Here is a 72089-nt window from a genome sequence, read left to right as displayed (position 1 = left end):
TTTTCTTCTAGCCTTTTTTCTTCTTTTTTTTTATTTTTTAAAATTAAAACATCCCAGATGTAGCAAAATTTCACTTTAATCATCATCCTTGGTCCCACTAACTTTGTCACACTCACCACCCTAACTATGCAATTGTATCATAAGTTTGATGAGTTTGGTGTGTTTAATTCAAGCTCATTTTCATATTTTACATAAAATATATACCCAGAAAATAGAGTACATTTTTATGTGTATTTATGAAGCAAAAGTTGTGTGTATATGAAGAGTACATATCAAAAGACACAACTCAACATATTTCTATTCCTATGCTCCCACCACCCAGAAAAAAAACCAGAATATTGTCAGCCCCTCCAGAAGCCATTTTTGTGTCATCTTCTACTTCCCACCACCCTCATGTTGTAACATCACGTGGTAATTTTGCTTGTTTCTGAATTCCATAAAAATGGAGTCTTTTGTGTCTGGTTTCTTTTAGTCAACATTTATGTGGAATTCATACAGACTTTTGCATATAGCTCTAGTTCATTCATTTTCATTGCTGTATAGTATTCAATCACATTAATATACTACAATTTATTTCTCAGCTCTATCATAGATGGACATGTGTCTTTTTTTTCCTGAATTCAGGTCCTTATGAATAGTGCTGCTATGAACATTTTTGTGCACATTTTTTGATGTTCACATATCCATTTCTACTGGGTACATAACTAGGAGTGGAATTGCTGGGTCATATGACATGATTATAATAAGCTTTAGTCAGTATTTCTGAACTATTTTACAAAGGGCTGATGCCAGTTTACATTTCCATCAATTTGTGTTGTTTTAAAAATTTATTGAAATACCACCAGACTGTAGTTATAGTAAGAAACAATGCCATATATACTTCTGCATCTAGGTTTTTTTAACCAAATTTTTTAATGACCCATTCACATTGACATACAGAGCTATAGCTCTAAACTACTATGACTATTCCATTGAATCTATGCAGCACATTTTATTAATTAATGCACCTATTGATATACATTAGGTCGTTTCCATTATTTTTTTTATAAGAACGCTGCACTTAGCCTCCTCCTATAAATCTTGAATAAAAGGAATAAATAAAAGGACAAGAATTTCTTTCTTTTTTAAAAAAAAATTATTTATTTTATTTATTTTTGGCTGCATTGGGTCTTTGTTGCTGCGCGTGAGCTTTCTCTAGTTGAGGTGAACTGGGGCTACTCTTCATTGTGGTGCACGGGCTTCTCATTGCTGTGGCTTCTCTTGTCACGGAGCACATGCTCTAGGCGCATGGGCTTCAGTAGTTGTGGTGTGCGGGCTTAGCTGCTCCACAGCATGTGGGATCTTCCTGGACCAGGGCTCGAACCTGTGTCCCCTTCATTGGCAGGCGGACTCTCAACCACTGCAACACCAGGGAAGTCCCCAAGAATTTCTTTAGCTCAGTGTTTCCCAGATTTGTCTGATAATAAGGCTCCCCTGTGGTACTAGTGAAATATCTAGGTTTCCCAGCCCTTTCCCTGGTGATTCTGAGTCAATGGTTCCAGGGTGTACTCTAGGAATCTGTGTGCTTAACCATCATTGCAGAGTTTTTACAGTTGAGGAGGGCCGGGAAGAGCTGCCCTGTATTACAGACTCAAAAGTGGAATTGATTATAGGCTGGGCACATTTTCAATTTAACTAGATGTCACTACCATGTTCTCTGAAGGGGCTGTTCCATTGAATCACTACACCAACGTTGTATAATAGACACATTTTTCCCACATCTTTAATATTTGCTATTTTCAGGCTTAATTTTTTTTTTACACCAGTCTGATGGGTAGAAAGTGGTATTTTGTTTTCAGTTATAGTTCTCTGATTACCACTGACAATGATACTTGCCAGCAATTGTATAGAGGTAGGTACCATCTACTCTTTTAAGCAGTTAATTTATATTAATTCATTTTATTCTCCCAACGCTAAGAAGCAGGGAGCTATTTTCCTAGGTTAGGGAAACTAAATGCAGAGGTTAAGTTACCTGCCAAAGGTCACAGACCACGACATTCCCTCTACTTTAACTTTCCTATTAATATCCTCTACCCATTTTTTCTATTGTGTTGCTGCTGATCTTTTTCTTATTGATATCCAGGATTTATAGAAACATAGTATAGATGCCATTGTTTTTGGTCTATTATACATGTTGCAAATAGCTTTTCCAGTCTGCCACTTATTTGAAGAGTTTGTTCATGGTGGCATCTTTACATTTTCCATAGCACTTTCACTTACGCTATGTCAACCATTCATTCATTCATCAAATATTTATTGCTCACGGTGCTTGGCACTCTTGAAGCCACCAAGATTACGGGTACCGCTGCCATGACGCAGAGCCTGTGTTCTAGCAGGAGATAACAGAATATACATCGCAGCAAATAAAGTGTAGGCCTACTGGTGATAAGTATCAATACTATGGAGAAAAATAAACCAGGGGATGGGGAAAGGGACAGCTGGAGGTGTGTGGGCTGGGCGTGGGGAGAAGAAGAAAGGGGGAGGTTGTTGCTCTCTTATATTGGGTGTTTGGGGAAAGCCTCACTAATTAGATGGCACTGGGGTGACCTGAGGAAGTATGGGAGCAAGCGTGTAGGTTTCTTTGTGAAGAGCGCTCCAGGCAGAGAGAAGAGCCAGTGCAAAGGCCCTGAGGTGGAAGCACACGCAAATATTGGGTTGGCCAAAAAGTTCATTTGGTTTTAAGTAAAAGGCACATTTTTCATTTTCACCAAGAATTTTATTGAACAATGTATTCACTAACCGAACAAACTTTTTGACCAACCCAATACTTTGGCTTTTACTCTGAGCTGTGTCGAAAGCCAGTCGTGCTCATTTAATTTTCACAGGCTCTGGGAAGTTTCATAAACTGCCAGGATCACATAGTAAGTAAGTGCAAAACCCAGTGTGAGATCAGAACTTCTGACTCCCACGTTCCTTTATCACATCACAGCTGTCTGAAGTCCGTGTACCTTCTTTCTTCGTAGCAGGAAGAAACTAAGAGAAGAATGCCTATCTAAACTCATAACCATCTGCCAGGGTCACCAAATGTCCTGCTTTGCTGGGACAGTGAGGGGCTCCCTCACTGGACATACCATGCTAAAACTGGGGTAGTCCTGGGCAAACCAGGGGGGCGGGGTTGTGGGTTCAACAAGCTGGCTGAAAAGTGATCGGCACGGACCGATTAGCTGCTTCAACCCCTGGCCTCTCCAGGGCCCTCTGTGCTGCTGCTTGCAGAGCCTGCCCAAGCTCTGGAAACTTCCCAAGCCAACCTCAGGTCCAGAGCTCAGGGTCACTGTTGGGACTACTATTTAAAGGTCCCTGGAATAACAGAGGTTACCGCTGGGTGATGGGATTGCACAAAGGTTTTTTTTCACCTCCTGCTTACATACATTTTTTTAAACTTTAAAATGTTTACCGTAAATATATATGTTGCTGATCAGGAAAAATGTAATGTGGTAAAGTATTAGTTCATTTTTAGTATCTTTACCCTGAATGTCTAGCACAGTTCCTAGGACTTCTAATTCCTTGATGAAAGTTTTCAGAACAACTAAAAGACGTGTATTGAGGAAGGCCCTTTATAAAACATCAGTAACGTGTGCAGGCTCTGAAGGATTAATACTACCGATCAGCTGTTCTCAGACTGCGTTGCATCAGAATCACCTGGAGGGCACGTCCAAACTCAGATCACTGGACCCACCCCTAGACCTTCGGATTCCGTGGGTCTGGGGTGGGCGCTCCATAATCTGTGTTTCTAACAAGTTTCCAGGTGGAGCTGTTGCTGCTCCTGGTGCTGGAGGGAGAAAAACACATTTGAGAACAGCTGATCTCCATTAATTAATCGGTTCATTAATTATTCGTTAGCTGGTTTTGGGTACTTGTGTGGCTATTTAACCATCAGGTATAATCTTGCTGAAAAATTCAGTTCAAATTCTAGACTAATTTATATGTGAATTCATTCCCTCTTTATTCCCCCATTCGGCACTCATTTGTCACCCTCTCTCACCGAAGACTGGAGACACCCAAAGATGAATGGGACATGGTTATTGACTGTTAGGTGCTGAGAGACTTCAAGAAAGATTAAGTTATTTTCTAGATCTTTAACTGCCTGAATAAGAAATTAAATTTAGGAAGAAAATAAGAAATTTAAAATAGAATATGTGGTTCATTGTCAATTCAAGAAAGTTGACTGGCTTTGGTTCCACAGGCTTAAATGTAGGGTATCCTTTATGAATTCAGCTGTTCAGAGTATAAGGCACATGAAGTAAACTCCATGGACTTAGGCCAGCCAATCAAATGGAATCACGGGTGGAAAATAGCAAGAATAAATGTAAAGTCCTGCGTTTGAGCTTAATAAAGAATCAATAATTCAAGGGCAGCTTGTGTGAAAAAGATCTGGGAGTTTTAGTTGGCTTTCATCCAAAATCCATGTACAGCAAATCAACTTATTTAGCTTCCTAGGGACACATTTTACAACTAGTTTATGTTGGAAAGTTAACCAGGAAGTAGCATTGTTTAACATTAGCTTTCTGTGGCCCCTTTGTGTGTGTGTATATATGGGTATCTATGTTCAGGTGTCCCCCACTGTTCACAAGTTCACTTTATGCCACTTCTTTTTAACAGAAAACTTAACATTAGTACCTGTTTTTGCTAACTGAAAGTAATCTGAAGGGGATTTTCACCTTTACAAAAAACAGGCAAATAACAAAAATTGTGTTTGGCATTTGTTTTGCAGGGAGCCGTCATAGAGGCAGTGCACACCCTGGGTAGCAGTGAGAATGGTCCCTCCAAGGTCATTCCCTGGGAACTATACCCACCATCTCAGCATCAAGCTGCCATAGCTTTGAACTGTGTCTGTGAGCCTCTGTGCTTTATCCCGATTTATAATATTTTGTGCCCCTATTAGCAAGATGTTTTCTAAGTTATTTCTAAGGTATTGCTTCTTCCCTTTACGCCACGATTACAAAAGTTTTGTAAGATCACTCTAGTATAGTGGGGGAACCTATGTACACACATGTATAATTGCATGCACAGTAAGCAATTTGTATGTTTTGCTTTGAAAAAATTTCTTAGCAAAGTTATCACAGACAAGCACTCTCAGGTAGTGCCAGAATTAGCATCACTTGAAAAAAATTAGCATCACCTGTATGCTAAACATACAGATTCCTAGGTCCTACCCTTGACTTCCTACACCAAGATCTCTGAGGATGGACCCCACAATCTGTTGTATTTTAACAAACTACCCCAGATAATGCTTTTGCTAAAATGTAAGAACCCCTGCTCTATGTCAAAACTTTTTATCTTTTTGAGCAAAGAACTGTTCCAGGTGCCTTTTACAGTCTTCCAGGGAATTGAAATTTTCTTCATTAAGAGAATTTTATAAAGGCTGAAATAAATGGAAATCCGAAGGTGCAATGTCTGGTGAATATGGCGGATGAATCAGAACTTCCCAGCCAAGCTGTAACAGTTTTTGCCAGGTCGTCAAATAAACATGCGGTATTACGTTATCTTAATGGAAGATTATGCGTTTTCTGTTGACTAATTCTGGACGCTTTTCGTCAAGTGCAGCTTTCAGTTGGTCTAACTGGGAGCAGTACTTGTTGGAATTCATCGCTGGGTTTTCCAGAGGATCTCATAATAGAGGACTCCCTTCCAATCCCACCATATACACAACATCACCCTCTTTGGATGAAGACCGGCCTTTGGTGTAGCTGGTGGTGGTTCATTTTGCTTGCCCCACGATCTCTTCTGTTCCACATTGTTGTACAGTATCCACTTTTCATCGCCCATCACAATTTGTTTTAAAAACGGAACATTTTCATTATGTTTCAGTAGAGAATCACAGGCGGAAATATGGTCAAGAAGGTTTTTTTTTGCTTAACTTATGTGGAACCCAAACATCAAAGCGATTAACATAACCAAGCTGGTGCAGATGATTTTCAACACTTGATTTGGGTATTTTGAGTATGTCGGCTGTCTCCCATGTGGTATAATGTTGATGTTCTTTTTTTTTTTTAATAATCTCTCCAGGTTGGTTTTTTTTTTACACTTTTATTGAGTCATAATTGACATACAATAAACTGCATTTACTTCAAGTGTACAATTTCATAATTTTTTTTTATACAGCAGGTTCTTATTAGTCATCCATTTTATACACATCAGTGTATACATGTCAATCTCAATTGCCCAATTCATCACACCCCCACCCCCACCCCTCACCGCTTTCCCCGCTTGGTGTCCATACGTTTGTTCTCTACATCTGTGTCTCAATTTCTGCCCTGCAAACAGGTTCATCTGTACCATTTTTCTAGGTTCCACATATATGCGTTAATATACAATATTTGTTTTTCTCTTTCTGACTTACTTCACTCTGTATGACACGTTCTAGATCCATCCACGTCTCAACAAATGACCCAACTGTGTACATTTTTATGGCTGAGTAATATTCCATTGTATATATGTACCAAAACTTCTTTATCCATTCGTCTGTCGATGGGCATTTAGGTTGCTTCCATGACCTGGCTATTGTAAATAGTGCTGCAGTGAACATTGGGGTGCACGTGTCTTTTTGAATTGTGGTTTTCTCTGGGTACATGCCCAGTAGTGGGATTGCTGGATCATACGGTAATTCTATTTTTAGTTTTTTAAGGAACCTCCATACTGTTCTCCATAGTGGCTGTATCAGTTTACATTCCCACCAACAGTGCAAGAGTGTTCCCTTTTCTCCACACCCTCTCCAGCATTTGTTGTTTGTAGATTTTGTGATGAAGCCCATTCTAACTGGTATGAGGTGATACCTCATTGTAGTTTTGATTTGCATTTCTCTAATAATTAGTGATGTCGAGCAGCTTTTCATGTGCTTCTCGGCGATCTGTATGTCTTCTTTGGAGAAATGTCTATTTAGAACTTCTGCCCATTTTTGGAAGGGGTTGTTTGTTTTTTTAATATCGAGCTGCATGAGCTGTTTATATATTTTGGAGATTAATCCTTTGTCTGTTGATTCGTTTGCAAATATTTTCTCCCAATCTGAGGGCTGTTTTTTCGTCTTGTTTATGGTTTCCTTTGCTGTACAAAAGCTTTTAAGTTTCATTAGGTCCCATTTGTTTTGTTTTGTTTTTATTTCCATTCCTCTAGGAGGTGGATCAAAAAAGATCTTGCAGGCTTCCCTGGTGGTGCAGTGGTTGAGAGTCTGCCTGCCGATGCAGGGGACACAGGTTCGTGCCCTGTTCGGGAGGATCCCACATGCCGCGGAGCGGCTGGGCCCGTGAGCCATGGCCGCTGAGCTTGCGCATCTGGAGCCTGTGCTCCGCAACGGGAGAGGCCTCAACAGTGAGAAGCCTGCGTACCGCTCAAAAAAAAAAAAAAAAAAAATCACCAATTTTGATGTCTTTTTTTAAATGCACGCTGATATGACAGCTGTCACATACAATCTAACAAAATTGTTTCGAATGAAGTTAAAGACAGCTAAGTGCTACTAGAGCCATCTTATGGAAAAAATCCAATGAACATTTTGACCCACCCAATAGGAATAAACAATTTTTATTTATTTGTTTGTTTGTTTGTTTGTTTGTTTAATGTTTGGCTGCATTGGGCCTTCGTTGCTTTCTCTAGTTGCGGCCAGCAGGGGCTACCCTTCGCTTCGGTGAGCAAGCTTCTCGTTGCGGTGGCTCTCTTGTTGTGGTGGCTCTCTTGTTGTGGAGCACGGGCTCTAGGCACTCGGGCTCAGTAGTTGTGGCTCTTGGGCTCTAGAGCACAGGCTCAGTAGTTGTGGCGCATCGGCTTAGTTGCTCTGTGGCATGTGGGATCTTCCCGGACAAGGGCTCAAACTTGTGTCCCCTGAATTGGCAAGCAGATTCTTAACCACTGTGCCACCAGGGAAGTCTGGAATAAACAATTTAAAAAATCAGTATTTATTTTGTTTTCAGGCAGATCCGTATTGAATAAAATAAATTCTACTTATTGTCAAAAGAAAAAAGAATCACATTAAACTCAGGAAGAAAAAATTTGTGAGATTAGGGTTTGTATTTATTTAACATGTTCATTTTTTTCTTCATCTAGGGACTGGACATGAAAGAGAAACTACACTAGGAGCCCAGGTAATGGGCTTGCCCTTAACAATCTAAATGCTTGTTGGCAATTCTAACTCACGATAAGACTTCATATATTGTTATGGACTGAATGTTTTTATCCCCTCAAAATTCGTATGAAGAAGCCCTAACCCCAATGTGATTATATTTGGAGATAGGGTCTTTACAGAAGGAATAAGTTTAAATGAAATCACAGTATGGGGCCCTGATCTTATTAGATTAGTGTCCTTATAAGAGACACCAGAGAGTGCCCCTCTCTTCCCACCATGTAAGACCATAGAGAAGGCAGCTCTCTGCAAGCCAGGAAGAATGCTCTCACCAGAAACCAACCATGCTGGACCCTGATCTTGGACTTTCCAGTCTCCAAAACTGTGAGCAAATTTCTGTTGTTTAAGCCACCCAGTCTATGGTACTTTTTTATGGCAGCCTGAGTGTGTGTGTGTGTATTTTTTTTTAATAAACAAGAGAATATGAAAGGAAAATAACATCAGCTCCTTGTTACTGAACTTCACCTTAATCTTTTGACAAAATAATTAGGCACTTATTGAAAGAAAATAAAACCAAGAGAGGAAGAATATGCTATTTGCAACAACTCCCAGAAGGTCTAGGTTAGAGTGCATGGAAATTTACTGTTCCTCCCATACACAGGAAATAAAAAGCCAGAATAATGAGCCAATGCCTTCTGTTTAGCAACCTGCAGTCCTAATTCAACCACCTGCTTCCGTTGAAAAGGTATTGCCTTTGGTCTTCCCACGTTAAATCTGGCATCTGTCTACCCTTAGATGTCAATGAACCAGAATACATATGAAGTGAGTGCCTCAAGTTAATTTTCTACTCTTGATCCTGACACGGGATTCAGAACTAGAAAATGAATCCCGTATTGAATCAGCTTCCAAGGCAAAGAGGGTCTTCCTCAGGCTGCTGCTTCTCAGGTCATTGCCAGCGGACCAGGCCAACAGGAGCCTCTAATTAGGTCTCTGGGACAATCCCAGGTTTAACGTTTTATCTGCAATCAGTCGTACTAAGGTAGGTTGGAAAACCACCCAACTGCCCCCTAGCACCTCAGGGACACTGAAAATCTTTCTAACAAGGAGATCAGGGCCATGTAAAATGACAGAGGAAACTAACACAACATTGTAAAGCAATTATACTCCAATACAAACGTTTAAAAATATATATATATATGTATATGTATAACTAAATCACTTTGCTGTACACCTGAAACTAACACATTGTAGATCAACTATACTCCAATATAAAATAAAAATTAAAAATAAAATAAAATAAAAGCTAAAAAAATAAATAAAACGACAGAGGAATTTCTTGCAGGGGCTGCCTAAATAACTCTCGCTATAGATGTCCTAGAACTCCTGTTTCTGATTAAAGGTTAGTTGAATGTCCTCCCCCTGGGTGGGCAGTTGTCTTTAATTCCTCTCCTCAGTCCCCAGATCACCACGCTATAGGGAAGCATGAGCCCCCGGTTGGGTTATAGGAGAAGCAGCTCGGTGGCCGGGGAGCTCTGGCATTGAAGTTTGTCCCTCAGGCACTCTGAAGTTCCTGTGACAGTACCTGAGTCCTAGGGAGGAAAGAATTAAGAAATCAGTTTTGCTAAATGCCATCAGGCCCTTTTGCCATTTATTTCATTCATATAGTTTCTATATTGAAAAAAATTTCCGGTTATTTGACTTCATATAACTTGAAGCTCTGGGTATTTGTACTCTTTATATTCCTGTGATACAGAACTCTTCAAAATGTCTTCTTATGTTTTATAAAATCAAGCTTTAAAGGACAATGATAAAATAAAGTTAAATGTGGATGCTATAAAAAACAAGAGTCCAGAGAGGAGGAGAGAGATGAGTCCTAGGGAGGAAAGAATTAAGAAATAAGGTTTAGGGATGATGCAACGAAGGGAATTGCCTTCAACAGGGAAGCAGCTTTTCCCTTTGGTTTGTATCAGTCTCCACAACAGCTTCTTATTATAGCCATTGCTTATGAATGCCCACCCAAACTACCTTATTATGCTAGGGAAGCGCTCGTTAAGAGTCTCTATCTTTCACATGCTAAATAAAGGCAGAGATTGTCTTAGTTAATCACTTATACTGCTGCCTGGTCACGCCCCCTCCTATCTGTGATCTCACTTGTCAATTTTAATGACTTTCTACAGCTCGTTGTTTACATCTCCGTTACACTTCCGGCCATTTCTAGACCCCAAAACCTTCAGCGCCACCTCTTTTCGGCCACAGTGCAGCAAGCACCCACATCAGCTCTTGCGATTAGCTCTTTACTTCATTATTTCACACGCCCCTCACAACAGACGCGTAAGCTACGCGTGGCTCCTCACGCCGGTCCACACAGGAGGAGACAGGCTTGGAGTATGACTCGCCCAGGTCACAGGGGGAGGTGTGCCCTCCTTGACTCGCCACACCCCTCCCTCCTCAGGGCAGAAGCACTGCTCCTTCCTAAGTGCATATCAGCGCCTGAACATTTCCTCCACGATTCTTCCTTTTCCTGGAGAAGTCAAAATGAAGTCTCAACGAATATCCCTTGATTTAACCCTTTTCTATTCCGTAAGGTTCTTCTTCCTACCATTTCCTTTTTTGTACCTTTGATCTTTCATGCTTGATCTTTCATTCTCTACTCATTCCTTTTCGTGAAAAAGGTTTTGTCCACGTAACCCCTTGTGCAAACTAACATTCAACTTGAATAGGCCGTCCCTTTCAGGGATTCCTTCAGCAGAATGCTGACCTCAAGAAGCTCAGACTCTGAAAGGGGAGATGAGATATGGATTAGGGTTGCGTGAACAAGAGAGATGCGATCAGCGCAATGAGAGTTCAAGGAAGCAGAGAGTGCTTGTTACCAGAGAGTCAGTAAGGACGTTTCGTGGAGGATCTGGGCTAGAAGGCTAAGTCTGGGAGAATTTCTGCAGCAGAAATGAGAAAGGGGCGCCAGGCATGGGGAGCAGCGTAAGGAAAGGCATAGAGGCAGGAAAGCCTAGAGAGGATCTGGCAAAGGATATCTGACCAGTTTGCACGGCACAGAGAACCTTGAGGGGAAGTGGAACTTAAGGCTATATTATAGCGGATATGCCACCGGAGGATAATACCTTGTCTGTAGTGGGTAGGAAAGTGATATTGTGAGAATGTGAATTAGGGAGTTTATTCTGGTGGCAAAGTTCAGGATGGACCAGAATGTGGTAACATGAAGATGGGAAAGCCAGTTGAGACGCTACTGCAATAGTCCAGGCAAGAACCACTGGGCTCTTGTCCTGTCGTTGAATGCTATCAGTAAAAATGGAACAAAACCCATGTTTGAGAGGCATTTTGGGGGTGAAAGTCACTACTGTCTTGGGTAAAGGGAAAAGGAACACCAGAGATATCCTTGAGCCTGAGCCCATGAAATGAGAAGACGGCTCTGTCTAACCAAGAGGGGAGAGTCATGAAGAAGAGGAGGTGTACAGAGTGAGGCACGGGCTTCCCTGGTGGCGCAGTGGTTGAGAGTCCGCCTGCCGATGCAGGGGACGCGGGTTCGTGCCCCGGTCCGGGAAGATCCCACATGCCGCGGAGCGGCTGGGCCCGTGAGCCATGGCCGCTGAGCCTGCGCGTCCGGAGCCTGTGCCCCGCAACGGGAGGGGCCACAAGAGTGAGAGGCCCGCGTACCGCAAAAAAAAAAAAAAAAAGAGTGAGGCACGAGTTCAGTTCTGCACATGCCGAAGTTGACGTGTCAGTGGGACATTCACAGTAAGACTAAATCTAACAGGTGTGTGGAAATCTGGCTATGGCTCTGAAAAACACGTGGGATTAGAGATATACAGGTGAGAATGTTTTGCATGTAAGTGAAAGCTCTTAGGAAATGCAGAGTATTTAGTAAGTGTTCATCGCGTGAGGGCTACGATACTGACCAGAAAACATGTTGTATGAATCTCTTTAACCCAACCCATTCTTGCTTGTGCCAGGTGCTCAAGACGTGTGGATGAAATGAATGAATTACAAGATACTCAATATATGTTTGCTGAATTAAGAAGTAAATGAAAACCTAAACGTATGATGAAGTCCAAGAGAGATGAGTGCGAAGATTATTGGGAGTATAATGCGGAACGTATTCTTACAGAATTTCACCAAGAACCTGAAGGAAACCCTGGATAGAAAAGCAGCTGGAAGGTCGGACTGCAAGCGTGCTTGCTTGCATGTAGTAGCCAGTGCACCGTCTCTGCCCGTGGGGATTTCTGGGACATTGCAGAGATTTGTTGGCTCCTGAGCCTCTGTTTTCTGGCTTCAGTCGAGCTCTGGGCCATCTTTTGTTTCATTCAGTGTCAAATCAGAAGCTCCTCTTGGATGCTGGCTCTTGACTGGGAAATGGAAACTATTTGTACTGCCATGAAGGAAGCTTTCTGCATCTGGCAGGGTCTCCTGGCTGGAACCAGCGTAAAGAGAAAATTAGGAAATAATCAAGCAGGCTGTGGTCTTGGTGTATTTCATTGTTAGTATTCCAGTTACTGGGAGGATGTCTAAAGCTCTTCCTGGTTTACCACCTTGCAGATGAAAGGAAAAAGAAAATCTCCACATAGCTCAAATCCATCAGCATACTCACCCCAGTAAGGAGGTCTGCAGAAGAATCAGGAAGAATGCACGATGGCCTGGGTGATAAACATGGTCTGCCAGGACGTTTTTCCATTTGCTCACTGCTCTCTGGCACAGGCTGGCAGCAACAGAACAAAGCCTACCTTGTGCTTCCCAGAGCACCCCTGCTGTACTTTCGAGGGGTTTTCTTTTCCCCAGAAGCCTGCTGCAGGGATTTCGAGTCCTTTCCTTCAAACAAAGAACTAAATTAGGCCACTGTTTCGCTGGCATTTGGTCTAATGAAGGGTCATCTCTATCTCATAACTATTGTATATTCAGCGGAGGAGACAGAAAGCCGTGTGCTGTATTTAAGGATAGAGTGAAATCCCTGTGCTCCAAAATGTGTCCCCAGTCCAAGCGCTAAAACATCTGAAATACTATTATTACCCCTATAAAGTAGAGGCCACCCGTCCCGCCGCCGTTCCTGTCCTGGGGCCCTGTCTCTGTCATGTCCAGGGAGCAGTGATGTGATCCTGCTTGGGAAACTCCAGGGACAAGACATCACTTCGGGAGAGAGCCTGCTGCACATGGAACAAAGCTCGTTATTTTAGAAAGTTCCAGCTCATATTGAATTACAATCCACCTCCCTGGGTTACCCTGCGTACTCTCTCCACAATAACAGCCGTCTAATTGTTTGAAGAGAAATAATGTGTCTCCATTTGCCAAATGAAAATCATCAGCTGTTTCCCATTGGTCACGATCACGAGCACAGATTAAAACAGACGTTGTCCCGCCCTCTCTTCCTTCCCCCTACTAGTTCCTTTCCTTCTCCCCACAAATACTTCTGCATCTATATGTGCCGGGCAACCCGCCCACACACACGCAATGTACGACTCGCACACATGTATTTTAAAGGGCAGAGCAGAGCTATCCTAGGCTGAGTGAGGTCAGAAGGAACAGAGGTTCCGGAGTTGCATGGATCTGGATTCAAGTTCCAGTTCTGTCCTTCCACTTGGCTGTGGGATCCCATCAAGTTTCTTAACCATGATAAGCGTCCATCTCCTGATTTATAATATGTAGACAAAGTCCCTATTTTGCAGGGCTAGAGATAACATGCGCAAGTTGCCCGGCACGTGACGTGGCTTGGCCTGAGCAGGAGCGCTATTATGCTGTGCCCTTAGGTCAGACAAGAGCACGGCACAGGCTTGATCATCAAAATGTGTCAGCTACAACCCAGCCGTCTGCGAGTTTGTTCAGCGTGTCTTCTCTGTTTTCTTTCAAGGTACTGATAAAAATGCTGGCCAGGATGCGGCCTCAGAAAGATTCCTGTGAGCCTTTACGGGGTACCACCCTCTCAAGCCTTCGTTCCTTAGTAAGCGTGCTTTGATCAGGGACACTGAACCAGTTATAGATTGAACTATGCTCTTTTCTGGTCTGTGTTTCTCCATCTCTTGCACATGGATGTTGTGAGAGCTTTTGTCACTTGCCCTGCTGAAATCAGAGAGTGTATCAGGGGAATAATGTAGACGTAGACTAAACAGAAGATTCTCTCACACATTCCCTTTAGAAAGGCAAACACTCCTGGAGATGGGATGGGGCTAACGCATGCGTTCATTCACACTAACATGGTAGTGATCTAACAGACCCTTTTCTATCCGACTCAGATGGAGTAAAAAGTCACTGGGTACTGGGGGAAGTGAAGGGATGGTTGTTAATATAAATGTAAAAAGTGTGTAGTCACAGCAGAATGGGGAATGAAAAAAATCTTACTGGCTTAGCTAATGAGCTCAAGAATGGACCCCTGCACAGATCCACATTTTCAAAGGGAGCAAGATGTATAAACTGATTACATAGCCTCTGAGGATTCCAGTGCAGGCTCACGAATATCCTCTTCCCACTCCTGTTCTAAGATCACCAAATTCAACATGTCATCAAATGCACCCCTCCGATCCCAGCAGGAGAAAAGAGGGTGGTAGGCCCCCATTTCAGCAGATATTCAAGTTCAGCCCAACCCTAAAATTCCCTTTAATGGTGATCACAGCCACTGGCATTTATGGAGGACTGGCGTCTGTGCTTCATCTTATGCTCCTCACAACAACCATGTGAGGGAGAGACCACTGTCATCCCTATCTTGCCGCTGGGGAAACTGAGTCTCAGAGAGGCTAGACAATTTGCTTAAAGCCACACAACTATGCAAGGAACAGGACCAGGTCTTTTGCACCCTAAAGAACTCTTAATCTTCAGACAATTGATGTCATTGTTTGACAACCATGGCTGCGCTGGCAGGGATTCTTGGGTTGGCACAGATCTGGTGCCACTGGGCCCTTTGGGGCCCCTCTACTTGCTCTGTGGAAGCCCTGTCCTTCTGGGTATGGCATGGTACTGTGTGTCCTCCTGGGGGGCCTGGCCACAGCCCCAGTGACCACAGTAATCCAGAGAAGACTCTCCCAGTGCAGCGTGTGTCTCATGCCCAAGCAGACATCTGCTCTCTGGAGTTTAGGCTGCCGAGAAGCTGCCTTCACAATTGTTCTGGAAATGGGCGGCGGTGTATTGGAGCAGCTTGACTGGGGGCTGAATCTCATTACTGACAGAATTGTGACCTTTCAGCAGAATATGGAAAATGCCATTGATATCATATGCAAAAATGACGTCAGTGCTATGATATGGGAGCGAAAGGGATGGTCCATGTGGGATATTTATTTTAATGATATCACCATCATTTTTTATGTGGTTTGAATTAAATAGAAGTCTTTGAGCCTACCCTCCCCCAATGATCTCTCAGAAACTTTCCTTTGTTTTGTCTTATGTCATTTAGCACTCAATTTGCTGCAGTTCCCGGCTGAGCAGAGCCCTTGATATGATTTCTTTGTTCTGACGACTTAAACTCGGAAAGAAAAGGGTCTTTATCTCAATCAAATCGTCCCATCTTGATCCAAGATATAGACATTTTTTAAAACATGAGACTAGGAAGGAAGGGGATGATTTAAATCAAGGAGACAGGTGAGATGGAGCTCAAATTATAGATGTGTTACCTTGGTCTGCTTAGAGTTGGAGCACATACACGTGCTCTGAAGCTGAGAACAATGTATGGTGACAAATGGATTATAAAAATACAAACATTGATTACATGACCCCTTGGCAAGTTTCCAAGTGTATGGCTGCCGGGTCGAGTCTGAGGGTCCTTAAATTCTACCAGGTGACGGAGCTGAGTCAAACATATGCTCCACTGTGGGCTTCCAGCTGTTACTCTGCCCAAGCTGTTGACCTAGAGCAGATTTGCTAATAATAGTCCTAGTAATAAAGTGAAAACCATAGTCCCCATGCCCACCTTCCACTGACAATGCATTTTTTTTTATTTTATTTTTTTGCGGTACGCGGGCCTCTCACTGTTGTGACCTCTCCCGTTGCGGAGAGGAGCACAGGCTCTGGACGTGCAGGCTCAGCGGCCATGGCTCACGGGCCCAGCCGCTCTGCAGCATGTGGGATCCTCCCGGACCCGGGCACGAACCCGCGTCCCCTGAATCAGCAGGTGGAATCTCAACCACTGTGCCACCAGGGAAGCCCTGAAAATGCATTTTTAATGCACCTAAGCAGTTACCTCACTTGACCTCTTCAGCAACCCTGTAAGAAAGAGAGAATTGTCAATATGCAGGTCACTAACGCCTTTATTTTTCATATGAAGAAACAAACCCAGAGTGAGGGCATTTTCCCACAGACACACACATGTTACACAGACACAAACTCTGGGCTCTGGAGTGATGGGCCACTGCCTGCCTTCCCTGGTTGGAGAACAGAGCACAGTTTCCCGAGTCAGGACTGGACGCAGTGCTCCACACAAATGGGCCATCGCGGAAAGCCTCAGGCACCATCCCCACTCTCAAGGCTAGTGGCATGTTGCTGCAGGAATCAGCAATTGGAATTAGGCTCTGGGCAGAGCTCTGTATAAACCACTCCTGGGTGTGAGGACAGGGGAGGGTAGTGTATTACTTTGCTAGGGCCGCTGTAACAAAGCACCATGGAATAAGTAGCTTAAACAACAGAGGTTTACTCTCTCACAGTTCTGCAGGCTAGAAGTCCAAGACCAAGGTGTCAGCAGGGTCGGTTTCTTCTGAGACCTCTCTCCTTGGCTTGAGGGTGGTTGTCTGCTCTCTCCTCTTCTTATGGTCTTTCTATCTGTGCGTGTCTGTGTCCTAATCTCCTCTTCTTATAAGGATGCCAGATATATCAGATTAGGCTTCACCTTAATGACCTCCTTTTAACTTAATTATGTCTTTAAAGACTTTACCTGCAAATACAGTTACTTTCTCAGGTACTAGAGGTTAGCACTTCAAAATAAGAATTTGAGTGGGGAAGTTTAACCCATAACAGACAGCAAGAGCTAAGTAGAGTGTAAGGATAAGCAGAGGGTACGTGGGGGCCATACCATGTTCATTTCTTCCCCAGGTACCGAGTGCCTGCTCTGCGCCAGCCCCCCTGCTCTGCAGACTGTCTGACCCTGGGGGCTATGGTACCTTCACATGTCTCAGCAGACACCAATGCTGGATCCACAGAGCTGAGAGAGGCAAGCCTAACACGGTTTCTGGTTGATGTGCATAAAAGTCACTTGGAGAACATGTTAATTACTTGGTCTCACCCCAGAGACCATGATTCTGGGTAGGCCCAAGAATGCATTTTCAGCAACTTCCCAGCTGAGACGGAAGCTATTGATCCGTGGACCACACTTTGAGTAGCATTACGGTATAACACTCTGGGAATCTGTCCTTCTGAGATCCGGTGCCACTTATATTATCCAGCAGCCTCAGAATTATAAACAATATGTATTCTAAAAGCTGTCTTCCTCAGGTTCGGCCAAGAGTCCAAACCATGATGACCATATTCATTTTATAGACTTGAGGGCTAAGGTTGTACATAGGCATGTGCAGTCCATTTTTGGCTCTCCTGAAATGTTTCTAACCCTCTTGTCTTTGTACAGGAAAGACCATGAGGAGTGGAAGAGTGCTAGTTTCCATGGAAACAAAGAACACGTGACTGTCATGCTTTCTTGCTTGACACGTTCATATTTAGTCTTTGCACAATAAGAAGACAATCAACATTGCGGATGAAGGGGAGCGTCGTGGTGCTGGCCGGGCACACTTCCCAAGTGCTTAGATTTGAGTATTGGGAACTAAAAGAAGGGTCTGTGTTTTGAAATTTCATTTGAAAGCAGGTCGTTTTGTATTCAGAGCGGCTTTTCCAAAGAAATAGTTATAAATAGTTCAGAAAAGCCCATTTAACCTGTAATGTGACTAAAATATTGACATCATTCCTAACCACTGTTTCTTGAACTAAATTGCATACCAAGTTCCAACCAAGAATACCCGAAGCAAACAGTTCCCTCAATGACTCAGGTGGGGGAGGGGAAAGAAAGAACCAGTAAGCAGAGCTGAAACGACAGGAGGGAACCTCTTGTGAGAATGTGGGAGCAGTTAAAATAGAGAAGTCGGGGCTGTGAGGACCAGGATTAAATACTCCTGAACTCGTCCACTGGTTGGAGCCGTTTATTTGTATGTTGATTATTTGCTAACAGATATTATAGGCACAGTATCAGTTACTGATCTTTAATCCACATATGTTCATCTTGTCTCCTCAATTAGATTATAAACTTAAAGGTCAATCACTGTGTTTGCCTTCTGAGGTGGCCTCTTAAAATCAATTAATTACACCATTTAATGACAGCATGGCTCAGCAACCAGTTGTAAGGAAGAGTGAAGTCAGATTTTGAAATTGGGTTGGGATTTACCAGGCAGAGGCCAGGGAAAGGACCAGGAGACAACAGAGTTGAAGGTATTGGCAACGGCGCGAGGACACATAAACGTTTCACTGGGTTGTGCTCTGCCAGGAGTTTGACTCCAAAGAGAAAAGAGGAAAGTAAACAAAATCATTTCCTTTGATCTCATGAGAAATCAGACTGAAGGAGAGTAGGTGTCTATACATAGCTTTGTTCAACACCAACACTTTTTATGGTGCCAGGATGGATCGACATAGGGTCAGGGAGAAAGGTCAGTGAAATTACTAGGGATTCAGAAATTGAATAGGGCCAGTGCCTATGCTGGGAGCTCCCTGGAGGTGAAATGGGCCTGAAGCTCTTAGTGGAATGAGGTGAGCTTGCCAGTGAAGTGTCCCTGTTTCTGGTCTGGAATGTGGTGGCTTTGTTAATGGTACAGCCCACTTTAGAGTTATTCAGCTCTAAGAGCTTTGAACGTCAAGCACTCTTTAACTTCAGGAGATAAAAGGGAATTACCTTAATTGTATTCCCTTCTAGGAAAGACTTTTTGCTATAGGGAAAGAAACACTAAACTAGTAGTCAGAATATCTGGGTTCTGATCCCTGTTCACTCTCATCGTGTGATTGAGGAATTAAATCCATCTCTTGATATCTCAACTGATGGTCTTCAAGGTTTATTCCATCTCGACTATTCTGTAATTCTACGATTAGTCTTTGGGATTAACCAAAGAAATAATATTAGAGAAAACATTAGAAAAATAATATTAAATAAAGAAGTAAATAAATATACCCATTGTCATTGTTTCTATTCAACATTTTACTGGAGGTTCAAGCCAGTGTATTAAGAGAAGATAAAGAAACAAAATGTGTAAGCACTGAAAAAGAAGAAATAAACTGATGATATGATTATATGCAGATTATGTAGATATCAAAAAATATTCAACAAATATATTATTAGAATTAAGTGAGTTTAGCATGAGCTGGACCTTGTGACAAACTACAAAAATCAATTTCATTTCTATATACCGGCAATAAACAGCTAGAAAATATAATTTAAAAGATTCTATTTAAACTGTATCAAAAAATCTAAAATGCTTAGAAGTAAATCCAACAAAGATGTGCAAAACTTCCTGGTAAATAAAGAAACATTATGAAGATAAATTAAAGAAACCTAAATAAATGGGGGCGGGGGATGTGCTATAGTCATGGGTTGTCAATATTGTAAAGATATTAGTCCTCTTCAAATTGATGTATATATTCAGTGCCATCCCAGTTCCAACTAAAATATCCAAACAGAATTTATGAAAAAAAAATGTAGGAAACTTGCTCTTTTGGTTAAGACCTGTTATAAAGGTTGCTATTGTCATAATTATAGTTCAAAAGATCATACAAGAGAACACAGAGTCCAGGAACAGAGACACTCAACATATGTATACTTTATTTATCACAAAGGTGGCACAACAGAGCAGTGGGTAAATGATGGTTTTCCATTAAATGATGCTGCGTCAATTGGATATCCACATGGAGAAAAGTAAAATTGATCCCTTTCTCACAGCATACTGAAACCAGTGAGTTCCAGCTGGATTGAGATTTAGATGCGAATGGTAAAAAATAGGATAATATAGAATAATATCTTTGTGAACCCAGGGTAAAAAAATTTGTCTTAAACAGAACACCAAAAGCACTAACTACAAAGAAAATATTGATAGAAAAGGAAGAGAGATTAGCCACAGAGGCTCAGTGAATACCAGTTAAGACAGAGGAAATGCATCAGCAGTTTTAAATGAGAAAATCAACTAGAGAGAATGAGGGAAAGTTAAGGAAGTGTGGAGTGTGAGACACTAAGGGAAAAGACTTCTGTAGGAAGGGAGTGCTCAGCAGTGTTGAATACTGTGAAGGGTTCAAGTAATATAAGGACTGAAAAGTGTCCAGCGGCTCTAATGAGAAGGAAAGGTTGAAAGCAGTTTTAGTGGAGGGAGAGAACCGTGAGCCAGAGGTCAGGGGCTGAGGCATCATGGGAAGTGATGAGTTATCTCTAGCGCGGAGTAGAGTAGAGAAAACTAACTCTTCCAAGCATTTCATCTTTGCAGAGATGGTGAGAGATAAGGTAATCATTAAAGTAACAGTAAGAGTAGGAGTTAAGAGAGATTTTTTTTTTAATGAGAAAGTCTGGAGTGTATTCAATGCTGAGGAGAGAAATTACAGTAAAGAGGGGAGTGGAATTTAAGATATAAGAGAGAAATAGGGTGAGGGGTAACAATGTATGAGGTCCCTGAGGAAGCAGGGCGTCATGGAGTGTATCTGACATACAGAGGGAGGAATTTACCTTAGACAGACTAAAAGAACCCCTCCTTTGACAATAGGAGGGCAGAAGACAGGATCTAAATAAATGCAAGTTAGTTTGTAGGTTTGGTGTCAAGAGTTGAGTGGTTTTCCAGCAGATATATTTTTTCTAAATCATACTAATACTGGTACTTATTAACACTTGCTATGTTCTACACTATTCTAGGCATTTCATCCATTTTATCCTCTGAACAGCCGTGTGATGGGCTCTTCTATTATTATCTTCACATTGAAGCAGAGGAAAGGGAAGCATGGAGATAGATGAACTAATTTGCCCGAGATCTCACAGAGCCCAGACTCATACCGGGCAACCTGGCTCTTGAGCCCACCGTCTCAACCTCTCCTTCACCCTGCAGCTGTCTTCACTCCCTGTGAAGGAGAAGATTCGATTAGAAACGTTCTTGGAGAGGACACGTAAGAGGCCTTCTGAGAAAATACAAAGAGCTCTCCCGGCAGCATCAGGGGCTTCCGGGAGGCTGGAGGTCATGCTTGGTTGGCTCAAGCAAGAAGAACTTCTGAAAATGTTCCAGGTCAAGAACAACCCAAAATCAGATGAGCTTCCCAAGCAAAGGGAGAGCTCCTTTGAGGGGAATCCAAATATGATACTAAGATGCTGTTCGAAGAATAGAAGCTACTCAGTACCGGCACTTGGTGTTGCTAATTGTTCATTTTCTGATTTTTCTTTCTTTTTAAGGCAAGGAAGAATGTGCCCTTCTCCAGAATTACCCTTGGAGGAAAAGCTGGAGGGAGGTTCCAACTCCCAAATTGGTTTTTGAAATGGGTAAGTGGATAAACAGGATATAGTAACCTATGAACGGAAGAGGTGAAGCTAAGCCGTTAGGAAGGGGTGGAATTAAAGCGTGGATTTATTGACCAAATTATGCAACTTTAATTTTATAGGGACACTGTTCTTCATAGAAGACTGCTGAACAGTCAGTGTGAGTTATATTCCTAGGCAGGCACTCAGGGGAACCCTGTGAGCCAGAAACTATGACTCAAACTTCCAGTCTCGACAAACTGGTCAGACATAAATATTCTCCTGATGTCCACAAGCCCCTGCCCGTTAATACTCATTCTCGACAAAGTCTGGTTGATTGACTAGTTGACCAAATGACTGGAATCTTTTCTAAGCACAAGCTAGATTTTCAAAATCAAAATGAGATTGGAACAGAACCTAAGGCTTCTTCATATATTTATTAGAAATAAAAGAGAAAGTGCACAATGAATTTTCAAAGTCTGCAGATGGTACTAATCATGTTTATAGAGTCCAATGTTGATCTGATGTTAGTGAACCGAAAGATCACCAGAGACTCACAGAGTGGCCGGAAGAGCAATGTTGAGTTTGCATGTGGGTATGTGCAAATCCGTGCAGGGAAATGACTCTGTCTCACAAGTGATAAGTGCTGAAATAATTGTCACAACCTAGGAAAGGGTTTAGGAGTCCCCGATGGAATGTTCAACCCATTGAACTCTGGAACCAGAACAAACAGCCAAATAGTAAACATTACTAGGAAGGGTGCTGGAAAAACAGAACGAATGTTCTAGTCTATGTAATTTTCTCCACGCTTGAAATGCTACAGTGAATAAACTGTACTCATTGCTTCCAGAAAAGATCAGAATAAGCATATACATACATTTTTACCATTTGTTTTGATTGATTTCTGCAGAAAAGGCAATAATAAACCTGGGACAGGAAGATCTACAGCAAAGGCAGTTTGGAAGGAGTGCTTCTTGAGGGAAGGCACCAGTGATGGAGAAACAGAATTGCTGTTGGGAGGAGACAAGACATGGGTAGGAAAATTATGTCGAGGGTCAAATTAGAAGGATAAAGTGAGAATGGAAAGGGTGAGAAGATGCAGCCAGGGCTGGAGGATGAGAGAAGGTCAGAGCAGTTTGGATCAAGGACAACAGTTCAGGACTAAGTTCACAGCCTCTAGCTCTCCTTTATGGATGTAGCGGCTGAAAGGACAGTGTATAGAGAATATGAGGGCCATGTAGGATTATTAAGGAAAATGGGTACTTTCCATTTACAGTCCTAATATTTGAGAGATGATAATCATGTTTTTCTAAAAGGTGTCACTTGTAGCCTTTGTCAGACCCCAAGACCTGAATTGGATTAAACAAGGCTCTGTGCATGTATGGAAATTTTCGTGGTAACCAGAAATGGCAAATCCTAGAACCTAAGGTACGACCTCATTTGAATAGAGACAGAAAAATCTTTGAAACTATTCTAACTTATTTGGCTCTGCATTTATTTCAATCCCCTATACTCACGCTTCCTTCCTTGGAGAGACAACAGAAACAACTGAAAGTCGCTTTTCTTTCAGAACGATCACATGCTTTCGCCATCTCACATGGAGAGAGAAATATTTTCTCTTTCCTACTCTGCTAAGCAGCTGTGCAGCTTTCCCGTCTGTCAAGTTTGTGGTGAATTGCATGTAAAGTGAACTGATGAAAATGGCCAAACTGGTCTCTAAAAACCCCACGAAAAATCCATTAAACGTCCTCCGCTAGAGGAAGTGGGAGGTTACAATGACTGTTTCGGACTCTGCTTTCTTGTTTTATGTCTGCTAACCAAGATAATCATAAAATGATGTGACATCTCACTCAAAGTCTTCCATCCTACGAAATAATCACCAAATATTATGGTTTAAATGATATGGCAAAGGTCTCTGCCCTTATGATGAATTTCTGCTGATCTCTCTTTGTAAGCATTTGCTCATTGTCAAACATTATAAAGAAATAATCCTGATCTTTTTTGAGATTTTCCCACTTTATTTCTGCCTCCCAACTGTATTTGGGAACCAGAGAATTCTAGATTGTCTCTTCCATTCTAAAATAGCAGTTATTTCAGGGCTGCATTTTATGTGTCATTCTTAATAGAGCAAGAAGAATTATTTGATGTTCTCTAACTTTTACACCATTGTGGCCTCTCCCGCTGCGGAGCACAGGCTCCGGATGCGCAGGCTCAGCGGCCATGGCTCACGGGCCCAGCCGCTCCGCGGCATGTGGGATCTTCCCGGACCGGGGCACAAACCCGCGTCTCCTGCATCGGCAGGCAGACTCTCAACCACTGCCCCACCAGGGAAGCCCTGATGTTCTCTAACTTTTATAGAAAGAAAACATCTTTAACAGGGACGATGTATTCAACACTTCTCTCAGAATGTGTATCAACTACTCAAGTCTTTAGAATTAGTGGAAATGAGCATTTGGGGGAAAGAAATTGACTACATATGCTTTGTAGTGTAGGACTGACAGTATAGAATTGAGAATCAGCATCAATTTTCTGAATAAATTCCATTAGGAAAGAGAAAGTTCCTTTCTGAAAAAAGAAAATCCAGGTGTAACTTCTTTATATTGTGGGGGGACTTGAGTGCTGTCCCAAGTCCAAATCTCCTGTGCCCGCTGGAAGCAGGAATGTAATTGCCCGGAGTGATTCAGTTCACAATGGGGACTCCTGGGATGTAGAGAATCACCAAACCCACTTGGGTGTGGATGCCAGATATAGGTAAGGTCACAGACACTTGTTACGCTCAGATGGAAGCACTTTTTTAAAAGAATTAAATCGGTATGTTTGTATTCGGGGACACCTCCTGGTGTTTGCAACTAGGTACACCTGCATCGGTCCACAAGGAACTTACCTTCCCTGTTTCTGCTGACTACCACAGCAAAATCTCTTTAGAGAATGAAGATGCATACAGGAGGTAGTAGCAGCATCAAGGAAAATCCATGGGGCCTCAGGCCATCTGGCTGGGGGTGAGCAAGATGAGGTGGGGTACATGCCTATCAGGGGACTGTGCAGAAATTTGGAGTCCTAGGGCTGGGTTAGCCAAGGAGACGTGTGTACTCAGGATGTTAGAAACCAACATAGGTTGGAGCCAGGTAAGTGGGGACAAGCTTTAAGCTTCAGGTAGGGGGCCTGAGTCAAGACCACGAAAAAAATACTCATTAGAAAGAAAGCCCTATGGGACCGGGGGCCAAATTTGAGTATGGTAAGTATCCTGAGAGCCATGAACTAGGATCCCTGCCCCCTAGTTTGGGAGACAAAATTAATAAAAGACAAATGAGACCCATTGGAGGAGCACAGAAAACAGCATTTTATAAAATGCCAGATATGTGTTTGGTGATTATCTTTTCTTGATTAAAGCCTGCCAGGTTAGCTTTCCAAAACCTCTCCACCCTGGTCTATATCATTTGGTTTGCAACTCTTGGTGGTGCCTGGGCCAAGCCTTCTGGTCCAAACAGATGGATTCCTTCCAGACACAGGACTGGAGAATTTTTCCACCGATGAGATATGATTTAAAAAAAACAACAAAACTTTGTTGAAACAACTAAGTACAAAACTTGATAATGTTTCTAATTATATTTAGCTAGATGATCCATGTGTAAAAGAATTTTAAGAAACACCCATCAAAGATAAGTTATGAAGGAGCTTTCTAATTTTCAGCTGTTATCAATCACTGCTCAGTAAAACCACTCTTAAGTGTGTTTAACGCGTTAGAGAATGTCCTGGGATTCGTTCCTAGCTCCTGAACGTGTGGGTCCTGCATGCGACTTTGCTCTCAAAGCACTCACAGAAGCCTTCCATCGGCCTGTGCTTGCCATGAATCAGGAAGGACCCGTATGTGTGACCTTCTCAAGGCAAAGCCTTGATCCATTCTTGGTGGTTTGCTTCCTCCATCTCTTTTGATCCAACAAGAAGAGAAAGGAGAATTCCACTCTCGGAAAAAACCTTCTATTTTGTTGCTATGACTGCTTAAAACAAACATTTTAGCACCTCTTAATTAATCCATTGTAAGCCTCCTCCATCCCATCAACTATCTAGAAACATTGCTGATAACACCAGCTCTCAAAAGTGTCCTGGTGCGTACAGAATTGGTCAGATGAATCTGATTTATATTAGAGTTTAAAATTTATTTTAAAATCACCTTTATTGTTCCCTGGTAGTCCAGTGGTAAGGACTCGACGCTTTCATTGTGGTAGACCAGGTTCCATCCCTCATCAGGGAAACTAAGATCCTGTAAGCTGTGCGCCATGGTCAAACAACAACAACAAAGTCACCTTTATGGAGGTATAACTTATTTAAAATAAAATGCACTCATTTTCAATGTACAGCTCTATGAATTTTGACAAATGCACATACCCAGGTCACCCACACTCCTATCGAGGTATAGGTCACTTCTAGCATCCCCAAATGTTCATTCGCCCCTCGGCAATCGTTCTCCAGCCCCCAAACAAGCAATGCTTTCTGTCGCTGGAGACTAGCTTTGCCTTACTAGAATCTTACATAAATGCAGTCGTAACTGCTTATACTCTTTGTGTCTGGCTCCATTGTTCAACACACTGCTTCTGAGATTCATCCATGTTGTGAGTATCAGTAGTTCCTTCCTTTACTTCGTTTTCATGTACTTAGAGGGGGAAAGAGTCTTCCTTGTGCAGCCATATACTTACTGTTGAAGAGATTTTAATGACGGTTTGGGTTTGATGTCTGTCTTTCAGGGTATTCTTGCATATCCTGGTGAGACAATAAAATTCTTTAATGTCTCCATTGCCTGAAACGAATGGAGATTTCTATATGGCTTAAGGTACAGTGGAAAACAAGTGAAAGCATTGGCTTAAAATATGACATACGTGGTGAATTATGATACACTGATTTTAGAACACATATTTACTGTCAGTTAAGGTTATGAATGACTGACTCTTTCACATGAAATCTTTTGACCCCAGAACTACTAAATGCTATATAAATTGTGGGCATGATCTCACAATCTTTCTCTTCAAGTCTCTAGGCTTTGCGTTTAGAGTTTCTGGTACCAAGATTTTTTGTTATCAATTTTAAAAGGTTTTCTTTCTTCTGATCAATTATAAGGCTTTATAATGTAATTTTAATTTAAGTTATTAGAATAATGTTGAGAAGGAAATGGGAAAAATTCAACAAATTTTATTGCTCATTTGGTTGAAACACTAACAAGCAAGCCATTATTCCCTCTCTCCGTAAGTTTGTAATCTAGTAGAGGTAAAAGACACGTCCAAAAAGAACTATAATGTAGAGAACTATAAGAATTATAGCTGCAGGAGAAAAGCCCAAAACTTTCTATGGGATTTAGCGAGAAGAAAGAGCAGTTTGACCTCAGGGAATACAGAAAACTGCATGGTGTTGAGTTGCTGTTTTCCTAATAGAAAAGTAGGAATTTCAATAAATGAGGAAATAAGGGCATTCCAGGCAGAGAGAAGCAGCCTTATATCAGGTCTTATCATGTGTCAGTACTGTGCTGTGCACTCTACTCTTTGGCTCTCAGAATAGGTATTATTATCCCGACTTTGTGGATGAGAAAACCAAGAACCACAAGACTATGCAACTTGGCCCAAGTCCCACAACTTCTAAGTGGCAGAACTGGGATTGGAATCATGTTTATTTAGCTCCAAAACCTGTGCCCTTAACCACAAGGCTTCTCCCTTTTCCATAGCTAAGGCTGCCTCCTTGATGGCTCATGCCACCTGGCTCATCCCTGCCCTCTGTTGACATACTGGTCACTCCGCATCTTCCCACAGGAATTGGGCATGAAGACCATAGCCTTCCTCTGTGTCTCCTGTCCTGCCACCAAGTCTTGGGTCACTGCAGTGTCCATGTGAACAGCACACACAGAGCTCCATCCTCAGGGTCTTAATATCCTTCTCTCCAGAGATTTCTTCTTTCCATTTCTCCTACTTACTTGTATCTCCAACGCCCAGGCCTTGTCATCACCCAGAATGGTTTCACCTCTGAAATCTTAAGCTCTAATGTCCCCATCTCTGGCCAAAACCTCACATTCTCTCAGCTAGGTCCCTCTTCCACCGGCTCTTGACTATACCTGCTACACATGCCTTCACTTCTCCCAACCTTGCAGCCCTTTCCTGGTCTAACTTCTTGATCCAACTAGGACCACATGACTGATCCCCTAAACCACATTTTCTCACAAACATTCTCAGCTCATTAAACCCCTATTCTTCCCTTGCCCAGCCCAGCAAAACCCTGGATCAGTCTGATAATCTGTCACTAATGCTGCTGACTATAGCTAGAGCAAATCACACAACAGATTATGTTGGATCCACTACAAACTCCTGGTCTCCTCCCAAGTTGGACCCTCAATACCTTTCAAAAATCCTTTTTCTTGGGTTTCCCTGGTGGCGCAGTGGTTGAGAGTCCGCCTGCCGATGCAGGGGACACAGGTTCGTGCCCCGGTCCAGGAGGATCCCACGTGCCGCGGAGCGGCTGGGCCCGTGAGCCATGGCCGCTGAGCCTGCGCGTCCGGAGCCTGTGCTCCGCAACGGGAGAGGCCACAACAGTGAGAGGCCCGCATACCACACACACAAAAAAGTACTTTCTGCCTAGAGTTGTGAGGATTATGTGTGCTCATTTATGTAAAGTGCTTAGAACAGCACTTTAAAAGTGTTAGCCTTTATTATTATGACTGTTGATGGTGGTCGTGGTAGTAAAACTGGTGAAAAGAAAAACAAGTCAAAATCAGATGTCACTCCCAAAATCCATGAGTTGGCTTCCCCTGGGAGTCTCCTACTGGCTATCTTTCTCTAAAGCGGACTCTCCAATGGGAGTCCCTTGTCCCTGTCCTGAGTCTCTGTCCCTCCTCAGTTCCAGTCAGAGCTGGAGGGGATACTCAGCATCTTCCTAATCTCTGCAGATTTCTAGCTCTGCCCACATGTCAACACTCACTGCCTGAAACACCTGTGTTTAGACCATTTCCCTGATTTAAGTTTTTCCCAAGAATACAGCACATTCTTGCCTAATACCCTCATGACAAAGACAACATAGGTTTCCTTCTAGAACAAAGGGAGGGAAAATAGTTGAGCCTCCGCTCCAAAGTGCAGAATCACTTGTAACCCTCACCACCAAATGGCAAGGTTTTTTTTGATACTCACTTGGGGGGACCAGATGCTTTCACATGTGCAGTTCTTCCTCACTACCAGGCACCAGGAGACAAAGGTTAAGCCTTTTTCTCATTCCATCACTAGCACACATACATGTTTCCTTCTAGTGTCCCTAGATTGTCTTGAATCTCAACAGCAGAGAAAGAAGTTATCAGTATGGATGGTGGATGCAGACATGGTGGAGACCCCTTAGGAAATATTCAGCCCCCCTGACACGTGGCAAGCTCTCCATCCATCCCCTGTGTCCTTCACCGCTTTACTTCCAGGCTGAGTGCAGACATATAAACTAGCCATTGATGACACACAAATGTGCTGCCATATTCCAGGTGAAAAACTCTGTGCTGAAAAGTGTTTTATACCTTTCTCAGTCATAACAACAGTAGACAGTCACTGAGGGTCTGCTGTGGGTTATGCTGCGAACTCTCTAACTCTCACAAGAATAGGCATTGTTATCCTGAATTTACAAGTGAGGAGATGCAGAGAAGTTAAGAATGTCCAAAGCCATGGTGCTGGGAAAGGGTGGTGGAGAATTCACATTGACTCTCCAGTTAGAAACTTTTCCATTTCCCAATACATAGCATTGCCTCACCTCTCATAAATCAGGGTGGAGTCACTTCCAAACCAACTTAAACAACAAACAGAGGCTCTTAAGATGAAGTAGTGACAAAGATTGAAAAAGAGGAACATTCCTTAAAGGATTTTTCTTGCAAATTTAGCCAACTTCTTAACTGATCTTTGCGATTCCTTTTGCTGTGTCTCCGTCAGGGTGGGAAGGAGACACACATTCTCTTTCCTCTGCGCACATAAACGTTCCTTAATAAATTATGCTTTTTGACAGTCTGGGAGAAAGCGTTTCATCATCCTGCTTAGGATGAAGTCACTCACACTGCTCTGCAGGGGGAGGTATATTTATAGGTATAAACGCCATTCCTAGACTGACGTTACCCAAATTTTTATGTTCAGCTAAGACTTCTGCTCTGAACTCTGGGATCATATACCTAAAGGGCTATTTGACATGTCTGCTTGGATATTTCACACTGTTTCAAACTTACCACATCCAAAATGGACCTTTTGATTTCATTCTCCCACCTCCAGCGTGATCCTCCCCATTTTTTCTCATTTCAGCAGATGTGGCACCACCATATCCCAAGGAGACACTGAAGAGTCTTTATCAGAGGACGACATGGCCAGCTTTGTCGACCAATAGGTACCTCACCCTGGTAACAGTGAGGGGTCAGGGTTTTTAGAGCTGAGAGGAGAGTTGAGTTGGTGGTGCTTAAGAAGGTTAATCTGGGAGACTTTGGGGACTGATTGAATTACTTTCTTTACATTAACAAAATATGACATGTAAAAGTAAGTTAATACAATGTGTTTATAGAAATTTCTGTTGTTAGGTTTAGCCATGTGAAATGGTCATTTATAGGTCAACAAATGTTGAGAAGCAGCAATTTTATACCATTCGCTGTCTATCCAAAGTATAAAAATATCTAATTTTGGTAAAAGTGTTAGAAAACAAACATATCCTACTGGTATAATTGTTAAAATTTTCTGGGAAGCAATTATATCCAGTCTTAAAACAGTAAAATTCATACAGTAATTTTACTTGAGAGAATAAGAAAATGCCAATGTAAAAGGATATTCATCGTAGTGTTGTTTATAACAAGAAAGAAAATGGAATTAGTCCAAATACAAGAGACTTTAAATAAAGGTGATTGGTTCCATAAATAGTATACAACTACTAAAGTTGTGATGTAGGATTAAAATTTAACGTCATGAAAAGATATCCACAACATATTATTGAGCATAAGGACAAAATATAAAGCAGAATGTGTGACATAATACCATTTTTATTTAAAAAATTATGGGATTCTGTATCCTACAGTATGCAGAGCAAATTACCTAGAAGAAAATATTTCTAAATGTTAACAGAGGCTGGGTGGTAGACTTTAAGAATTTTTTTTTTTTTTTTTTTTTTTGCGGTACGCGGGCCTCTCACTGTTGTGGCCTCTCCCGTTGCGGAGCACAGGCTCCGGACGCGCAGGCTCAGCGGCCATGGCTCCCGGGCCTAGCCGCTCCGCGGCATGTGGGATCTTCCAAGACCGGGGCACGAGCCCGTGTCCCCTGCATCGGCAGGCGGACTCTCAACCACTGCGCCATCAGGAAAGCCCTAAGAATTTTTAAAAATACTTTTTAGTATTTTATAAGAATTTCGGGTGAGTTTATGTTATTTTTATAATCAAACAAAAGCTACATACAAAAGAAAAAACCTAACCAAAAAAAAAGCGTCAAACATATTTAGATAAATATAGGAATGATCACTTTTTAGGGAAAATCCTGGTGTTTAGATGAACCTCCCTAATTTTTGCCATTAGCAGTGATTGATACCTTCCTGTATTTTTCCTGATGACGACATTAGTAACAGAGAGTGGGTTCATCTATAGATGACATTCAGCGCGTGTGGACAGTGGGTGCCCCACGGGCTTGCATTCATAAACAAAATTTGCTGAACTCATATCAGCAGGTATGTCCATTTTCTCCCAGATTCAAATTTCTGTGGGGGTTGAAAGCTGCATTGTCAAGTCTAATACCATTAAACATAAATTCTCAGTTCTGAAGAAGAAGTAGCTCTTTCATTCACGGTTTTTATTTTTCTGATTCACAACTCCTGATTTCTATTTTAGAAGAGTGTGACTCTGTAAGTCTAGTTTGGGGACTAAGTAGATCTAGGAAGAGTGAGATAACCTATTAGAATATCAGATTTTTGTTTCAAATATTCTTTTTTTTCTTTTATAAATCATTTTTGTTTTACACCATTGAGGGTTTGTTTTTGTTTTTTTGGCTTGTGGGATTTTATTTCCCTGACCAGGGATCGAACTTGGGCCCTCAGCAGTGAGAGTGCAGAGTCGTAACTGCTGGACCACCAGGAAATTCTCTTAAATATTCCTATTAACTCATATAACCAATACCTTCTCACCCGAGATTCAATGTCCTTTTTGTTGGAGAAGTACTGTATATAGTGATGAAGGGCACAGCCTCCAAATCTCTGCTGCCCAATAGAAATATGAAAGCCACATATATAATTAAACTTCCTAGTAGCCACATTAAAGGAAAAGAAAAGGAAATGGATGGGATTAATTTTAATAATATATTTTGTTTAACTCAATATACTCCCAATATTAGCATTTCAACATATAATCAATATAAAAAATTATTGAGATATTTTACATCTTTGTTAGTCTTTGTTTCATCCTGCCATTACTTTAAAAAAAATGTATAAGCAAATGTTTACAACCATTTTTATTCCCCCCGCCGTTCTTTGATAAAAGTTGGTGTATTAGCATGTTGTTCTGCATCTAGCTCTTGAACTTCATTTATGTGGAGATCACTCCATTGCCATCTATAGAGATCTTCATTCTTCTTTATGGCTGCATAGTACTCCATTGCATAGATGTTCCATTTTAAGCAGTTCCTTATTAATGAGACTTAGGTTATTTTCAGCCTCTTGCTTTTACAGATAGTTTTACAATGAATAGCAAAGGTCATTATACAAAGGTCATTTCTGGTTTTGTCCGTATATTGTAAAGACCCTTTAGAACTTAAAACTTTTGAGATTCTATGCCTATCATGCAAGAGATATGAAAGAAGTTCATTTGTGGCCATGACTCTCAAACTGTTTATCAATACAAGGGATAAAATGAGGACATTTAGACTTGTATTTTGCAAGTTCTCTTCTCATTGTTTATCATCATTCAGAAACAACTCAAAGACAGTCTTTTTTTTTTTACATCTTTATTGGAGTATAATTGCTTTACAATGGTGTGTTAGTTTCTGCTTTATAACAAAGTGAATCAGTTATACATATACATATGTTCCCATATCTCTTCCCTCTTGCATCTCCCTCCTTCCCACCTTCCCTATCCCACCCCCTAGGTGGTCACAAAGCTGATCTCCCTGTGCTATGCGGCTGCTTCCCACTAGCTATCTGTTTTACGTTTGGTAGCGTCTATATGCAAAGACAGTCTTAATAGGGTAATTTCTAAATAAACTACTGGGAGGAGTAGTTCTAGATTTGCCTCTGTGACGCTGATAAATCAGTCCTTCTGAGCTCAGTCCCTTCTCTGCCTGGAATGGATTATACCTGTTACAGAGGGGCCACCATAATGTCATTGCAGGGGGACTGTGTGGGGACAAAGACACCTCATTGTTGAATAACCTGTGGCAGAGGAAGATAATGTTCCCACAAAATACCAAACTGGCTTGCCTGAAGGCAGATTTTGCAACCTTCTAAGAAAGTATGGTAAGTTTGTTGTGAATCCAGGGAGATGTAGTTGGGAAATTAGAGTCTTGGCCCTTCCCAAATCTGGGCAAGACTTTACGGTGGCCATCACCTTCATCCAGTGTATCTCCTGCTAGGAACTGGGAGACTCAAGAAGTCACCTCCCTGAGCATCCTCCTGACTCTTCCCGGCAGCCTCTGCTGACACTGTCTACTTTCTGACTGATGGAGCAGACTCACTTCTCCTCTTCCCCACAAAATCCAGGATTCTGGGGCCACTTCAGAAGTCTAAACATATCACTAGTGCTTAGAACCCTAACAATAATAACTAAATTGTTATTCTTCAGATAGATTCCAACTTTTCACTAAGCAGAAATTGACTTGACAAACCTCAATAGCAGCACATTTTTCTTTGCATATTCCTGCCAATTGGAGAACATATGAGCATTTTCAAATTTTTACACTCCCGGGCTGCTGGCACTGGTAGGGGAAGAAGTTTTGTGCTGTGTTTCTCTCTTACTGCAGTGCCCATTACCAGATACTAACCTTCTCAGAGGGTCACATCCCTGCAAAGGGAGCCAGTGGTTGCTTTTAGCCAATAAAAGGCTTCCCTTCTATCTGATTTATCTTTACGCTTCTGACTGATAAAGAATTATTGTGATCCTAGAAAAGGGCCACTTATGTGACTATTTTTAATCCTGTAGAACAATTTCAAATAAGGATCTTAAGGAAAGAAATACTTGCCTTTATTTAGTAATTATACTTAATAGTTTAAAGGAGATGGGCTACAAAAGCAGTGGAAGATGGAAGACAGCCAATAAATTTTAAAAGTTATTCATTGACTTTCTGATGGATGGGGCTTTTTTCTAGTGTGTCCCCAGAAAGTCCTGAGCTTACATTTAAAAACAAAGTTTCAGGCGCATCCCAGATATTCCCAGTTTTCTGTGTGTAAAGCTGACATGGCCTGGAGCATAGTGCTAGTATTAGAGTTGGCTGGAAAATTTCCATCTTCCATCTGTGGCATGATTCTAGCTAACTTCGGAGCCAAGGTGTTTCACATGGCTTGGGACCAAAAAGACATGTTTGAGTTTGTGAATCGATGTAAGCAGTCACTGGCTCTAAACCTGAAAATTCCAGAAGGTGAGGCATCCTTGAGAAAAATCTGTCTTCAGACTGATGTGTTTATTGATCCTTTCCCCAAAAGGGCTCTGAGGAAAGGGCAAACTTTTCATATTTGAAAAGGAGGACATATTACAGAAGAATCTGAGATTCAACTATGCTGTAATTTCTACTGGAATGAATTTATCCAGTAGGTATTCTCAGTGCAAGCACGATGTTAACTATTTGGCTTTATCTGGTGTGTTGTCAAAATTTGGTCAGAAAAACAAGAAACCGGGCTTCCCTGGTGGCGCAGTGGTTGTGAGTCCGCATGCCGATGCGGGGGACGCGGGTTCGTGCCCCGGTCTGGGAAGATCCCACATGCCGCGGAGCGGCTGGGCCCGTGAGCCATGGCGGCTGAGCCTGCGCGTCCGGAGCCTGTGCTCCGCAGCAGGAGAGGCCACAACAGTGAGAGGCCCGCGTACCGAAAAAAAAAAAAAAAAGAAAAGAAAACCCATACCATCACCCAATTTCCTGGCTTCCTCAATCTCCGGGGTTCTTGGGGCAATGGGTGTTGTGATGGCTCTTTCTGAATGTGCCCAGCCTGGGAAAGGACAAGCAGTTGATGCAAATGTGATAGAAAGTGTAGCACGTGTTATTTCCGTGCTGTGGTACCTGCACAACGAGGACAGTTTTAACAAAGCAAAGGGAGAAAATCTGCAAGACGGTGGCATACTCCTCTGCGAAACCTATCAGACCTCGAAGGGAAGTTCATGGCCGTGGGGGCTTTTGAAGTCCCCATCGATGAGAAATTTCTAAAAGGACTCGGTCTCGGTCCTTAAAACTTCCCAAGCAGCTGAGTTTGTCAGATTGACTGAGGCTGAAGATGCTTTTTGCACACATCTCCAAGAAGAGGCAGCAGAATGGTGCAAGATCTTTGTGAAGCTGGACGCGTTTGTGACCCCTGTTCTGCTGTTTGAGGATATTTCTCAACTGAAGAATAAGGAGCAGTCTTCTCTTTTTTTGTTGTTTTTTTTGAGGTACGCGGGCCTCTCACTGTTGTGGCCTCTCCCATTGCGGAGCACAGGCTCCGGACGCGCAGGCTCAGCGGCCATGGCTCACGGGCCCACCCGCTCCGCGGCATGTGGGATCCTCCCGGACCGGGGCACGAACCCGCGTCCCCCGCATCGGCATGCGGACTCTTAACCACTGCGCCACCAGGGAAGCCCGAGCAGTCTTCTTTTATCATGGATCAATAGAAGGTGATAGACTCGATGCCAGTTCCATTTCTTTCAAAACCTCCAGCTTCTGTCCCTTCCACATGGATTGAGTCCTAAGAGAACACTCAGAAGAAATATTCAGAAAATATGGATTTACAGAGAAAACTATAATTTGAAAAGATATATGCTCCCCAATGTTCATAGCAGCACTATTTACAACAGCCAAGACATGGAAACAATGTCCTTCCACAGATGAATGGTTAAAGAAGATGGGGCACATATGTACAATAGAATACTACTCAACCATACAAGGGAATGAAATAATGCCATTTGCAGCAACATAGATGGACCTAGAGAATATCATACTAAATGAAGTAAGTCAGAAAGAGAAAGACAAATACCATATGATACCACTTATATGTGGAATCTAAATATGACACAAATGAACTTATCTACAAAATGGAAACAGACTCATAGATGTAGAGAACAGACTTGGTTGCCGAGGGGGTGTTGGGGGAGGGTTGGATTGAGAGTTTGGGATTTGCAGATGCAAACTATTATATACAGAATGGATAAACAACAAGGTCCTACTGTATAGCACAGGGAACTATATTCAATATCCTGTAATAAACCATGATGGAAAAGAACATAAAAAAGAATGTATACATACTTGTAACTGAATCATTTTGTTGTACAGCAGAAATTAACACAACATTGTAAATCAACTATACTTCAATAAAATAAATTTAAAAAAAGGAAATATGGATTTAGGGAAGAAAAAACAGCCCAACTTCATGCTTTGGGAGTCATTAAAAGCAGAAAGCCAAAAGCTAATCTGTAACATTTAACTGTAAAATGTACCTATTTTGTAAGTAACCCAGTGAGCTTACATTGATGTGTAAGATTGGAGGAGCTTTCACTGGAGGAGTTCATTCCTGGGTTAAGATGAAATCTCACGCTTTCAGAAAATTTAAAGAATGCTGGCATAGTTTTAGTTGTGAGTTTTCTGTAATTTTTATACCAAGTAAAGACTGTAGGGTTGACATATATTGTCATTATTCTAATTGTCATCCAAACCAGTGCCATATTGGATAGGTATTCTGCCTTTAGTGGCTTTAAAATATTGTTTCATGTCTGGAAATTGACACAAATTCCTACATGATTGCACTTTTAAAAAGTCACTTAACTGTATTTTCTTGGATTTGCACTAGTGCGAGAAGAGAGAAATACATGGTTTAAAATTTAATCATTACATACATTGTGTTTCAAGGTGGAAGGCATATGGAAAGAATACTACTAGATGGTTACACTTTTACAAAATGTAAATACACATATTTTGACTCAAAATCTAGACAAGCATGTATATTGTAATGCACCAAGAATTCTGTACTTTGACATATAGTGAATGAAGTGTAATTTTTCCCTAAGTAGTGTGGCCCTTTTCATTTTTCTCTCCCTTCCTTCCTTCCTCCCTCCCTCCCTCCCTCCTTCCCTCTCTCTCTCTCTTCCTCTCTTTCTTCCTTCCTTTCTTTCTTTCTTTCTTTTTCCCCTCCCTCGCTTCCTTCCTTCCTTCCTTCCTTCCTTTCTTTCACACAAAATGACCTCATCTCACAAAAATGATCTCTTCTTTTTCAATCATGCTTTCTGGGAGGCAGAAAACATATTCTCTCTATTCCCATGGAATTTTAACTTTCTTTCCACTCCACCTTTCTGGGCATAGTTCAAGCAAACAGACTCCTTTTCTCTCAAATTCTGTGTCTTCTAATTTTTATGTGGGAATTTCAATAAAGCCTCAGTAGACTAACTCATATAAATAAAAATAAATAAAGGTCATGTGCCAGATAAATCCATTTATGTTCTGAAGGGGCTCAGACCTATACAACAGGTGAGTGGACTTGTGACCACACCGCAGCATCCTGCAGGCCTGCCTCCTGCAGACTAACATGCTGGGAGGTCCCAGCGCTCAGTCAGGCCTTCAGCTGGGAGGTCCCTACCCCACTCCCAGGCTAGGGTATGATTCCCACATAAAACAAAGGAAAAACCCCACCAAACAAGCAAACAAAAAATCCAAACAAAAACTGAAGGTATTCCCTGCCTACCCTAGTCTCTTTTAACACTGATCAAAAATTTCTAACATTATTAACCCCAGTCTCCTCTATTAACAAAATTTCTTACTATTTATTTCTCATCCTCTTAAAGCCAAATCCAGAGTGTGTGTGTGGTGGGGGGGTGGGGCAGGGGAGGAAGAAGTAGATTGGGTAGTAGAAAGATAAATACAAAACACTTTTGTGGAATTGCACCCTGGTACAGGGAGTACAAAGGAGGAGATTGTCAATTCGCCTGGCAGGGAAAATGTGTCATCTGGGGGCTGCTCAGGATAGATTCTCATGTTGTGTTTTAAATCGTGGGTGGTTGAGAAAAATATTTCCAGTCAAAAGGAATAGCATGGGTAGAATCCTGGAGGTTGAGACAAGGTGGCCTTCACTGAAATAGGATCATATGATACATATTGTCATTTTTTTATCACTCAACAATGTGTCATGGTGTCTTTATCCAACAGATCGTGTAGATCTATCCCATTCTTTTTAATGGTTGACCATTGCTATGGTCTGAATGTTTGTGTCCACTACAAATTCATATGTTGAAGTCCTAACACCTAAGGTGATGGTACGAGGAGGTGGGGTTTCGGGGGAGGTGTGTAGGTCATGAAGGTGGAGCCCTCAGGAATGGGATTAGAGCCTTTATGAGAGAGACCCCTACAGAGCTCCTGAGCCCTTTCTGCCGTGTGAAGACACAACAAGAAGTCTGCCACCAGGAAGAGAGCACTCACTTGACCGTGCTGGCACCCTGATCTCAGACTTCCAGCCTCCAGAATGGTGAGAAGTAAATTTCTGTGGTTTATAGGTTACCCAGTCTCTGGTATTTTGTTACAGCAACCTTGAATGGACGAAGACACACATCATTGCATTGCATGGACATGCCGCCAAAATTTAGGTATCGTGTTCTCTCCTGCTAGATTTTTAGGTTGTTTTCAGTTGTTATGAACAATTGCCCAATCATTCTCTTAAGAAATATCCCTTCTGGGATGCAGAATACTCATATGCCAAATATATTTTTTTATATATTGGCAGTTGTCTTCCAGAAAAGTATATGAATTTATACCCCTAATGGAATATGAAAGGCCATTTCTTTGCATGCTTGCAACTCTTAATGCTTTGAATCATTTTCATGTTTGCCAGTCATTTCAGTGATGATCTTTTTTTCTCTAAATTTGCTTTTTAAGGTTACTAGTGAGACTACATTTTTTTACACGTTGATTGCATGTTTGTGTTCTTCTTTTAGAGAATTTATTACCATTTTGGAAAATTGCTTATTTTTAGATCAGAATATTGTCTTTTTTATTGTTTAATGGGAATATTTTATCTGCCATATAATATGCTACTCATATCTTTCTCAATTTGACATTTCTTTTTTAACTTTGTATATAGACTCTCTTGTTGTACCTGTTTTAAATTTTTATGAAATCAATCCTCAAAGCATAAAAATAAAAAATAACTTCCTGTTGTAGAAGATTGCCAAAATGGCCTGTTTTTCATTCCTTGTATCCATGCCCTCTGCAACTTTGCTGCTTCTCCCACCAAGAGATGACATCTATTTCCCCACTTGTGACCTGCATTGGCCAATGGAAAGCAGCAGAAGTGACAACGCACACCATTTGATCTCTGTCTTGAAACCCCATCCCTGCCATGTGAAAAATCCCAGCTGGCTCACTGGAAGATAAGAGATGTGTGGCCTAGTTGTCCTCACATGCCGGTATCCAGCCAAACCAGCAGACACGGGGGTAAAGCCATGCTAGACAGCCAGCCCCCAGCCCACTTGCCTGCTGACTACAGCCTCATGAACAAGCCCAACTGAGATCAGCCACACTGGGCCCAGTTCAGCAGAACTGCCCACATGACCTGCTTTAATTGTATAACTGTAGCTTTAAAGCACTACGATTTGGGGCAGTTTGCAATGAGGCAGTAAATAACTGATTCTCCTATATTTTCTTCTAACACTAGGTTTTGTTTTGGAATTTTCTGTTCTTAAATATTTAATCCATATAAAGTATATGTACAGTGTGAGGTAGGTAGTTATGGGGTCTTTATTTCTTTTACTAAATGGATAGCCGATTTTCTTAACTCTGTTTATTGAAATTTCTTTCACCACCGATTTGAAATGCCATGGTTTTCATTAACTAAATTCCCATGTGCGCAAGGATTTGTTTCTGGGCTCTCTAACATGTTCCACTGATTTATTTTCTTATATCTGTGCCAATAATACAACATTTAATTTCCTAATTTTAGAGTATGACTTGATATCTGGAATGCTCCTAGGAAATAACATAGGAAACCAATTATTAGAACTCAAGGGGAGGGATACTGTCTTAAATACTTTTGTATTTCCCCTAGATTCCAGCTAACTCTGTGGACATGGAGGTGACTGCAAAATATTTTTTGAAAGAGGAAATATTTGGTCTTCTGTATTGTAAATCTGTGGCATTCAATATGCTAGAAATAAATTTGGGAGCTTGTGGTTTACAAAGATGACATTTACAGTCATTTTTTCTTTTATCCTCACAACTCTATAAGCTGTAAGTTTAGCAACCTGAGAAAGGTTCCTCATGGTGATGAAGGACGATGGAGAAGGAAGAGAATAGGAGGAGGAGGGAGAGAAAGCTAACATTTACTGAACGTTTACTCTGCGTTAGGGTCTATACTAAATACTATAAATGTCTTACCTTATTTAACTCTCATAACAACCCTATGAGGTTAGTACTATTTATAAATCCAGTTTTCAGAAGAGAAGGTAAAATTCAGAGAAGTTGAGTAACTAGATCAAAGTCACACAGTAAATGACAGAGTCAAAATTCTAAATGAATGTGAATACAGGGAAAAAACCCAAAACCACTGAAAGAAAATACACCTAAAGGTTAGCAGTTGTTCTCTCTGGACAGTAGGATCATGACAATTTCCATTTTCTTCTTATTAATTTTTCTGTTGCCCAACTTTCCTGCAAGGAACACATATTATTTTAGTAAGCATAATATAAATATAATAATAATAAAGTACAAATAAGTCTTAAAAAGATGACCCTTCTATCATTAGAATCTAGTGTGAACTCTTCAGTAAAATAGTAGATAGCTTTCTCTTCACCAGGCTGACTGGGTCAGTTACCAAGCTAGGATATGGCAGCGAGACCCGTCCTCCATTCTGCCATATTATTAGACAGCCTGCTCTGTTATTCTCTTCTGTGTGCACTTTTCACTGGACCATTCCACTCCTGCCTGGCATCCTACCTTTGGACTACCCTCTACTCATTACCTTTATAAAGACTGGAAACAGATCAATGGAAGAATTTTATAAGAAAAAGCATTAGATAATAAACAGCTGATGAAGAAGTTTGGAAGGTATAGAAAGAATCCAGGTTTGTTCCTTATTCCTATTTCTGCTCCTCAGGTTTCCTATTGCCTAAGTGTGAACAAGTGGTGGGTGTTGATGCTATCTGGCCACACTCATTTTATTGTTATTTTAGAAAAAGAAGCATGGGATTATGAGTATAGGGACAGAGGAGATGACCTAAATTTACCCAATGGTAAAGCAGGATAGGACTTCTGAAAATAGGGGGAAATAGGGAAGAAATAATAACTTAAGTGAAACAGGAAAAAAAGGAAGAAAGAACAAAAAAGTGAATAAATAAAAGTCATAAAGCCAGACAGAAGGAATAAAATTAAGTTTATTGGTAGATGTATTAAATATGAATGGACAGCATTCTCCATTAAAAGACTATGACTGGCATTTTTTTATTTATAAAGACTACCCATAAAGTTTAAGGAAAGAGAAAATAAAGGAATGAATAAACATATTATGTAGCAAATACTCAATTGCCATTCCTACTTCCTTCTTATTTGTATCAAGCAGGTGGAATTTATGGTTAAAAACTCCCAAGTCAAGAAAAATGATAGAATGTTGAGCAGCAACCCTATGGTAGCAAATGTGAACATCTGGAGAGATGCGAGCATTTCTTTTGCTTTTTTTCTTGGTAACTACCACTTACATTTTTGTTGAATAAAATACTATAATATAAAAAATAATTCAATAGTGAGATGATTCAGGAAGCCACTTTGAAATGAGTCACTTAAAGGTAAGAATGATATTGTTCTGCAGGGTCAGGATTCTGATTTGATTCAGTTCACTATGCACAGCAAAATTAAAAATGAAAGGTTAGACACTCTAAGAACAGAAATAGAGTTGATAGAGTAATACATCTTCCAAATAAGTAGAAGAGAACAAATGAAAGACTAAAACAAACAAAAACTCAATCCAAAAAAGGCAAGAAAGGAGAAAAAAAGCATAGAGAGTACAAAGTTTAAGATGGTAGAAAAAGCCCAAATTCATTCCTTCAACAATTATATGATGGAGTGCCTACTAAAAGCAAAATACTGTTTTAGGAAACAGCAATATGGCAGTAAACAAAACATAGAAAAAGACCTGCTCTCATGAACCTTCTATCCTAATGGGGGAAATACATAGACCAGATAAATGAATAAATCACCTGTGGCACGTCTTAGGACAGTAAGCACAAGACAAATAAGTGCAGTGGATATGTTAAGGATGGAAGAAGGCTTGTCAGGGATGGCCTTCCTGGGAAGGTAATATTCAAGACATTATGAAGGAAGTAAGTAATTGAACCATGTGGATGTATGGAGGGAACAGCATCTCAGACAAAGGAACAGCAAGTGCAGATATCCTGAGGCTAGCATGTGCTTGTGGAGGCCACATAGAGCAGAGGGGAGAGCAGAGGCGAAGCAAGACTGGATCAGACAGGACCTTGGGGGCCACCTGGCTTTTACGCTGAGTGAAATGGGTAGCTGGAGGATTTTTTGAGAAGAGCCAGATGATCTGGTTTATTTATTTATTTATTTTTAGGAGGATCACTCTAGATGCTGTGATGCAAACAGACTAAAAGGAAAAAGCAGAAACTGGTTGGGTGGCTACTGCAATGGCAACTTGAACAAGTGAAGGCGGTGTGAAGGGCTGGGGAGTCTGGAGAGATTTTGAAGGTGGAGTCCACAAGATACGCTGATAGATTACATGTGAATGTGAAAGAGATGAGTCAAGGACGTCTCGAAAGGTTTTGGCCTGAACAAATATCTCAGCAGTGATAATGAATGTAGATACAGTAAACTCGCCATTCAAAAGGCAGAGATGGTTGGCTTGGATTACAAAAGGCATCCTCAGCATATAAAAGGTGAGCATACAGAAAGGTTAGAACTAAAAAGATGAAAAAAGTTAGGAGATAAATATTGAAAGACAGCGGGCATGGCTATATTAATGCCCGACAAAAGCGAAATTCCCTCTCTTAATCTCTACCTCCTCTGTCTTCCTCTGTTTGGCAATTTTGAACCCAATCTTCCCCAGGGAACCGTTTCTTTAGGGATAGGGATGTCACACCCTCATTTAGACCCAACCCCCCTTCGAACAGTCCCCAGGAAGTACTAAGTACTATGATTATGTGAAAAAAAATTTTGTAATGTTGTCTATCTGCTGATTTCTCCTCCATCATAAATAATTGATTTGGGAAGGATGGGGCTGTTCATCTCTAAGGTGACACCAAGTAAAGTTGCTGCTTCTACCAATTTCACCTCTTCCAAGGTGACACGAGCATGATTCTATATGAGAAGCTGTAACACCAAGGGATCACGGTTCGTTTCTCCTCAATAAGACTTTCCTATGTAGTGCAGGGCAAGGCTGCCAAACGCAAGGCGCTCTCTTTGGACCAGGCACGTCTGGGTTTGGTCAAAGCCACGGAGAGCAGGCCACACTTGGCTCTGGTAACCTGGGAAGTTTTTATGAAAGGAAAAAAGGAGAGAAGCCTGCAGTGTGACGCACTGACCAAGGCCCAGCCGGGAACGATGGCTCCCTCAGCTCACTAAACCCTTCGGAGCTCATCTGCCCTCGGGGATGATAATGGCACACATCTCATATTTAGAATTAATTGCAATTATAAATTTTTTTTTGAATTTTATTTTATTTATTTAGTTTTTATACAGCAGGTTCTTATTAGCTATCTATTTTATACATACTAGTGTATATATGTCAATCCCCATCTCCCAGTTCATCCCACCACCCCCCACAATTATAAATTTAATTTACTTGTCACAGTTCCAAGTGCTTAATAACAGATCAGCTGTTATTATTACCAAACAAGTGTGATCTCTAAACATTTCTTTCTTTATTTGTTTATTCATTCATTGATTTATTTTTGAGAAAGCAATGTCCTTGGCAAAAATTAGCATTTGTTTACAAATTGTTTTCTCCTCCATCAAAGAGATGGAAACTGAGGACTGGAAATACCTAAAAGCTTAAAACCGAGGACACAGCACCAAGCGAAGAATCCACAAAAGCGATGATAAACCCCTCTAAAATTATCATGTAAGTCAGTAAGATAAAAACGTAAAAACTTAATTTTATGCAACTTTTCTCAAACCATAATTATGTTTTAAAGTCAGGAGGCTCTGTTCAATACTGAACGTTAATGTTTATTTTAGCAACAGAAATTAGTACAGTATCGTATCATGATGAAGGCTCGTACGACCTCCATCCCTACCATCTAGACTCCCTGCACGGCTTGCACCTGGCGAGCTATGGGAGCCCCGCAGGCTCCATCTTTCCTTCCTGTTGACAGCACAGAAGCCTCTTTACTGAGGGCAAAGCCTTCCCCGCACAAGTTTCCTACTTATCCCAAATTCACCGTTTATCCATTAGACAGTGCCCATTCTCATAGCTTCGATAAGAGTCATGTGGGCAGTTTGTTAAATACAGAATCCTGGCCTTCAGCTCTAGACACTGGATTTAGTAAACTGTGGTGGAGCATGAGACCATGTTGGTTGGTTTTTTTTTTTCACAGATTACCTGGGAGATTCTCATCCAAGTGATCTAATGACCACCCTCGGAGAAATACTCTGCTTTAATAATAGTGTACATCCTTGCTACTCAAAGTGGTGGAGATGGCGGGTGGTGCAGAGTGTGGGCACAGACCAGTAGCATCTGCAGTGTATGGAGCTGGTCAGAAATACAGCATCTACTGTCCCACCTGGGAACTTCTGAATTAGAATCTGCCTAGCAACAAGATCACCAGGCGATTCATGTGTATGTTACAGTTTAAGAAGTGATGATTGGATCACACAGAGGAAATACATTGACCATATACTTTAGAGAGGGCTTTATCGTTGCTTCGAGGCTTTGATTAAATTTTAAAGTTCTTATTAAGAAATATTATGTGCTGCCCAGAATTCTCCAATTTGGTTACCTTCTCCAGAACATGATGAAGATTTCTTACTGAGATCATTTTATCCTTCCTTTTACAAAATCATCTTGGGCAGTTGCTGGCTCACCAGGACAAGAATGTGCTATTTTCAGGTCAGTAGAATTTACTTAATGCTATATTTTACACATCAGGTCCATGCTTTTAACTAAGGTCACACATTTGATTTGTTTGCTTAAGCCAAGGTTCGGGTCATCCCCCAAACCAGTATCTCATCTCATCTGATGAAATTAGGAAGGTGCTTCCGGCATCCAAGGGATGAAGCGTCTCATCTGCTGGGAGGGGACTGAACTGCTTGGCTAGGGGAAGGCAAAATATCTGTTTCAGGCGTGATTCATCCTGTTGGCTGAGCTGAGTCGGGGGTGGGGGGGTGGGGTGGGGGTGGGGGGTGGGGGGGTGTTTAAGATAAAGCTTGGGTCCTTATCAGAAGGCATTGCTATGGTCATTAAAGATGTTTGCAGTGGAATCCAGGATACACCCATAGGGAATAAATCCACACATGAAGAAAAGATTATTTATTATAATAGTGGGCTAGAAAGGCCCACAGGCTGGCTCAGGCCCTGACTATTTTTTTGCTCATTTTTTTCTTACTCGTTGGAAATAGACTTAGTATTTCGGGAAGAACATTTTTACTATTGGGAATAATCTGGAAGAATAAAACAGAGCAGTTCAGACAGTAAAAGGGGACTGGAAAGACAAAGTAATGAAGTTTGACATTTGTTCCAAAGGCATTAAGGATAATTTGTGTATTTTAATCAGTAGGTAGTTTTCCTAGAAATAAAACGGTATTTGGCACTTAGCTCTTCTACCCCATTTAAAATTCTCCTTGCTCTCACCAAGTGGGTTATAGGGAAAACTCACATGGCCATAGTCATGAGCAAACATAGAGGCTGCAGTGCTTCAGAGACTAGCGATGTGCGGGTCTGGTCTCCTACTCATGTAACTTATTTGAGAGGCTCCCTCTTCTTCAGCCTGATCTCGAATATACCATTTCCGTAGTATGATATGTTGCTGCTGCGTCCCTAGGACCTTATGATTTGGTGGCCTTGACAATGCCCAGCTCATGACTGGGCACCTCTCTTCACTAGGACCCTTCAAAATCTCTGCATCCAATATGAATCTGTTTTCTAAACAAATATAGCCATTGCCCTTTTTTCTTATGAAAGGAACAATAAAAAGATACACAAATTTGGCTGGGCAGAGTAAGCTGAATGTTTTTATGAGGTGGTGGGGACGATCAATAATGTAGTTTATTGAACTATGAGCTAGTCATTAGCAGGGCTGTGATGGGCAGAGCCCCAGCCCGTGGCTTGCTGGGAGTTCCAGGCAGGTCAGGAGACCAGGCTCAGGGTAATAAGTGAGGATGCAGTTGAAGGAGCCGGTGAGGGGGCGGTGGGGGAAGGAGGAACACTAACTGGAACGGAAAGGCAGACACTCTCCAGGAGGGGCTAGCCGTCCAAACCCTCAAGTCCCGTGGGAGGTGGTGAACTTGAATCTGGTCCATCTGGGAACAGTCACGCAAGTGGTTGAGTCCAAGTCTCCTCTGTTTAATCCATTCACTCTTTCTTAATCGTATGGTCTTAAATAATCTGAGGCATTACGAACGTATGATTTCTAAGTCAAAATTTCTAAATAATTTTTAAGATAACTAATTCGGGAAAAAAGGACAGTCCTGAGCCTGGAGTCCCCAGACAGTTGAACAGGACTTGTGGGAAGGCACCTAAGAGCTTCTGAGGGAGGAAACGGATTTTAAAATTACTAACAGTCAGCCTCATAGCCAACCCGCACTCAAAAATAGATGACTTATTTTCCAGGCTGAAGGAAGCGATTTCTGGGATACTTTTACAGGGCCAGCAATCTCTCCCACCAAGGGGGTCACAAGTCTGGACCCATCACCGTTAGCTACTCCAAAAAACAGAACTTCAGAGGCCAGAGAGCCTGTCACTAGGGGAAGAGGCCACTCAGGGCGCACAGGGACAGTGCACCTCAACACTATTAGCTCGTTGGGGGCGGGATTTGTCCTCAAAAGTGGAGTTAGTATGCGGCAGGCGGGGGTCCTTCATGCCCATGCAGCTGCAGCCCCAGTTTACACGTGCACAGACACACACACACTCACTCACACACACACTCACACACTCACACACACACACACACACACACACACACACACACACATCCTCCTCCCAACCCCTGCTGTGCTGCCAAAGCCATGGGTTTAGGTTTCTGTCCCCCTCACCCCCCACTACTGTTTAGATTCCTGTGGGTTAGAGTCTTGTGCTAAACCTTCATCTATTTCACCAGAACGCTTGAGTGTGCATCAGAGTCACCTGGAAGATTTATTAAAACATAGATTGCTGGGCTCCCGCACCCTGCCCCCGAACCCCACCAATTCTGATTCAATAAGGCTGCAGTGAGGCCCTAGAATTTGCATTTCTACAAGGGTCCCAGGTGAGGAGGCTGCTGCCAATTTGCAGACCAATCACACTCTGAGAGCCAGGATGCGGCTGGCTATTCACTCATTCAACAAATATTTGCTGAATATTTTTGGTTCGACTCTGTGTCACATGCTGCACTAGGTGCTGGGATCAAACAATGAAAAGAGAAATGGAGTTTACAGTCTAGCTGGACAGGTGGATGGGAAATAGTTGCATACGTAATTATTTAATTACAGTCCTGATGAGGAAAATTACTGGATATCATGTCAGCAAATAACAAGGGACCTAAGGATATCAAGGAATGCAACCCTGAGAAAGTGACATTTCAACTAAGGTCCTAGGGAAACATATTTTTCATTCATTCATTCAGAATCCCTGTTAAAGAAAATAAAATCTCTGCATTGCAAATAACCTTCATGAGATGCCCTTAAGCTTTAAAAAGTGCCCACCAATCTCTTGGTGTCAACTTTGAAGGGATTGTTGATGGGAATGTCTTTCCCCAGGAACCTGGTTTTAGTTTCCGCTGACATGTTTTTAGAAAAAGGGAGTAAAGGAGAGTCAGGGAGGTAAGCTAAGAAGGCAGTGGGGCCTCGGGCATTGCATTGGCTGAGCCCTGCTGTGGATCTGGTGTCAGAGCCAGTGGCCAGACGTCTAGGAGGCAGCTCTAGACGTTAGTCCCAGCTTCCCTTTCCACAGGTGAGGAAGCCACATCTCAGGGGGCCACACAGCTCACCCAGCACAGCTAGTGTTGGAGCTGAGCCCCAGCCCTGACCTGCAGGCCTCTGCTGTTTGCCCCAGAAGCCTGTGCGTAGGAGGGGATGCCATCAGAGGCACGGTAGGTGCAGAAAGGCACCAGGTAGGAAACCACACCAGGGCTGAGAAAGGGGCTGGAAGGATGTGAGGGACCAGAAAGAAGGTGGAGCCAGTGAGAGGGTGGAGCCACTGAGGGGGTGGTGCCAGTGAGAGGCGGGGCCAGGAAGCGCTGTCTCAAAACGTATGGAGAATAACTAAAGAACTTTAAACAGGAGTGTGACAAGTTATTAGCTGTGAGATATGAAACAAGTTACCTAATGTTTCCAATACTCTTGTTATCTGGAGGAGAACCTGGGGAACCTGGAAATTCTTAAGTGAGATTATTAGTCACAGAATACAATAAATATACACATAAGTGATCATTACAGTGGGGAGCTCTGTATCAGCAGAATTGGGTCCCCTCACTCACTAGCAGGTCACCCTTCTGGTACCATTTCTTCACCTACATACAATAAAGGTTTGATTCAATGAAATACTGTAAGATCCTTTCCATTCCTCAAATATTCTAATCCTGAGGTGAGTTGAAAAAGAAAAGAATTTATTTTTAATTATTATTATTTTTTAACTTTTTCCTCTTCAATGGAGGAATCAGGCTGCACAGGAAAAAGATGTTTAAAAATACATTTTGTGGATAAAGTGTATTTTTTTTTCCTTTTCCTGGTTCCTTTTGACCTGCGGTGTTTTTAGTTTGACCCTTGACGTGAAAACATAACTGGAAGCACATTCATTTCTTAGGCTCTCTAAACCCCTCAAACACACCAATGCCTGGGACACCTGTTGAGAACTGGAGGGAGGGGACTGCCCCTAGCGGTCCCATGACTTCCACACCCCTGAAAAGACAGGCCAATGTTTCTGTTCTTGAGCTAGTAGTGACATGATGTCAGCGGAACATGTAAAGTACTTTTTCAAAAATCATGTATGCCCCCGACAAAACGTGATTGGGGGGTCTTCAAAGGTTCAGAAAAGGTCCAAGTAAGAGTTTAAACTTTCACATATGTACAGGGCTAACACATGGCCCACATCGGTTCTGTTAGGGAGATAGTTGGAACTCACTTGGCAAACTAGGTTAATGACTCGCTGAGCTAAGTGACTCAGATAAAATCCCCACATCTTGCTTGTGGTCACCTTAGCAGTGCTGTTCTGAGGGCTATGTTTGATCTTAAAATAGTACCTTTAGGCCTTTGACTGCCTCTGTCTCAGAGTTTGAATCACCTTTTGTTTCTTTTTGAGGTCTTTGTGAAATAAGGAGCAGATATAGCACGATTTTGCCCATCTTTGTGGATAGTGAAATAGTGCCCAGAAGCTACTGTAAGAGGGGCGTATTGAATGACCTGATTCAGGGTGTGAGCCAAAACCCCCTTGGCCCCCGTCCACTCACTCTGTACCAGTTGTTTTACCTGCCTCTGCACAAAACCTGGCCATCATCACCTGTGGAAGAGGAGGGGAAAGGAGGGGACGAGGGGAAGGGGGAGGAGAGGAGGAGGGGTGGAGAGGGCTGAGCTGTGATGCCGTCTTGATGGGGCCTTTGCTGACCCCAGAGAGTTCTGAAGCTGGGATGACTCTTCAGAGTCGCCCAGTTGAGGCCAGGGGATCAGGGCTTTATTCTCCCATGTCTATCAGCCATTGAATACCGGCCTCCCCAGGAAGTGGGTGTGGCCTTGAGCCGGTGGCTCGCTGCAGGGTCCAGCCCTCTGGGCAGCAAATAGCTGAGCGGGGTCTGTCGGTAGCACTCCAGGAGCTGGGACTAAGCCCTTCATCCTGTGTCAGGGCATCCCAGCGTCCGCCACAGAGAGCTGGAGGAAGAGAGCACAGTCCTTAGCTGGGATAGGACTGGTACCTCTGTCAGACGTGCAGTGCCGGCTCCTCCGTGGTGGCCCGTCTTTGGGTTCCCTTGAAGAGGCCCTCTGGAAGCCCTCCTTGCGGTCCTTTGCACTGACAATGCCTCTCAGTCTGGCTGCTTGTGGCTCCCGTGTAAGCCTGGCATGTGGTTGTTCACCTTTCTGTTGGGATCCCTGGCCCTTCCAGCTGCTCCTTTAGAATGGGAATCTTTTCAGGACGACTCACGGCTAGATAATGTCTCCAGAGTCCACATCCTGTTCCTCAGAAAATTGTATCTTTGCCTCACTCCTGGTGACCAACCATGATGGTTTTGTCCTGGTTTTAGCACTGAAAGTCTCACATCCCAAGAGATCTTTCAGTCCTGGACAAATGGGGATGTGGGTCACCGTAGAGCAGATGCACCCAAAGCAGCCCCATCTCATGCTTCCACTACAATGTCACACCTCTAGGTGTTTCCAGTGTGAATCAGATGCCAGTTGCCATGGCTATCAAACTCCAGCGACCGATGCCAAGCCTTCCTATTGGGCCCCATGAAGCCTCTACCCTGTGCTTGAGTCACAGGGGAGGTGCCCCCTCCCATCCCCCTTGAAGTAGAGGAACAAAACATGACAGCTAATGCCCCAAAGAAAGCCTGTCTTCTACCATCACTTCGATGTCCCCTCACATCTTCTTATCCAGCCTAGAAGGGGGTAATGGGCTACATCTTACAAAACCTGCTAGTTTATCTGCTTACGATGAAGTAAGGGAAACTCTGAGTACAAAGTCGTTTGGGGAGCGTGTGCCCATGGGAGACCCTTCCTTGTGGGGCTGCTAACAGAGGTTAGCAGGATAGGAAGCTTCTTCTCAACATTAGCGTCCACGTCACCATTTTTTTTCCTTCAAGTTCTTTGGCTTTGGGCCAGGATCTTTGAGCGAGCCATATGCATAAGAATTGCCCAAAGATTCTGTTAAAAATGTAGATTAACTTCCCTTAAACATGAAAAGATGCTCGACTTCATTCACAATAAGAGAAGTGCAAATTGAAACTACAGCAAGATACCATTTCTAACCTATCGAAACGGCAAATATCTGACGCTGTTGGTAACACTATAGTAGAAATAGACCCTCATACGTTGTTGGTCTTGTCCCTGTGGAGAGGTATCTGGCAATAGCTAATAAAACTACAGGCACCTTTACCCTTTGACCCAGAAACTCCACTTTTGATAATGTCCCACAGAGATACCTGTACACATAATAAAAGATGTATTCAGACAAATCATTTATTGTGGCCTTGTTTGGAATAGCAAAAGATTGGAAATAGCCCAAGTAGAAAGCAATAAAAGATTGGTTATTAAACTATGGTAGATCTACACAATGAAATATTACGTAGTATAAAAAAGAACAATGGGAATATCTGTTTACATACTACAAATATGAAGAGACCTTTAGGAGCTGGTGTCAAATTTAGAAAATTAAAAACAGATTGCGTATATATGTATATGTGTATCTATGTATATATTTAATTTTTGCAAGAAAGGTGGAAATAAAAATATATGTTAATATTTGTGTGATTAACATAAAGAAACAAGCAGGCAAAAAATAATGAGCAATACAGAGGACGAGGGGGAAAGAGGGTGATTTGGGATATGGACTGAGGGAAGCAGTCTAAATGCTTTGCTGTGTATATACTTCTATACACTGATTTTTGAACCATGTAAACTCTCAGCTATTCAATAAAACAGTTTAGTACTATGTATTTTCAAATTCCCTTCTGGCAATTCTAATTAACTGGTTCTAGGGTGGGGCTGAGAATTCTGTATTCTCATATAGATTTGGAGGTGGATGAACTAAGAAACACACATTGGGAAAGATGATCTAAATGATCTTCCTCCTACATTATTTTATTGGCATTTGTTCTTACCGTTCAGTTCCACTTAATTAATAAATATTTTCTGGCATTTCATGTTCTAGCAAAGGCCACTGGGGAGGGACCACTAGAGCTGGTTGGAGGGTCCCAAGGGAATCAGTGGACGCAGGCAGCAGTGGGGAGTGAGGTCAGAAACCCGTCCAGAAAGTGGTCAGTGGCCAGGAAGGTTGTCCACGTGGTAGACAACCCATGGGGGAAGCTATGTGCTCCCACCTGTCCTTAAAGAGTCCAAGGAAGTTCCTTAGAAGTGTCTGCATTCTTGATGTTATGGAAGCAGAAGATCAAAGGCAAGGGAGCAAAAACTAAACGTTGACAGCTGGGATGGCGTGGTGGGTTGAATTATGTCCCCTAACAATACGTGTTCAAGTCTTAACCCCTGGTACCTGTGAATGTGACCTTATTTGGAAACAGGGTCTTTGCAGATGTAATCAAGTTAAAAACTAAGTCATACTGGATTATAGCAGACCCTAAATCCAGTATGAGGGGCGTCTAAGAGGAGAGAAATTTGGATATTGAGATACAGAGACACAGAGACACGTAGGAAAGAAGGCCATGAGACAACAGAGGCAGAGATCGGAGTAATGCAGCTTCAGGCCAAGGAAGGCCAAGGATGCCTGAAAGTACCAGAAGCTGAAAGAGGCAAAGAAGGATTCTTCCCTCGGAGCACGGCCCTGCCGACACCTTGATTTTAGACTTCTAGCTTCAGGAACAGTGAGAATACATTTTTGTTGTTTTAAGATCCCAGTCTGTGGTAATTGTTGGGGTAGCCCTAGGCGAGTAGTACAGATGGTGAGAGACAAAAGTAAAGACAAAACTAGCTTCAGGCCTGTGAGCTGGAGAATGGTGTTGCTAGAGAGGCTAAACATGGGGAAGGGTATTTGGAGGGCTGGAAAGGATGGGAAGCCCGGTTTGAACTCACCAGGTTTTAGGCATAGGTGGGCACAGCAGGGGAGGGGGCTCAGCACAGATTGACTCAACGAGGGGACGCTCACATTCTCATAAGCCGAATCTGTGCCCTTTGTGCGCATCACCATCTGCCAACCACGTGTTCACGGACATGGCTGGTTCCACAGCCCTGGGGCTCTCCGGGTGATAAAGAGGTAGAGGAAGTAAATCCCTCCCCTCAAGTGGTTCATGAAATATAATTGAGAGAGGAGGCCTGCATATGTGAAGAATAGCTAATCTTGGAAGGAATAAATCCATCTGCATAATTTAAGTTGAAAGTTTAAAGGAGGAGGGTGTCTGTTAGGCAGCTGAGTCTTTAACAACCGCCTTTCCAAAGAGAAAGCACTGGCAACATCTGTGGAGTAAATACTCCGCCCGCGGCCAATTTCAAGCTCCCAGTGTGATGTCAGTGAATACGGAGCCGGAAGGAATGCTAAGGGTCAGCCCCTGGGAATCAGCATGAGTCAGGGCAGCTGGATCCAGCACCTCCCCGAGGGGGAGAACTCGGAGAGCTGGAGAAAGGGAGGTTTCAGGAAGGAGCAGAACCTTAGGCGCTTTTAAGGGATGGCAGACGCAGGGGGAACGGGAAAAGCCTTCCACAGGAAGCATCCTGAGTAAGGGGCTGGAGAGGCCATGGAGAGAAAGGCTGTGAGCCAGATGGACCTGAGTTCACGTCTCAGCGCAGGCATTAGTTGTGTGATCTGTAAAATAGTTTACTCATCTGTAAAATAGTATCCATTACACAGGCTTGTATGACACAGGCATGTTACTTGGTACATAGCAGACGTTCAAAAATATTAAGTTAAAAAAAAATGTTAAGTTGCCCTCAGCAGTGAGCTGAATAGTTTTGTCAAGATGTTTGTGTAGGGCTGTAGAGATAGATAAAACTCCAAAGACACACGTTCATATATACATACACATGTGTATATGCACATGTATGAATATATGTATATATTATATATACACATGTATGGAGACAAACACATATAAATACACATGCATCTATACACACACGTACAAAGTTCTCCATTTACTAAGACAAAGCTGTGTGGTCAGGCCCAGGGAGGTGTTTTATTCTGATGAATGTAGGTTAGGAGACCTCTGGAATTACATCATTCGTGTTTACTTGTTCAAGGACATCGGAGGGATAAGAAGCCCTGAGGAATTTAGGAGAGAAACATCCTGCCATGCCTTTGAGGCTACAAACAACTGCAGCAGGACCGGAAAAAGCGCTCACGTGAAGATGGGTTCCTTCCAGACTTACTGACAAAAGGGATTTTAGGTCAGTGTTTATCCTTCAGGAAACAACAGGGAAACAGGAGTCATTCTGCATTCTGTCAAGGAGGTGAGCAACCCGTTCAGAAAATGGAGCAAATTCCTGACATTGAACAAAAGAAAATGTCGTTGAGTCCAGGATTGGATAGGGCAGGGGCATCTGAACCTGTCATTTTGTTCAGGTTGAGTCACTGGGTAGACAGGAAGAGCTGCTCTATGGTTTACTTGTTTCTCCTTTAGCAACTTGATTCAAAATTAAATTCTTTGGCTTCAAGCTCACGTTTGCACCTTGGCTTACCCAAGAGCCTGGCTAGGTGGGTAGATTGCCCTCCACAACCCATCATTGCTGTTACAAAAACAATGATACTAGTTTTATATGTGTAGCTATTTGTACTCATCTTGTGAGTTCAAAGAATTAAAGGAACTTTTTGCATTTGTGTGGCTATTGATGTCAAAATTTGTAAAGATTGGCTTCTGCTGTAAGGGAGCCAGAACTACCAAAAGCCAAGGATAATCTGTGACCAGAATTAAAAAAAACAAAACAAATGCAGGACTAAGCCATAATGGCCATTCCCATCCAAGGTGACCAGAATGGTACCTAAGAACAACACGGAGGGTTGACAAGGAAAGCAGGGGAGAACAACAAGGTTTTGAGGGACACTTAGGAGATGAAGGGGCAAGGGTAGACCAAACAAATGGAACAATCCGAATACAGGTAGACAGCAAAGATGGCAAACTCAGAGCCTGTGGGAAGCGCAGTTATGGGTCAGGTTGGAAGCAGGCCAGGCTGCTGCCGCTGTATCCCAGCTTAGTACCTTAAGCTCCTGTGTGGGCTGGATGCAAAGTTCACACAGGATGGGTGTTGGGGCCATATGAGGACCTCATGCCGCCAGCTTTCCACCTGGGATGTAAGTCTGGTTCATGAGGGAGGAGGTAGCACCAGCTAGAACAGAAAATTTGTGTGGAGAAAAACTAGATAGAGTTTGTAGGATAGGCCTGAAGACGTGGCCGGGTCTCACAGCAGAGCATTATGGGAGGATTAGGGAGAGATTGGCAAAGCTCACAGGTTAAAAATATTGCTGCTTCTTTCGTGTTGTTATGTTGAGACTGTGTATTAGAAAAGAATTCTGTTTTCCAATGGGAATGTGTTCAGACCAGCAAGGTGGGAGAAGTGAACATTTACATACTTTAGCTGGACTTCGGTGCTCATGTATGTATTTCTGTGAACGCCTGAGGGCCTGATTTTGTTATTGATTATGGAAGGAAATGCATGAGTGTGGGTCCATCGTTTGAATTTTCTCGATTTATTCATCTCAAGTGTATACCAGAGGAAGACCTCAAATAAACAAGCAAAGCAATCAAAACAAAGAAGTATCATAGACATCCGTGGTGCCTATTGGCTCAATTTCTCCATGAGGTCATCTGAATGAAAGTCTTTGAAAGTCTTTTTTGGGGAAAAACAATTCAGAGGGAGAAGAGAAAGGAACTTATATTTATTATACCTATCAAGTGCTACTCTCTTTACTACACATGTGAAACAGATTATTTCATCTAACTAGTCATTTCCTTAATTTTTTAAAAAACTTCCAGGTGAGGGAACTACAACTCAGTATATTTTAATTGAGATGGCCAGAGTGGAACTCTCTGTGAATCATCTCAGGAGCACATAGTTTTGTTTTGGAGCTGATGATGTCATCCACAAGTGGAATTTCTTCTCCCTTGGGGGAAAACTCAATTTAGGTCTTAAGGCCTTCAACTGATTAGATAAGGCCCACCACATTCTGAGGGTAATTCCTCTACTTAAAGTTAACCGATTATAGGTGTTAACCAGATCTACAGAATACCTTCAGAGAAACACGTAGATTAGTGATTAGTTGAATAATTAGGTACTCTAGCCTAGCCCAGTTGACATAAAAAACTAACCACCAAACCTCCCAAACTTGCATAACTCTGTTTTATAATACAGAGATAATCAAAGAAAAATCAAAGAAATTTTGGCCAGGACATCAAAAAAAGCCAAGCTCTTTGTGATACCGAGGGTTCTCTTCAGGGTCAGGAAAGTTAGCTGGCTCCTTGCCACTCAGTGTGAGCTATGTTCCCTAGTCACATCTTGGGCATATCTTGGTGATCTGGGGCCCAGCCGAGTCCTAGGCTCCTTAGCTTGAGTTTTTTTGAGAGTTTGCAGGTCTCCTGGTATTTTACTCTCACCACCTTTTCAGGGGTTTGATTTGACTCATAAATGAATCCACAGCTCTTCCAGTTTTCTATCACAGACCCAGATAGGAGCCTCAACAGTCACAGCCCATAAGCATTAATTGGCTCTGAGGATCATCGTGCTGCTCCTACAGCGCTTTTCTTTCGTAAACACTCACTAATGAACACAGTTCAGAGAGTTCTGATTTCATGGGGCCTCCTGCTCTGATGACCTTTAGCAGCTCAGAGGGGGTTGAAGCGGGTCAGTGATTTAATACAGTGAACATACGGCCCCGAGAACACTGGTCACATCAAGACTACCTTGTCTTGTCTCTGCTCGATTATAAACTTTCTAAATATTTCCTAATGATGGCTACTTCCGAGAAACATCTATGACCAGTACTTAGCGAGGAGTTCTTCCTGATTAACTGCTGTCGTTCTATGGGTGCGTTTGCCTAGAACTATATTCACGAGGCAAAAGATAGTTTATCGTTTTTCTTTTGTATTTTTTTCCTTCCTGTCTTGCTCCCTCTCTTTTTATCTCCACATTGTTTTCCCAGGCTTGGTTTGGCTCATCAATGATTCACCTCTGTAGTTATTGGAGGTGCAATAATATTCTTTCAATTCAGACTTTTCCCTAAAAATTTTTCCTGAGGTCATCACTGTCAGTGCCGCCATGTGCAATGATCTGCTGTCTTTCATCACATTGTTATGTGCTCCTTGGAATTAGTAATAGCAACAACTGATGGGCTGTGATGAAGGATGGCCTGGGAGACCACAAGTCATTGTGTCTTTGATGGGTCTCCCGGTGCTACACAGTCAGGTGTGCCTGAGGCATATGACTCAGCACTGAACAAAACAGATTTGGGCCCCGTCCCCAAGGCTTAACAGCCCAGCCAGTCTTCCTTCAATTCCCACTCCTGGTCAGGTCCTTATTGTTTAATATCTTACATTTTAAGAAGAATGACATAGAAAATTCAGGGGGAAAAAGGATTAAAAAATGGAAAATTGGACGAATAAGAAAAAAAAGTGAAGTCTCGGAAGACCTATTGAGGACTATTAAAATGCAGGTTTTATAAAAAATGCCTTAGTTTGCTTTGCTCCAAATTAGAAAGTTCACGTGGAGAATATCTCCTAGATCAATAGAGGGAAAGTAAGAGTTTGAAACTTTCTGATGCTTGATGATTTCTTGTTAGAACAGAAAATTATTTGATTAACCTTCATTTATTTCTTTAAAGAGTACAGAGAATAATATTAATATAGTATTTATTCATTATTCCGCACCAGACCCTGTGTTAGTGCTTTACATACATTAAATCATCACAAAACCTCTGTGAGTTAGGTCCATTATCCCCACTTCAGAGACGAGAAACTACAACGTAAGGAGGTTAAGTAAAGTTGCAAGTAATAGATGGTAGACCTATAACATCAAAATTTTCAAATACCACAACTCTGACTAGCTTTTGTAAAAAAAAAAAAAACCATAGAGGGCTTCCCTGGTGGCACAGTGGTAGAGAGTCCACCGGCCGATGCAGGGGACACGGGTTCGTGCCCCGGTCCGGGAAGATCCCACATGCCGCGGAGCGGCTGGGCCCGTGAGCCATGGCCGCTGAGTTTGTGTGTCCAGAGCCTGTGCTCCGCAGCGGGAGAGGCCACAACAGTGAGAGGCCCGCGCACCGCAAAAAGAAAAAAAAAAACACAAACAACCCATAGACACAGCACTTTCTTACACATTGTTTAATATTATTTAGCCCATTCAGGCAAAGGTGTTTGGCATTTTGCTAGGTTTTTTTGCATTTTGTATTGTTTATAAAATACCTAAAATTTGCTAGGTATTGTGGAAGATGCTGGTTAGGAATATCTAGTAGGTAGAGGAGGACCTTGTCATTATAAAGTTAGGTTCATTTTCATTTTTAACACCACAGTAACCATTTATACAATTTTATTAGGATCCTCACTACAGTGGAATTTATATAGAACTGCACTTTTAATACCATTTTGTTGACGTTATTAATTTTCCTGGATGATGACATGGCAATTGTCACATGACTCTTCTCTTCCAGAGCCTTCAGGAGTTGCCTGTCGTCTGTTGCATTAAATCGGAAGGCGCTGGCCTGGTTGGCAAGCTTGCGATAACCCAACTCCACGCCTCCTGACAACCTCATCCCCCATGAGGCTTCAGCTTAACTCTTCTCTCCTGCTACCTGCTGTTCTCATGGTCTCCTTGACTTGCTTCTGTGGTTTCCCACCTAGGTTGCCTTCTCCTTGCATTTCATCTTATTCAAACCTCTGCTTCGAGGCTTGCTTGCAATCCTCATCCTTTCTATGTAGCACTCCCCTCCCGTGCTAGTTTTTCCTACTCTCTCCTCTCCCTTCCTAGCCTCCCATAGTATGTATTGCCTTATTGCTCAAATTGAGCCCTCGATTATATCCTTTCTTGGACTCTAGTCTAGTGCGTTTCAAACTTTGATGGGCAGAAGAATCATCTGATTTAAAATACTAAAAATAAAATTGCCGTATAATTCAACTATTCCACTTCTAGGTATATACCCAAAAGAATTGAAAGCAGGATCTCAAAGAGATATTTATTTTCTTATTTTTTTTCAACATCTTTATTGGAGTATAATTGCTTTACAATGGTGTGTTAGTTTCTGCTGTACAACAAAGTGAATCAGCTATACATATACATATATCCCCGTAGCTCCTGCCTCTTGTGTCTCCCTCCCACTCTCCCTATCCTACCCCTCTAAGTGGGCACAAAGCACCGAGCTGATCTCCCTGTGCTATGCAGCTGCTTCCCACTAGCTATCTATTTTACATTTGGTAGTGTATATGAGTCGATGCCAGTCTCTCACTTTGTCCCAGCTTACCCTTCCCTTCCCATGTCCTTAAGTCCATTCTTTATGTCTGTGTCTTTATTCCTGTCCTGCCCCTAGGTTCCTCAGAACCTTTTCTTTTTTAGATTCCATATATATGTGTTAGCATATGGTATTTGTTTTTCTCTTTCTGACTTACTTCACTCTGTATGACAGTCTCTAGGTCCATCCACCTCACTACAAATAACTCAATTTCGTTTCTTTTTATTGCTGAGTAATATTCCATTGTATATATGTGCCACATCTTCTTTATCCATTCATCTGTCGATGGACAGTTAGGTTGCTTCCATATCCTGGCTATTGTAACTAGTGCTGCAATGAACATTGTGGTACATGACTCTTTCTGAATTATGGTTTTCTCAGGGTATATGCACAGCAGTAGGATTGCTGGATCGTATGGTAGTTTTGTTTTTAGTTTTTTAAGGAACCTCCATACAGTTCTCCATAGTGGCTGTATCAATTTACATTCCCACCAACAGTGCAAGAGGGTTCCCTTTTCTCCACACCCTCTCCAACATTTATTGTTTGTAGATTTTTTGATGATGTCCATTCTGACCAGTGTGAGGTGATAGCTCATTGTAGTTTTGATTTGCATTTCTCTAATGATTAGTGATGTTGAGCATTCTTTCATGTGTTTGTTGGCAATCTGTATATCTTCCTTGGAGAAACATCTATTTAGGTCTTCTGCCCATTTTTGGATTGGGTTGTTTGTTTTTTTGATATTGAGCTGCATGAGCTGCTTGTAAATTTTGGAGATTAATCCTTTGTCAGTTGCTTCATTTGCAAATATTTTCTCCCATTCTGAGGGTTGTCTTTTTGTCTTATTTATGTTTTCCTTTGCTGTTTATGTTTATCTTTTCCTTTTCCTTTCCTTTCCTTTCCAAAAGCTTTTAGGTTTCATTAGGTCCCATTTGTTTATTTTTGTTTTTATTTCCATTTCTCTAGGAGGTGGGTCAAAAAGGATCTTGCTGTGATTTATGTCATAGAGTGTTCTGCCTATGTTTTCCTCTAAGAGTTTTATAGTGTCTGGCCTTATATTTAGGTCTTTAATCCATTTGGAGTTCATTTTTGTGTACGGTGTTAGGGAATGTTTTAATTTTGTTCTTTTCCATGTAGCTGTCCAGTTTTCCCAGCACCACTTATTGAAGAGGCTATCAAAGAGATATTTATACACCCACGTTTATAGCAGCATTATTCACAATAGCCAAAAGATGAAAACCACCCAAGTGTACATAGATGAATGAATAGCTAAGCAAAATGTGGTATATCTACATCTTTGTCTATATCTACACACACACACACACACACACACACACACTGGTATATTATTCAACTTTTAAAAGGAAGGAAATTTCAACACATGCCACAACATGGATGAAACTTAAGGACATGATTGTAAGTGAAATAAGCCAGTCACAAAAAGCTGAACACTGTACGAATCCACTTACAGGAAGTACCTGTAGCGTCAAATCCATAGCAACTAGAAGGGCGGTTGCCAGGGGCCGGAGGAGGGAGGATGGGAAGTTGCTGTTGAATGCATACAGAGTTTAGGTTGCAAGACAAAAAGAGTTCTGGAGAGTGATTGCAGGACAGTGTGAATGTACTTAACACCACTGAACTGTACACTTAAAAATGGCTAAGATGGTAAATGTTATGTATGTTTTACCACAATTTTTTTAAAATCTGGGAAGAGAATATAAAATATAAAACGACGGTCTCTAGGCCCAACCGCAAGATTCGTATGTTTAGTGTTTTTGTCTGGGTGGGAGGGGGGAGGAAACGTCATCTTAATTATCACTCCCAGGGGTTCGGAGGCAGGTGGTCTCCAGGACAAATTTGGAGATGCTTCTAGTTTTTGCGTGTATGTAAAATATTGCCTCCAACACTGTAGATCTTAAAAAAAGGATGGGAATTAGCATTTCATGAATACCTAGATGTCAGGCACTTAACTTTCACCCAAACAGTTGTTATTATGTACAGTATCTTACATATAAGACAACCGAGACTGAAAAACTGTGTGACTTACCCATGATCATAAAGATATAAAGCAGAAAAACTGGGAGTAAGTCCAGTGTGACAGAGACATTGTGATGTGTTTGCTGCACCATTTCCTGTTGTTGGGCACACAGGGAGACTGGGCTTTTGGCCTCAGTCGACCTTGCAGTTTGGTTCCTGCCCTGTGCCTGAACTCTGGCCTAGGCACCTCTGACCTATACGAAAGAAGTGTCCAGTCCTGGCCCTTAAAAACATCCTGCTTAGAGCCCCAGTCCTTTCTTCTCCTTTCGTAGCAAGTCTGAAGGATGTGAGCTCCAAATAACAGTCCTATGAGATGAAAGATGGGCACCAGCCCTGCCTGAGACTGAAAGCTGAGTAAGAGATGAATATTTATTGTGGTCAAGCACTGACATTTCACAACTTATTTGTTATTGCAGTGTAGCCTCTTTTATCCTGACTAAATCCATCCCCTTGTCCTTCCCATGACAGTACTCTACCTCCCAAAGTCCAGGACATAAATTTCTTCTGTATTTCCTGCAGCATTAGGATAATGTTAAGCTTATATCGCAGTTTTCTCCCCAAAAAAGTTTTTGGCATTGAAATGTTTATGAGAACGATGAAAATTCCAGGTTGTAGAGAAAAACATAGAAAAACTCACTCCTCTGACAGCGGAAGCAGCTCCAAGAGCACCATTTAATTTTTAACTTCAATTTCCTACTCCCACCTTATGACCCCAGTTCTTTTTCTCAACTTGCTAGTGTTATTTTTCTAAACCTTCAGAAAGCCAGTGGTTTAGTTTTAGCAAACCAAAAGCAAAACAGAACACTTCAGAAAAGGTTAATGATTGTTTATAAATAAATGGTTCCTGCCAAATGATTCTGATGCTCCACGTTGAGCTCATGTAGGGCAAGTGAGATACATTCCGGAATAACCAAAGCCCTCTGTGAAATGAGCTTGCCAAACCGTAGCGGCCCTGATGAACACATGGCCTCACACAGGAAAACAGGAAATGGAAGTGGGAGACTTATGTTTGGGAGAGTGGAAGAAATGAAGACAAACAAAGACGGCTTCCTCAAAGCTGGAATCCTCCAGTTTACTAGTTTGCAAAACATCATCTGAGCATTGAGTTTTCTCTCTGGTATGTGTTCCTATAGCAGAGATACAGTGGTCCCCAATGTGTATTTTCTCCTTTTTCTTCAGTAATAGTAACCACCAGTACTTAGCTGGGCACACGGCCGTACTAAATAAAGACTGTGTTTTCCAGTCTCATTAGGCAGCTGTTCGTAGCCACAGAACTAAGTTCCAGTCATATCCATCTCATGGGATATGAGAAACGGTGATATCTACAAGTTCCAGGAAATGTCCTTAGAAAGGATAGGGGATTCTTCTCTTCACTACCCACTCAGCATTGTGACGCAGATATGACCAATGCTCTACCTTGGGCCGTAAGAATGAGGACCAGACCTTTGGGTTGGTGGAACACAAAGCTGGAGGTTCCCGGGGCCCAGATGATCCTAGAGCTACCTTAAAAGCCTTGAACGGCTGCCTACACTCAGACTTTTGCATGAGGGAGATATGCACTCTATACCCTCCTATTATGTTTAAGCCACTGTGATTTGGGACCTTAAAGTTAGTGGTAAGTTGGTCTAACTAATACAGTGAGCAGTTTTCTAGCTTGGTTAAATGTCTTGTTTATTGTCTAAAATGCACACACGTGCTGCATAATGCAGACGACGGAAGGCGGGTGATACGTGCAGGTCAATCTGTGGTTCACGTTTTTTAAAAAAATGGTCAAGGGCTGGGAACTTTAGTCTGGAAATCCTTCCACCAAATATTTGCACCCGAAAAAATGTGAACACGTGTCAAACTCATAGTCTCCATGGCAGTATACAGTTTATACCTCAATCAAAATTTTTTTAAAAATTAGGGTTTGTGTTAAACTAATAATCATGTTGTAATCTTGAAACTCTAAACAAAAGTATCTTTGCTCTCAGCACTATTTTGTTGCTTTAATTATTATGAAGTCAGTGCTTGAAGATAAAAGATAAATCAGAGAGTGTCTGGCAGTTTCCAAACACAATATAAGCTCACACACACACACACACACAAACACACACGAAATTAAGTAGTTTTTAAAGATATTAGAGTCATGTTCATTCCTGATTAAATAGTTCCAGTTCAGATGGAAGGAAAAAGAAAAGCTTTAAGTTTATGACAGATTTACTTTACAAATTCAGAATGATACATGATATTAGCACAAAAAGTCTGCTTCGGGCCCACTGTTACCTGACAACAAGTACACACTTTATGAAAGAATAAATGTGTGCAGGTAAGCCTGATTCTTTTCCTTTCTTAACGCCAGAATCAGGTTCAATTAGATAACAAATTTAATTCAGTAACCATTCCTTGAATGCCTACATGTGTCAGGCTCTATGCAAACCTCTGGTGACATGAAGGTAATGAGACATGGTCTGGACTGCTGTCCCGAGGGCACAGTTCATAGGGGAGCCAAGGACATGGACGCCATTTGTGATACCCAGAATCTCTGCAAGTCCTAAACTCACAGAATGAACAAAACACTCTAGAAGGAGAAGGAAGCAGTTAATCCTATCTGGGGTGAGAGGAGGCATCTAAGGAAGTCTTGTGGAATAAATAGAATTTCTCCAGGCATAGGAAGTGGGGGAGATATTCCAGAGAAAGAATAGCAAATACAAAGGAATAGAGGGTTGAAAGTGCACGCTATATTCGGGAAATAATGGTGGCTGGGACACAGCTGTGGGGCTTCAGCAGCCAACACTCTGGCAGCCAGGAGAGTGGATATTTCTGGGTATTTCCATCCTGATAGGAGGCCGGATCACAGCACACAGCACCCACTCTACCTAATGAGACAGTTCATTTGGAAGCTATTAAATGTTAGAAGACACAGTTTTCTGGTTGAAAGTAGCAAGCGGAGGGAATATATTGCTTACGAACCTGTAAGGGCTCCTCTGCGCATTCAGGCTAAAGTCCAAGTCCATCGTGGCCCCTTCAGGCCCATTTGCAGTCCGGCACCAATTAACATTTCCAGTCCCATCTTCTGTCACACCCTCTCTCTCTCCATGCCCTAACTGCAGCTGCACTGCCAGGTGTAGTGTCTTTGCTAGAGCAGATTAGCACAGTCTCAGGCCTACAGTATGATGAGGAACCCCAGTAGGAGAATCTCAATGTAGCCCCTAGAGTTTTGGAGAAAGACCTCCTATGCCTCCTATAGGAGAGAATTCTACAGCTTTGGGAAGCCACGTCTTGGTGCGCTACTCGCCTCAGGTCGAGATAGAGCATTTGACCCTGAGCCATCAAGTGTCCAGGTGTTTAGAGCTGCCCATCATGAATGAGGTTCTGTCCGACTCGACAAGTCAAAATGTAGACCCAACAGCAAGCCATTGTTGGAGTACATTCAGGACTGGAAGTGATCAGGGCCAAAGGGTATAAATAAACTGCAGGCCAAAGTCATCAAAAACAGGAAAGTCTAAGAAACTATCATAGCCAAGAGGAAACTAAAGAGACATGACAACTCAATGTAATGGGGTGGATGGGAACCTGGACTGATCCTATCCAGGATCAGAAGAATACACTCAGTGTAAACTAAGGCTATCTGAATAAACTGTGGACTTCAGTTAATAATAATATGTTAATATTGGTTCATTAATTGTAACAAACATAACATAGGAATGTAAGATGTTAATAACAGGAAATTGGACACAGGATATATGGGAATTTTCTACTATCTACTCAATTTTTCTGTAAACTTAAAGCTATTCTAAAAATTGTCTATTAATTAAAAAGATATAACAATAAAAAAATTAAACTTTGACTCATTTCACACCAGACACAAAAATCAACTCAAAATGGATCATAGAACTGAAGAGAAAACCTAAAACTATAAAAGTTCCAAAACAAAAAGAGGAGGAAATCTTTATGACCATGGGTTAGGAAAAGATTTCTTAGGATACAAAAAGCACAAATCACAGAAGAAAAAAATTGATAAATTGAACTTCATCAAAGTGAAATCTCCTGCTTTTCAAAAGACATTGTTAAGGAAATGAAATGGTAAGTGACAGACTGGGGGAAAATGCTCTCAGTACATATAACTAGCAAAGCATTTGCATCTAGAATATATAAAGAACTTTTACAACTCAACAATAAGAAAATAAACACTAATTTAGTGGGAAGAAATGAATGGTCTTTTCAATAAATGGTTCTAGGTTTGTTAGATATTCCTAAGGAAAAAAAAGAGGAACTTTGACCCCTAATTCACACCATATACAAAATCAACTCTAGGTAGCCACAATCCTAATGGTGAAAGGTAAAACAATAAAAGAAAAGAAAGTACAGGATATAAACCATTATATATATAATATATATAATATATATATTATATATTATATATTAATTATATATTAATTTTGATTAAATTAATCAAAATTTAAAATTTCTGTTCCTCAAAAAAAAATTTATTTAATGGAAACACGTCACAGACCAAGAGAAAATATTCTCAATATATACATCATCCAAAATATTTTCCATCCAGAATATATAAAGAACTCTTATTGAACTGATGCTTCACAAAAGAAGATGTATGAATGGCTAATAAGCACATGAAAAGATGCTCAACATCATTAGTCATCAGGGAAACGCACATGAAAACCGCAATGGGACCCTACTACGCGTCATTAGAATTGCTGGTGGGAATGTGAAATGGGAAGGTCAGATTGGACTACAGTTTGGTAATTTCTTATACAGTTAAACATACGCTTATCATATAACCCAGCAAATTCCACTCTTTGGTGTTGTATTAGTCAGGGTTATACAGAGAAACAGAATAGGAGACATATATATTCATCATAAGGAATTGGCTCATGCAATTATAGAGGCTAAGTCCCACCATCTGCTGTTGGCAAGCTGGAGACCCAGGAAAGCCAGTGGTATAATTCAGTCCGAGTTCAAAGGCCTGAGAACCAGGAAAGCCAATGGCGGTCCAGAGGGCAGGAGAAGATGAGATGAGATGTCAGCAGCTCAAACACTGAGGCAGAAAAAAGGTTTGAATTCCTCCTTCCTCTGCCCTTTGTTCTATTCAGGCCCTCAACAGACTGGATGATGTCCACTCCTATTGGGGAGAATAATCTGTTTTATGAGTCCACCAATTCAAATGCTAATGTCACCCAGAGACACCCTCACAGACAACAGAGAAATAATGTTGAATCTGGGCACCTTGTAGCCAGCCAACTTGACGCATAAAACTAACCATCACAAACGATTGACCTTCGCAAGTGTTTACCCAAGAGAAACGAAAAGTCCATTCCACACAAAGACTTGTACACAGATGTTCATAGCAGCTTTGATCGTAATACGCAAAGACTAGAAACAACCCAAATGTCTATCACCAGGTAAGTGGATAAACAAATTGTGACTTACCTGTGCAGTAGACCATTACTCACCAATGAAAAGCAATGGTACAGGCAGTAACATAGAAGAATCTTAAAAACGTTAGACTGAGATAGTGAGTGAAAGAAGCAAGGCATGAAATATGACTCCATTTATATGATATTCTAGAAAACATAAATTTAGTCTATGGGGATAGGAAATGGACCAATGGTTACCTGGGGTAGGGGATTGGGAGAATTAACTAGAATAGGCCACAGGGAACATTTTTGGAGTAAGAGAAATGCTGTATATGATTTTGGTGGTGACTAGCGAATGCATTAGTCAAAACTCATCACAATGTACACCTCAAATGGGTGTGTTTTTTCCTAAGTAAACCATACCTCGATTTTAAAGTTTATTTTTTAAAACAGAGTTGAAACAGTTCATACTCCTACCAACAACGTGTAGGTGTCATTTTTTTTTTTTTTTTTGCGGTACGTGGGCCTCTCACTGTTGTGGCCTCTCCCATTGCGGAGCACAGGCTCTGGACGTGCAGGCTCAGCGGCCATGGCTCACGGGCCTAGCCGCTCCGTGGCATGTGGGATCTTCCCGGACCGGGGCACGAACCCGTGTCCCCTGCATCGGCAGGCGGACTCTCAACCACTGCGCCACCAGGGAAGCCCGAAGGTGTCATTTTTTGATAGTCTCTGTATCACTAGTTATGATTGCACCTTAAATTTTTTACCATTCTGGTGGGTGAAAAGTGTAATTTCCAACTTTTGAGGTAAACTTCTGTGGATTATGCAATAGGTATCCATGAGCAAACACCACACTAGAGAGTTCTGTGCTAAAAGTCATCGCAAATGAAGCTATTGCTAATGAGACTCACTAGGGTGATCACTTACACTTTCTCATATTTTCATTTGTAAAGAATTAGCCTAATATTCCATTATTCTCTAAGAATTTCAACATTTCAGCTTCATTCTGATCTTATTGTCAATGTTTGTCTTTTATCTTTTGTCGCTATGCTTATTCTTCCCGAGTCTTAGATTCATGGCAGAACTTCAGAGCAAAATCAGGAAAGGATCACGGCAGGGTTGCTTTAGCCCAAGTACCTCCTATCAGCTCCCTCCCCCCACCCGCATTTTTTGACGCAGACAATTGCTGTTTCCTCAGTCTTATGAAGAGTGTTATATAAATGCAGCTTCAGGACAGGAACCACCTCCCCCAACCTGATTACTGTCGCGAAGCTACTCCTACATGGAAATGCTACAGCCATGGTTGATCTCAGAAATCACGTGCTCCAACCTGCATATGTTATAGGTTAGAAGACTGTAGTCAAGCAGCTGGTAGTGGCCGGCCAGGAGCTAGAATTTCAGACCCCTGACTCCTGGGCTCTGCTCTATTCCTAGACCCTCGCTGCTTCATTGGTCAGCAGAACTGCAGCTCACGCTAGGTGTTCGGAGGCGGGTGCCCAAACGCACAGCTCTTCACATGCCAAAGCTGTCAGAAATATTGAAAATACATGATATCATGAGTTGATACAAACGGCTTTGTCTAAATAAATAAATATGCTGTGATTTTTAAGATTTAACAAACAATGAGCTAATGCCCTGGAAGGTTCCTCAGTGACAGCTGTAACCAGGACAAAAATATTTGTGTGTCTGGTACAATCATTGTATGTTTGCTTAGAATAACACTGGATTCTGAATTTATCCTGGCATAATTTTTAATAGTGTCTTCTTTCACTCTGAAAAATGTTTGAAAGAGACATTATATTACCACTGTGATTACATGGGATTTCTAGCTAATAAGCAGCCCTGTTCTATCTGCTAATTTTTTATTACTAGAAATAAGTTAGGGGGACAAATGGCTTGTAATCAACTTCTAAATCATGCTAGACTAGAAAAAAGAGCACAATTCTCTCCTTTACTGCTTTAGAAAATAAAAAGCTGACTCAGTTGCTCAATTTGCTAGAGGATTATCTTAAAACAATGCTTTAGGACAGCCGTCCCCAACCTTTTTGGCACCAGGGGCCGGTTTCATGGAAGACAATTTCTCCACGGATGCAGGGGGTGGGGAATGGTTCAGGCTGTAACGAGAGTGAGGGGGAACGAGGGGGAGCGAGGGGGAGCGGCAGGTGAGCGCCTGCCGCTCACCTCCTGCTGCGCAGCCCACGGACCTGGGGGTTGGGGAACCCTGCTCCAGGAAACTTCTCAGATTCCAAGTGCCCATCTATCTTTTCTTCATAAGGAAATTAGAGTCCGACTCTGTAAAAATATTTTTGGTGGAATGTGGAATTAGAGCTCATCAAATTGAACTTGTATACAAATTGAAGGGCTTGGAATCCTGCTACCTATGAAATCCCTAGTTTGACAGTACACGTGTGCTGTGTATATGCATTTGTGAAATCTCATCTTGTTTTAACTTTCCACTGAGTATGGGCTAAGAGGAAGACCTGGCTTATAGCATTCTGGATGGGACATCACGCCAGGAGGCCAGGCCTGCTGGGAGATGTCCCTTCTCTGTGTGCTGTTGCAAGCCACAGAGCTCCTTCAGACAAGGAACTGTGTGCCATTCTCTTCTCTGAATTTCCCATTTACCAAACTTGGTGCTTTCAACCAGAAGTTTCTCCATGGCCACTGATCCAATGAAGGACACTTTCATGCAGCACAGGCTAGTGAGGGTAAGACAGTGAATTTGCTTCTGAGGACTCTAGCATCATCAGTGCCACAGAGTGGTGGCTTCAAGAACAGAAATTTATCTCCTCACCATTCTGAGGGCTAGAAGGCCAAGATCAAGGTGTTGGCAGGGTTGGTTTCATTCTGATGCCTCTCTCCTTGGCTTGTACATGGTCACCTTCTCCCTTGTCTTCACATGGTCTTTCCTCTGCGCATGTCTGTGTCCTAATCTCCTCTTCTTATAAGGACACCAGTCCTATTGGATTAGGGTTCACCCTACTGACCTGACTTTAACTTAACTTAAACCTCTTTAAAGACCCTATCTCCAAATACATTCCACGGGAATGGGGGTCAGAGCTTCAACGTATGATTTTCAGGGAGATGCAACTCAGCCCCAAACAGGCAGTAACTAGGATTTTTTCATTAACTGACCTTGAGAAGCATTGCACAACGCTGTCCAGTACACTTCTCACTTGCCACCTGGGCAGGGGGTAGGGGTGGGTAGGGTTTGTGTCAAATGAGGAAAATTAATGTACCAATTCATCCACTGTACAGATGACAAGCCAGGAAGCATGACCAGTCAAATGTGTCCCACAAGGACCGCAGCATGCCCTGGGGCTCCATCTTGGGAGAGGAAATGTTCCTATGTTCACTGACTCTACACCTTCCCACTCTCCAAGATGAGGTGCAAACACCATCTCTTCGTGAAAAGACACCCCCGCTAGCTCCCCTCTCCAGCCTCAGCCATGCCTGCCAGAGAGGTGGGAAAGTTCTCCCAGCATCTTTCATGCAACGCTTATCTCTTCTGATAGTTCTTATTACACTATATTACGATACTTATAGGTACTTTATATTTATTCAATATAATAAATGAATACCATTTATGTCTCAACTGGACCACGTCTTTTCTTTCTGTATCCCTACAGCAAGACCCAGTGTCTGACACACAGTAGACAGTTAATAAATGATTGAATAAATGAATAGGTCATTTGCTTTTCCCATATTCTTTCTTGGCTGAGGCTGGCAGACCACCCGGGGACACACACATGTAGGCAAAATGTGTTCACTAACAGAGTCCTACAACCAGCCACATGACCATGTGTGAAACCGTCAGAAAAATGAGCGAACATCAAAATCTCATTATGCACCGCTTCTTAGATGTGTTATACACAAGCACTCATGTGGAGCAAGCATGCCAATTTGTTGGGTTGTTTGTCTTTCCACGACGTGAGGCACAAGAAAGGGCTATCTTAAAACTCTGCCGCTCAGACTCTGGAGCCCAACTGCCGGGGTCTGAATCCCAACTCTGCTACTTACTAGCTGTGTGGCCTTGGGCAAGTTACTTAACCTCGCTGCGTCTCAGTTTCCTCATTTGTAAAACAGAGATAATAATAATAACACCTACCCCGAAGGGCTGTCATGAGGAAGAAAAGAGTATATATAAAGTACTTCGGATAGCTTCTGGAGTGTTGTACATGCTGTATAAGTGTTTGCCACCATCGCCGTGTTAATACTGTTATTATCAGTAAAAGGGAATCATTTAGTTTGGTTCCACACTGTCATTGTAATTCCAATCAATCCCCCAAGCGCACCACCCTACGAGGGGCTCTCATGGCCCTGACCCTGACCTCGCTGGGCCTCTCCTGTCAGTGGTCACCGCTGTTTGGGAGCAGACTCCCTGGGCCACAGAGCCCACTGCACTCCTTCCCACCACCCTGTGTCCTGCAGGGCTGGGGGCAAAAATAGGGTCGTAGCCACCCCCTCCAAAAGGAGGGAGGGGAGTTTGGGAAGGGAGACTTCTTTTTGTGTGTGTGGTACGCGGGCCTCTCACTGTTGTGGCCTCTCCCGTTGCGGAGCACAGGCTCCAGACGCGCAGGCTCAGCAGCCATGGCTCACGGGCCCAGCCGCTCCGCGGCATGTGGGATCTTCCCGGACTGGGGCACGAACCCACGTCCCCTGCATCGGCAGGCGGACTTTCAAGCACTGCGCCACCAGGGAAGCCCGGGAAGCGAGACTTTTTGCTTTTCAACATTAAAGCACAAACAGAAAGGAATGGAATGGAGAGAGGAGCTAGAGGAGGGGAGAGAAGGGGTGAAGAAAGGAGGGGTAGGGAGGCGAGAAGAGGGAAGGAGGGATGGGGGAGGTAGGGGCCTGGATCGGGGAGATGGAAGGGAAGGGGAGGGGGAAGAGGGAAGGGGAGAGGAGAGGAGGGATGGGGGAGGGGAGGGAAGAGGAGGGAGGGGAAGGGCGGGAAGTAGAGGGGAGGCAGGAGAGCCCGCAGGGCAGGGACACTCCAGGCCTGGTCTGGGAGCAGTTCCAATGACTCCCCACATAAAAACAACCCATGACCACCAGCCTCCCCAGAGCCAGCTGTTTCCACTTCCGTAACATATGCTCACTCACGTAAATTGTTTACTAACTTCACATCCAGATTTTTTTAAATAGAGGAAAACCTGGGGTTTGTCTTCACCCACCAGAAGAGCAGAGATAAGGGGGAAAAATTCAATAACAAACAAAACGTAAAATCAGAACAAACACTACAGGAGAACTGAAGTTTCTCCAGGGCAGCCCAGCTTCCTTCACTTTCAGGGCTTCCTGAGTCAGTGAGGGGCCCGCCTCGTCCACGCAGCTGCATCTGCATCCCGCTCACAAAGCCCAGCGTCCGACTTCTAGCGAGAGAGGATAACCAAGAACAGGGGAAGAGCTGGCGTCTGCAACCATGGTGAGCGCAAGCGAAGTACCACACTTGAAAGCCCGGCCCACAGCGAGTGGACACTGGAACCTATGCTGTGTGGTGTTGAGAGCACGGGGTCCCAAGCCAGACCACCATGTTCTCTAGTCCCAGCTCTGCCACTTGGGAGCTGTGTGATCTGCGGTGAGTTACTGAACCTCTCTGTGCCTCAGTTTTATCATCTATCAAACGGGGATAAAAATAGTGTCCACCTCCTGAGATGGCTGAGGGGTAAAATGAGTTAAAGTAAAGCATTTAGAATAGTGCTGGCATTTACTAAGCCATTTTTTACCTAATTTTAAAAACTAGAGTTTTTACCTAATTTTTTAACCTAATTTTTAAAACTAAAGT

The sequence above is a fragment of the Grampus griseus genome (genome assembly GCF_964374135.1).
Source record: "Grampus griseus genome assembly, chromosome: 13".
In the NCBI taxonomy this organism is placed as follows: domain Eukaryota; kingdom Metazoa; phylum Chordata; class Mammalia; order Artiodactyla; family Delphinidae; genus Grampus; species Grampus griseus.
Note: the sequence above shows the minus strand (reverse complement) of the source record.